The sequence below is a fragment of the Monodelphis domestica genome, chromosome 1 (genome assembly GCF_027887165.1).
Source record: "Monodelphis domestica isolate mMonDom1 chromosome 1, mMonDom1.pri, whole genome shotgun sequence".
In the NCBI taxonomy this organism is placed as follows: Eukaryota; Metazoa; Chordata; class Mammalia; order Didelphimorphia; family Didelphidae; genus Monodelphis; species Monodelphis domestica.
Window position 1 is genome coordinate 353,293,030 of NC_077227.1, and position 72,089 is coordinate 353,365,118.

The following is a 72,089-nucleotide window of genomic DNA, read 5'->3' on the forward strand; positions in this document are numbered from 1 at the left end:
CACTTAGTCCAGTGCCTGACACATCAAAATACTTAATAGATGCTTGCTGACTCATCTATCTATCTATCTATCTATCTATCTATCTATCTATCTACCTACCTACTTACCTACCATCTATCTAATAGATCTATCTACTTATCCACCCACCCAACAGCTTTTTGTTGTGTTCCAGTTATTTTTTTTTATGTCTGATTCTTCATTTGGAATTTTCTTGGAAAATATTCAGGAGTGGTTCATAATTTCCTTCTCCCACTCATTTTATAAATAAGGAAACAGAGGCAAACAAGGTTAAATGGCCTGCCCAAGTTCATACAGCTAGTCAGATTCTGAAGTCAGATGAATCTTCCTGACTCCAGATATATCATTCTATCCACTGTATCATCAAATTGCCTATCCTTTTCTTTATCTCTATTTAAGCTTTATAAAGTAGGGCAGATATTTTTTGTTCCATTTTAAAAGTTAGGAACTGAGTTGTAAAAGTGAAAATGTAGAGGGAAGTGATTTTTCCAAGGCCATACAATGTCAGTGGTGGTGGAGCTGATCCTAAAACTCAGGTCCACAAATCCTAGTTCAGTGCTCATTTTACTCTATTGGCCAAATAGCTGCAATTTTTTCTTATGTGACTAGAAAGCCCAAATCACATAGCTAAGTAATGGAGGAAAAAAAGGATTTGTCTTAAATTATGCCAAGCGAAGAAACAAGTATCTATGAATAAAATTTAACCTACTATTCAAGGTCCTTTAATATTTATCCCTAACCTATTTTTTGTAACACACTATGATACAATGGAGATTACCAAAACTTGGAGAAAGGTAATCTGAATTTGTGTTTCAACTCTCACTTTTTTATTTTATAGTCTTGAAATAATCCTTTAATCTCTTTGAACTTCCCTTTCCTTTTCAGAAAATTAGAGTATAAGCCTAGATAAATTGTAAGGTTTTATCCAATTCCATGTTTTTTCTATATAAAGAATGATAATGTAAATGTGTAATATTTTTCAAAACACAAGTGAAATAATCCCCTAGGGGGCAGCTGGGTGGCTCACTGGATTGAGAGTCAGTAACAACAGGTTACAATGTCCTGGTTTAGGGATTTTTTTAAAACTCTTACCTTCTGTCTTAGAATCAATACTGGGTATAGGTTCTAAGGCAGAAGAGTGGTAAGGGCTAGGCAATGGGGGTTAAGTGACTTGCCCAAGAATGTCTGAGTCCAGATTTGAAAAAAAATCCCTAGGCCAGGATATTATAACCTGTTGTTTGTGAACTTAAGAAAAATTGATATGCACAGGGAAAATATATATTGTGTGATAATATATATACGTGTGTATATATATATATATATATATATATATATATAAACATATATTACATACCTAGATTTTTGGACAAAGCTAATGTGAGAATTTTTTTCTTGGATAAGTATATTTATTATGTGTTATTACATATTTATACAAAAGCATATGTATTATTATTATATATTGTGTTATATATTTTTAAATGGTAACTCAAGAAAAAAGGATTCTGAGAAGTGGTCCATAGGTTTCACCAGATTGTCAAAGTGATCTGTGACATAAAAACAGTTAAGAATCTATGCCTTAGAATATCTTTTTCTTTTCCTGTTTGTTGTGGGTGTGGGCTGCCCTCCACAGTGTCTTTTGGCTGGGTGTGGCAGCATCAGCGGTTAAGAAATGGATGATCAGACAGTTAAAAGTTTCAACCTGCAGTCAGGCATCATAAGAGGACTACTCTGCCTTCATTCAGGCTTAACTTTATTTTATATCCTCATGGTTACATATCTCCTTGGCACACAGTTTCATTTCTCGACATACATGTTTCCTTACAGATAATTGGATAAATCATACATTAACTTTTAAAAAATCATTTATTAAACAATCTATGATTGCCTTACATACTATGTTTCTATAGATTCTAACAACAAACATGAAGCTTAGAAGATATATGTGTTCTCGTCATAGGCAGCATGGCTAGGGGTCAGTTCCCCATTAACTTGTGAGGCTCAGACATGCTAAGAATAATTATATGTTACACTAATCAAATACATGATCAATCGGATTTCTTAGGGGATCATCAACAAAACACTGTTGCCAAGTCTATGTTAATAAAAAATAACCCAGTTTTAAGTTTTATTTCAATATCAGGCTTTCATTTTCTAATGTTTCACTGAAGTTTCCAAGACAGATTACCTAGGCTTCAGTTAGCAAAACAAATCAGTGAAGTATAGCATACCAGTCTCTCCCTGAAGGACAATTAATATACTTGTACCTGGCTTGTAGTGGGGGTGGAAGAATCTAAATGTAGTTTTGTTAGATGTTTAAACCTAGGAAAGGGGGATCTGATCTAAGTGAGTACATAGGAATCTTTAGGTTTAATTTTGAAAGTAGGATTTTTTTGGTAATATTCTGGGGGAATAAAGTGGGACATCTATATTAACCCTGTAGACATTCTGCTCTCATCTATTTTTCCTGGGGCCAGGGAGAGAATAATAATCATAGCAATTCCAATAATAAGGAATATTAGTGAGAGAAGTCATACAGAGGGGGTATGAGTGGGTGTTTCCACCCTTCCTGGGGGCTCTTTGTAATCCCTGGTTTCCACTTGTGACCATGTCAAACAGTGTGGGTTTGATGGCTTCCAATACCTGTTATCTTTACTGAATGTTAAAATCTATCTCTAGATGTCACCTCTTCCATGATGCTTCTTAATTTCTGTTGTCTGAAATTGATCTTTCCATTCTTGGACTTCACATACAAAGTGCTTTGTGTTGGCCTTTCCTTTGTCTTTTGAACACAGATTTAGAGCTATAGTCTAGCATGCCCAATTTTAGAGGAAACTGAGTTCCAGAGAGAGTAGGTTTGTTTAAGATCATTAAAATTATAAGTGGCAGTTTCAGGATTCAATTCCAGGTCCCTCATCTCCAAATCTGGTGCTATTTTTTTCATTAATAAAAAAAAATAAGTTTCATATTTTCTATCTCCTCCCAAGCCTTTCCCACCCACTGAGAAATCAAGAAATAAAAAATGTTTTTCAAATATGAAATCATGCAAAACAAACTTCCACATTAATTATGTTGTGACAAAATAGAAAAAAAACCCACAAAAAAATAAAGAGAAAAAATATGTTTCAGTTTGCACTTTGAGTCCATCACTTCTCTCTCTGGATTGTTTGCATTACCACAGTATTCCATCACATTTATATACTATAACTTGTTTAGTCATTCCCCAATTGACAGGAATCCTTTTAGTTTCTAATTTTTTACTACCACAAAAAGCTGCCATAAATATTTTTGTACACAAGTCCTTTATTTTTTAAAAAAATATCTTTCAGGTATAAACCTAGTAACAATATTGCTAGGTCAAAACACATGCATAGCTTTTGGTCACAGTTCAAAATTGCTTTCCAGAAGAATTTGACTAGTTTACAGTTTCGTCAACAGTACATTAGTCTCCCTATGTTCCCATATCCTCTCTGGTATTTGTAATTTTCTTTTCTATTATTTTAGATAATCTGATTGGTTATGAGGTGATACCTAGGAGTTATTTTAATTTGTATTTCTCTAATTATTAGTGATATAGAACATTTTTTTCATGACTATAGATAACCTTGATTCCTTCTTCTGAAAACTGCCTGTTTTTATACCTTGATCACTTACTAGTTGGGAAATGGCTCTTCTTATAAATCTGGCTTAGTTACCTATATATTTGAGAACAGAGACGTTTATTACAATCTGCCTTATATCATATCAGTGTGCTTGTCTATTCTCTCCCATTAGATTGTAAACTCATGATTAGTGTTATGTTTCACTCTTATATGCTCATCATCTAATAAAGGTCTTACACATCAGACTTGTTTCATAAATATGTTTTTTTTTTAATTAACTGAATCAATCTTCATTTCACACGGAGATATCCTGATGGTCCAGAGGCAAAGGATAAAGAGATGTTTTTTTTTTTAATTCATTGGAATCAGGTGTAGTACCTTTACTCAAAGCGTTCTGATTTCCTACTAAAATCCTTCTAAATCTATGTACTCGACTACTTTTATGATAGCAATTAGCTAAAGCTTCTCTTAGAGGACTCATTCCTACTGTCTTTCACTGTAGGGAGCCCCTTCCTGCTTAGCTGTCATGGAGTATGCCTTTAGAGCACTGGTGAGCTTTGATCTGAATTCATAGAACTATACAATTCTTTGAGCTGGTAAAGATCTCAGAGGACACCTCCTTTAACCCCTACCAGTAGCAAGGTTCTGCTAGCAGAACTACAATGGCAGGGACCTTGCTATCTAAAGCAGTTTGTTTTGCATTCTTATGTTCCATTGTTCCAATTAATCTGGTCACCAAATTTAATTCGGTGGGTGGAAATTACAAGAAAGTGGTCAACCAGAGTCTGGATTGCATAAGAAGTCCCTTACTGGGTTAGGATGCAATTTCTAGATGGCTCCTTGGATGCCTTCCAATGTTAAGATTCTGTTTGAACCAGTCAACAAGTATTTATCAAGTAGGAACTATGTTTCAAATTGTATACTAAGAGCTAGGGAAATGGAAACAAAGAATGAAACAATCCTTAATTTAAAGGGGTTTATTTTCTCTCTTCCCTGGGTTCTTCCAGTCTCAGTTAAAACCTCACCTTCTGCAAGAAACCTTTTCTTGTTCTTCCCTCTGAAATTACCTTTAATTGATTCCATATATATTTTGCATGTTCTGAGTTGTTCACATGTTGTCTCCTTCATGAGAGTGTGAAATTTGGGGGAGGGACTTTCTTTTGCTTTTCTTCGTATATCTAGCACTCAGCAAAGGGCCCGGCATGTACTAGGTGCTTAATAAATTCTTATTGACTGAATAGAGGATATGAGTTATTATACAAGTATATATGGAATGAATAAAAAAAGAATAAATTCAAATAAATACAAGATAGTTAGGCAGGGAGGGCAAAGCAGTAAAAGAGATCATTAAAAGAGGACATGGAAGCTGGTGCTAACTGAATTGAAGATGAGAAATTGAATTACAGACACTGTCTTCAGATACACATACCAGCTTTGTCAATGTTCCTTCTAAATGTGGTACCCAAAACAGATCTAAATATGCCAGATGGGGTCTGAACAGGTCAGGCCTACAGCTTCCTTCATTCTGGACCCTAGACATATTCATGCAGCCCAAGGCTTCTGGGCTGCCAGATCACATTACTAAGTCACATTAAGCTTCCAGTCATTAAAAAAATCCTGTTATTTTCCTCTCTCACATGTAGTCCCTGTGCAAGCACAGTTAGTGTTTTTTTAACCCCTAGTATCAGAGCACACTTATTTCTATTAAATTTCAGCATGGTTAAGGCAGTGTAACCTCAGCCATGGAAGAGAGAAAACTGACCTGAGACTCCAGAAGACCTGGGTCCAAGTCCCACCTCTGACACATTTTGACTGCGAGACCTTGGACCTGGACCTGGACCTCCCAGGGTTCTAGGCACACTCTCAGACTCCAGGTTGCAGGTAAGGGACTAATCTGCATTGTTAGTGGGAGTTTTCCTCACAAGGAGTTCTTTACATTGATGAAATTATAAGCCTACTTAAAAAAAAAAGAAAAGAAAAAGAAAAGCTTTAAAGATTTGGCGCATTGTTCAAGCCTGTCAAGATCTTTTCCAATCCTAATGTTGTTGGTATTCAGTCATTTTTTTCAGTCATGTCAGACTCTTCATGACCCCATTTGGAGTTTTCTTGGAAAAGATACTGGAATGGTTTGCTATTTCCTTCTCCAGCTTATTTTAAGATGAGAAAATGGAAGGAAAAAGATTAAGTGACTTGTCCAGGGACCCATAGCTAGTAAATGTCTGAGACCAGATTTGAAGTCAAGGAGTCTCCTGACTTCAGATCCAGGACTCTATCCACTGCCCCACCTTGCTGCATTCAATTAACTATCTGTTATAAGTCAGGCACTGTGTAGACCCATGAGGACAATGGAAAGGAATTAAAAATTATCTTTGTCCTCAAGGACCTTACATTCTATTGAAAGAAATAGTATGTATATATGCATATCAGTATACATAAATCTATTATATATATGAATATATATAAGTAAATAATATATATTTAAAATCAATTCAGTAATTTAAAAATATATTCAAATTCAGTGATGGGGAAGGGGAAGGCACTAACATTTGGGTATATCAGAAAAGAACGGTGTGGGAAGTGACCCTTGGTTTTTGCTTTAAAGGAAGCTAAAGGTTCTAAGGGGAGGAGGTAAAGAAGACTGGATTCCAAGCAAGAGGGACAGTAAAGGCAAGGAGACAGAGAATAGAATGGTCAGGGTGAATAATTGCAAACAAAGACTATTTTTGCTAGTTCTTAGAATATGAGAAGGGGATCAATGTAGGGGGGAAAATCTTCAAACAGTCCCTAACCTTCCTCTCTTTCACATGAAAGACCCCAGTTTGACCTCCTGAAGGCAATCACTAATCATAGCATCATTGAATGTCAGATTTAGACTTGATACTAAAAATCATCTAGGGGGCAGCTAGGTAGCTCAGTGGACTGAGAGCCAGGCCTAGCGAAAGGAGGTCCTAGGTTCAAATCTGACCTAAACCACTTCCTAGCTGTGTGACCCTGGGCAAGTCACTTGACCCCCATTGCCTAGCCCTTACCACTCTTCTGCCTTGGAGCCAATACACAGTATTGACTCCAAGATGGAAGGTAAGGGTTTAAAAAAAAATCATCTAACCCAGCACACTGATGTTGAAGGTGAGGAAACTGAAAGGTGAAGGAACTTGTCTAAGATCATCACCTGTCTGGTAGGCAACAAAGTTGAAATCCAAACCCATGTTCTCTGTCTTCAAATCTAAGACTTTTTTCCTCTGCCCTCTGCTACCAGCAGAGATGCAATTTGAAATATGTATATTGGGTAGAGGCTTAAATTATTTTCATTCTCTGAAGAATAAATATTTTTGCCAGGAAAATGTCAAGTGGTTAGCAATGTCACCCCTCACAGCAGTCAGTCACCGTATCCTGAGGGACAGAAGAGGCCGGATGTACCAAAATACAGCTCTGCGTTAGCTGCTCAGTTCTGCCAAGTGTGGATTTCACACTGACTCATGTCAATCCTCCTCTTCCGGTGATTATTTCCCTGATGATGAGGTTTTCTAAATATGTCAGGTTCACAATATTTCCCAAATCGGGTGTCCTATTTGAATTGATGTCTAAATACTTGTCATCCTAAGTCTTCTGTTTGAATACACAAGGAAGTCTTTGCAGAAGAGAGAAAGACTTGGGGTTGAGGCTGGACCAGGCATTTTTGGCAGACAGAAAGTGTGGTGTAGTGGCTAGACCTCTGCATTTGGTATCAGAGGGTCTGAATTTGCATACTGGCTCTGCCATTTATCTATTTGAAAATGAAATTTCTTTAAATTTATAATTTTTCAATTTTAAAACCAGAGCAATTTCATCAAAATATGGCATAGGTCATTAGAAAAAAAAAGGACCTTAAAATTCTTTTAGCCAACTTCCTCTTTTCACTGAGTAGAAATGAGAAAGCTGAGACCCAGATTAAAGTTATCACTATGCAAAGTGAATTATTCACAAGGCCAATGAGTAGTGCTGAAAAGAATGAATACTGTCCCATGTCAAGTAAGATCCCTTTATTTCTGTTTCTCCTCCTCTAAAATGCTCATTTTACATAATTAGTGGTTCCTGAAATTAAACAACTTATAATCTATTATAGAGGATCCCAGTTTCACTGTATTGTAGGTATAAAAATATATATATATATCTAATTCTGTATTGTGTAGTTTTTGCTATAACATGGGATCTTGCAGATGAATACCATACTTTTGTGCAAGTTTACCAATGAGAGATTATTGTAAATAGCTGGGCACAAAGTGGTCATTTCTGTATAGGCTGATGGAATGAAAGGTGACCAATCACAGTGCTGTGTTCTGTATCCTGGGTGCTGACTGGCTCAGTGTTTATAAGTGTGAGAAAGGTTAATAAGTGTGGGAAAGGTTTATAAGAGGGTAAGAAATATATATAATAAAATAACTATAATGCCACTACTTTGTGGATTTTCACCTATTGTGGGGGTCTCTGGAATGTAACTCCCACGATAGGTGAGGGGTCACTGTACACATAGAATATAATGGACAATTAAAGAAATATGTGGAATATAGGGCAGAATGCAATAAGTATATAAAGAATGCCATGCCCAAAGAGCATTAGATTTGACATTCCTGAAGCTCTTCTCAGTTCTAATGTTCCATGTTCTAAAACATCTTCCAGTTCTTTTTAAGGAAAATGCTGAGCAAACATATATATATGTGTGTATATATGTATGTGTTTGTATATATATATATGTGTGCATGTGTATATATGTGTATATATATATATATATACCTACAAGTTATTTTAAGGTAATTTTATTAAAAGCATTTGTGTTTTATTTTCTCCTAATATTACTTCCTCTTTCCCTTCCCATTGATTCATCTTGTATAACAAAGAATATTTTTTAAAGAATAGAAAAGGGGATAGTTAGATGGTTCAGTGGATTGAGAATCAGGTCTTGAAATGGAAGGACTCAAATTTGACCTCAGACATTTCTTAGCTGTGGGATCCTGGACAAGTCACTTAACTCCCATTGCCTAGCCTTTACTGATCTTCTGCATTGAAACCAATATACTATACTAATTCTAAAACAGAAGGTAAGAGTTTAAAAAAAAACAGAAAAGAGAGGAAGAAAAGAAAAAAACAGTAAAACTGAATAATACATTGAAAGGTCTGAAAACATGTGCAATATTCTACATTATAAGGACTCCCTCCTTATGAAGGAGTTATGAATTATTTCCTTCATAGCTCTTCTGTTGTCCCAAGATTGTTTTTTTAACTGCAATGTTCACTTTCAATTGTTTCATGGTGGTTCTTCTTTTCATTTTCATTGTTATAATCATTTTGTCTATTGTTTTCTTGGCTCCCCTAATTGCACTCTGTTAAAGTTTCCATGCTTCTTTGTATTCCTCATATTATCCATTACATCCATGCACCATAATGGGTTTCACCATCCCCCAATAAATTGTATGTACTTTACACAGATTACTATCATGACTTATGCTATGGTCCCTTGTAGTAGGACCTCAGTTTCTTCATCTGTAAAATGAAGAGAGCATATTAGCGATTGTCGCTAAGGTGTCTTTTCGTTCAGTTTTTGGTTCTACCTTACAGTGAGTTAGTCACCAGATAAAAGGGGAAGTAATTGTGTTTGGAAAAAAAAACAAACCAATAACAAGGTCAGCAGCAGGGGACATTAGATTTAGAATTTGCTTTATTGAGTGAGGAAGACAAAGCCACTCTCCCTGTAGCTGGCACTTTTTTCTTAGTGAAATAAAGTCAAATTTCCATCTGCAAAGTCTCTGGGGAAAAAGAATTAGGGATTTTGTCCCTGCACCTTCCTTAAAGAGGCCACAGAATTGCAGCAAGTTTGTTTGTGTGGATACACCAGTCAGTACAAGTTGAAAGGGATGCTCAGAATACAAGAATATATCAACAGTGCTAACCAGAACCTTGGGACGTCCTTCAGGGTCTTGCTGGACCAGAAATCTTTCACCTACATAAAAATCTTCTGTTTTAATTACCTACAAAATTACCTAGCTCATTAATTGTGGTAGATGGCAATCTCCACTGACCTAAGACTAATTACTAACCTTTCATGCCCTGTCTTGATGCTCTACAATGCCATAGGCTGTATTTCCTGATCTTTCACTTAAAGGCTGGGTATCCTTGCCACTCTCTTGGACTCAGTTTCTTTATCTGTAAAATGAATGGGTTTGGTTTAATGAACTCTGAGATTCTTTCTGGTTCTAGCTCTATGAACCCCTGATATCAAATCATCTATTCTAAGGCTCTCTTATAAATTCTTATGGCACTACTATTGAAAGAACATCTAAATGGCACAGAATACAGGACCTGGAGTCAGGAAGAATCCTTCCCTGAATTAAAATCTGGCCTCAGATATTGACTTATCTATGTGCCTGGGCAAGTCACCTAACCTTGTTTGCCTCAGTTTCTTCATCTTTAATGTGAACTGAAGAAGGAAATGGCAAAACACTCTAGTATCTTTACCAAGAAACCATAAAATGGGGTCACAAGGAATCAAGACATCACTGAAGCAACTGAACACCATGTAGAGACCTCCCAAATTTCTAAGAAGTTCTTTTAGGAGATGTGGGCATGGTGGACATCTTTTATTCATGTCTCCTTAACCCTTCCACACTTCAGGCCAGAAACCATAGAATTTTGGAGTATGAGAAATAGAACAGAAGAATTTACTAATTTAAAATAAAGTCATATTGGGATATGATTACATAGATAGTTTTTCATTAGGCAAAGTTTCTAGATAGGGAGATGAGAAGAATGCCATAGATATGGATACGTGGATTTTTAGCAAAGGATTGAACAGTGTTGATAATTCTGGTGGAATTGATTAAACTATGTAGGCTGACCTAAAGAGGTTAAAAACTAGATAAATGACTATATACAAAGGGTAATGACTAATTGGTTGATGTTAACTTGCAATGAGGTCTCTAGTGTAATGTCTCAATGATCTGTCTTTGGCTCCAGTTAGGGCAATATTTTTATAATCTTATGAAGGCTTACATAGTGTGCTTATCAAATTGACTTCTGTGCTTCTGTGAAGGATAGCAAACATGTTGATGAAAGTATTTTAGGATTTGAAGTGTGACTAGGTGGCACAGTGGATAGAGTGCTGAACCTAAAGGCAGAAAGACTCATCTTCCTGATGTCAAATCTGTTCTCAGACTCTTACTAGCTATGTGACCCTGCACAAGTCATTTAACCCTGTTTGCTTCAGTTTTTTTATGTGTAAAATGAGCTGGAGAAAGAAATGGCAACCACTTCAGTCTCTTTGTCAAGAAAACCCCAGTCACAAAGAATCAGATACTACTGAAAAAAATGACTGAACAATAACAATTAAATATTTATTGATTGATCAATAATTAACCTGTCATTTGTTCCTTCCCTAAGCATTTACTAAGTAACTTCTTTGTATAAGACCCTGTGTTGGGCACAGATAGAGAAATAGCTCCCTTCCTTCATGGAGCTCCCAGCCTAAAATTGGGGGAAATAAGATATATCTAATGCAAAATAGAGCAAGAGAAGTGCAAAAGAGAAATAAGATATGCAAGGAGATTTCAGAAAATGATAGAATCTTAGATTTGAAAGGCACTTTAGAGATAACATAAGCCTATGCTTCCATATTTAAAACAGAAAGTCCTTCATTAATATCTGAAGTGATCAAAGCCTGAAATTTTCTGGATTGAACAAGGAAGGTTTCATGGGTAAGATTGCATTGGCTGGCCCTTGAAGGATAGGCTAGAATGTCAGTAAGTTAAGTTGAGAGAGAGAGTATTCAAAATAGAAGGAATGGAATGAGAAAAGGCATAGAGGAAATAGAGTGAGGTATGTTTTTGTTTGTTTGCTTATTTCGGTTAGCCTGCCATGTAATCTAATGTGGATGGAGTATATGAAAGACAAAGAATAGCCCCAAATGAGAAGGGCCTTGAATGCCAAGTTGAGGAATTTGGGGTTTAAGCAGTTATAACTCTTTGAAGGATTTTGATCAGAGAAATCTATGCTCAGACCTATGCCTTAGGAAATTTAATCTGCATAATAACTGGCTGAGACTATTGTAATAATTGAGACAAAACATTTTTAAGGGCTCGAATTAACTTTTCCATAGTGCTAGCTGCCCCAATGTGACATACACCTAAGATATAATGACAAAGATGATTGCTTCTGCATCCCTTTCACATATACTTCCAATTTCCATACCTCTTCCCCCAACCTTATCTTACTGTTCTGCATGTCCGAGTTGTTAGCTGACAAGAGCTCATCATGTTATCCCGCTTAAAGGAATTTACAGTTTTATAGTAAGCTTTAAAAGACCAAACAGTCTTGAAGGCCAGAAAAAGTGTATCTTTAAATGGTAGAATTTGGGGCATTATGACAGATAGTGGGAAGAATGGTACAGGGGTTTGGTAAAAGGAATATCCTGATCCAAAAGAATCCTTGATCCATACCCCTCAAATAGCAGAAATAAAAAAGAGAGCTATGTTATCTCTAACATCCCATCCAGATCCAGTTGTCTATGGTTTTGTTCTAAGGCCTTTTACAGCTTTAACAATCTCTATTGAGTGTTCTAATATCTCCTCCACATCCAACATTCTCAGTTATAAGATTCCTTTCCATTCAATTGAGCCATAAAGAATATTAAGCAAGCTTAATTTTACAGAACTTGATGTTATTCTTAGCACTAGTGCCAAAAGACTCCTTAGATCCCATGGTCTAGCTCTCTCCTTTTACATGAGATAAGAAAAAGGAGATCCAGAGAAGGAAATTATTTTTTTCCAGTTTTAAATAATCACAAACCCTCAAAGTCAGAGAGGACCTCAGAGGCCTTCTACTACAGCTAACTTTTGAGCAAGAATCTGCTCTTGAGTGTACACTTGGCCATTTGTCATCCAGCTTTTTTTTTCCTGAAGAGCTTTAATAAGGGAGGACTCATCACCTCCCAAAGTAGTCTAGTCTATTTTTGCCTAGTTCTTATTACTAGAAAGATTTTATAATTTACATTGAGCTGAAATTAGCCTTTCTTCTTTTTCCATCTACTGTTACTAGTTCTGCTCTCTGGAACTAAGTGGAAAAAATCTAATTCCTCTTTCACATGGCTTTGCTTCAAATCTGGCAAGGATTGGGTCAGCTAGATAGTACAGTGGAAAGAGCACCAGGCCTGGAGTTTTGAGGACCTCAGTTCAAATCTGGCCTCAGACACTTCCTAGCTTTGTGACCCTGGACAAGTCACTTAACCCTTATTCCTCAACCCTTACTGCTTTTCTGTCTTAGAATCAATACTAAGTCAGAAGGTAAGAGTTTAGAACATATTGGAAGGATAGCATGCTCCGCATAGTATAGTGGAAAGCATCCTGAATGTGGAGTTTAGAAATAGGGATTCAAATCCAGCTCTGCTATATAGAACTTGTTTGACCTTGGGCAAGTCACTTCTCTTATCTGGGACTCAGGTTCTTCATTTTAAAATGAAGCCTTTAGATCTGATGACCTCTTCCAACTTAAATTCATTAAGACATTGATCTATGGTCCTCCCAGACTTGTCTCCTGACTAAACATGTTTAGTTTATTCAGCTGACCTTTCTCTGGCCCATTCTCCAGTTCTTTCCTTATTCTACTCTGCACATACATAAGCTGGCCAAGGTGGCTTCTAGAACTGAACAGAACATTCCTAATATGCTCTGTCCGTTGCATAGTCACCTCCTTTGTTCATATGGACAGTTACTTAGCGTGGATTAGGATCAAAGTTTTCTGACTCCCAAACTGTTGCTGCAATCACTCTCAGGAGACTCTGTGTGCTGCCTGCTCCAGTTTTCACAAAGTGGAACCATATAGGTGACTGTCTTCTCTTTGACAGGAAGCCAGAAAGAGTTCTCTGACCAAGGCAACTCTCAGCATATGGGGTAGGAGCAGCCTGCTGTGAACTGAACTGTTCAGCAGCATAAAAGCCTATTTGATTTCATGTAATAGAGACTGGGAGAATACTGAGTGAAGGATTGTAGAGGTTCATTTACATTTTAAATGAACACACTGCTTGCCCAGGGGCAATTCCCACTCCTAATAACCTAATCTGTAAAACGGACCATTCTTCCTCTCTCCTACCCCCTCCCTCCCAGTCTTCTTTTTGCTAAAGCCAGTAAACAAATATATCCTGGTGCCAGACACTGTTACTATATGATTATGTTTTCAACATAAAATCAAGGTTGCCTATCCAATGAAGAGATGTTTAGACCCCTGGACCATTTTCACACGGGCTAAAGGAACAAATGAGGTGCTCTCTTAGGCTGTCTGGAGACCGTGAAGATACTCTCCATCAGAATGTTAAGGATGAAGGGGATCTTAGAACACAGACGGCTAGAATAGACACAAATGACCCTAGCATCTCGATTGTCAGAGCTGGAAGGGGCTCAAATGCTACAGTCAAATGAGACTTTGGAGCCTGGAATAAACAGTCAACAATAGAAGAGACTCTAGAATATAGAACCCAGAATGACAGGGGTGATTTTTAAAATATAGTCAGGAGTAGAGCTGGAAGGATCTTTGGAGATCATATGATTCAACTTGCAGACTAGCTGTAGGTTTTCAGTTAGCATGTTAGTAAGTGTTCAGTTGGAATAGGAAATTGGATAAGCAAGGGGAGGAGATGATTGGTCATAGAAGGAAAAGGCTGAAAGGCACTGGTAGGGCCCCCAACAATGAATTTTCCAAGGTTCCCAATTTTGGGGTGTGTGTGTGTGTCTGTGGTTTGACACCCATAAAGGGCTTTGTGCAAATGAGGGCTTCTCTGCCTTCTTCTTTATCAAAGATTATAGTTTGTTAACTCCTGGTCTATCAAATCGGTTCTAAATAGCACTTCACAGTATTGTGACTCTCCCAGCCAATATGTCTGTTAGCTAGCAGGAGAACTTGACCTCAAATAATACTCAACTTGTTTTTGAAATCCAGAGAGACTCTTCAAAAAATCAGAAAATTGCATGACAGACAGGGAAAAAGATTCATTCTTTTTTCTCTATCTAGAAAGAGACATTCAACTCAGAAAGAAAGAGGAAGGCAGCTCAAATGCCACCACTTACAAGTATCGTGATAAGAAATGATTTTGGCAGCTCTGAAAAGCTAATGGCTGATGGAATATAATGTAATAACATGCTGTACTTGCTACATGGAGATAATGCTCCTTGCCTATAACAATAATTGCTCCCATTGCTAGAGCACTTTAAGGGGGCAAAGTGCTTTTGTTCACATTATATCACATGATCTCATGTGAGACGTAAGGGTTTAGCATTTTACAAAATGAGGAAACTAAGAGACACAGAAGGAATGTAACTTAGGATAGATAGGTTATCTATCCTAAGGTCAGCAAGTCGTAAAGCTTTGATTTGAATCCAGGTCTGCTGATTCCTTATTTAGTGATTTTGAAATACACCATGAAGCAAGTGTACAGTTATGTCAAATTCTTTGGTCTTGACCACTGCTTCCTAGCTAATCCCAGTGGCCTTATTCCTTCTGTCTTTATAGACTTCGAGCCATAATTCTGGCAAGAGATACCCCACTTGGTTTATATCAAGCTATTTGTAAATCATGAAATTCAACCCACCTTTCAGTTCTTTTCCTTCACAGTTGAATGCCTCTTTCTATAAGGAAACAAAAAAACAAAGCTATTTTTCCCCCATCTGTCATGTAGTTTTGTGATTCATTTTAGAAGACTCTTACTGTATTTCAAATAGGAATTTGGTAGTAAACTAAACTAAGGGACCTTAGAACACAGAATGTCAGCACAAGAAAGGACTTAACATAGACTATTCATGTTGGGAAATATTTTAGAACATAGAATGTCAGAGCTAAAAGGAACTTTACAAATAGAATATTAGAGAAGGGATTAAAATAGAATGTAAGCATGTTCATGAGGGTCAGAACCATGACCTACTTATTTCCTCTATTACTTTTTTCTCCCTCACCACTGAATTGAATGTTGTACATAGGAGGTGCCTGACACTTTTTGAATTATTGTTAAGGTGGGGTTTGAATTAAGCCTTGAAGGATTAGAGGACATGGGCACCAGAATGAGATGATGACCAACTTTGGACAGCTGGACTGTGGAAGCTTGCACATAAGCAGAAGACTCTGAGGAATGATGGCTGAAAGGCCACTGAGTTAGATCCAGATGGACACCTGGCAGAATATTTACCCAGTTATTTCCGACACATGAAATTACCAAGTTCCACACCACAAGTTCAGTTCCATTCCAAAACTTTTAGTTGGCTAAATAAAACTCAAAGCTGGATCTGGCTTCATTTCAGGGCATGGGTCCCAATTTCAGAGGTTGTATGGAACAGTGGAAATACGATTGGACCAGGAGTCAGAAAATTTGGAACCAAATTTCAGCTCTATCACTATCTTCCTGTTACCTTGGGAAAGGAATTGAATCTTTCTGAGCTTCAGTTTCCTTATTTGTATCATGACTTTGAAAGTTCTTGTCAGCTCTAACATTTTGTTTCTTTAGGTTCTAATTCTAACACCATGAAAGAGACTGATCAAGGAAATCCTCTTATCAGATTAATGTGCTTTCAAGGCAGCAAGCCTTCATGCTTTTGAAAGCATCTCCCTATGGAAGAGGTAGACATGACCATTTACTTCTTGTTGAGAGGACTAAAGATAGTTGATTGTCTCAGTAACCAGGTCTGCCTCTGAGATGAAATGGTTGGTTTGGAGCAGGGGTTTGTTGGAATCATCTTAAAATGACTCTTGAGACCCCCTTGTTAAATTTTCAGTGTGAGAATTTATAACTTGGAATTGGCTACAGATCAGAGCTTGGCTTATTGTTTTTGTTGCTCTTCTCTACTTAAAAAGGTGATGAAGAAAATGGTAATAATGCAAATCAAACAAAAATGTGTCACATACATTGAGTGAGCTAGTTGTTAAATATTTAGCAGAATACTCTCTGGTTCAGCATAGCTCTGCCTCTTAGGAATGAGTTTTGTTCATGAGAGCTATTCCCAAGATGAATGGGGTGGTTCATACTCTTAAAGGATAGACTCCTGTTGAGGCATCAACCCAGTCCTAGCTTATAAATGGGAACTGACAGATTCACTCAGTCCTATACCATCATCCTTTATTTTGCCTCTCTTCAAGAAATATCCTGGAAGTGTGGGGTAGCAGGTGTGTGTGTGTGTGTGTGTGTGTGTGTGTGTGTGTGTGTGTGTGTGTGTGTGTGTTGTAGGAGAGACACTGAGAGAAGAATATATAACAAAGAAAGAAATGTGTTTTTCCTTGGGGACTGAGAAGAAATTTCTTGAACCCCAAGTTCCTGACTGCTTTTTCTTTTCTTTTTTCTTTTTTGAGCACAAGAATTATACCAGTGACTCAAGAGTAGACTTTTCTGATACAAGTGACAGCAGCAATTGAGTCAAAGATCGACTATCAAGAGTTTCAAGGGAGGCCCTTGGCTAAGTCATACATGGTGGGCTGGTCAGCTGAACAAGAGGGTTCCTGGGCAATCAAAATTCCAGTCACAGATTTTGAAAGGAGTTCCAGAGGGTGGCTTCTCTGGCAGCTACAAATTGGTCCTGGAATATGACCTTCTACACAAATGAAAAGTATTTCTTAGGTAACATGATCCTAGAATCCAGATTTTTAGTCAAGAAAAGACTCAGACTTTGGTGAGGGAATTGTTATATGAGTAAACGCTAAGTTTGTATTTGTTATCAATTCTTATATCATATATATATATATAAGTATAAATATATACAGACACACATAGATAAACATATGCATATATGTATTATGCATATACTTTACATATGAAATATAGTCATGTGATAAATTACATGTGGGTATGTGTGTGCATGTATATATATATTCATATTTATGTCATAATGATAAAAAGTGCTAAGTTCTAATTTCCCTTCTAGCTTTAGATTTCTACACTGTAAATTACCTCCTAACATTAACATTGCAGGTTTTAAAGTGCTTTCTTGCTTCCATATTCCATATAAAAAAGTTCTATCTAAGCTCCATTCTATGATCTAATATCCTTTCTGACTTTAAGGTTTTTGGTACTAAGATTGTAAACCTCCTGAGGGGATATATTATGTCTTATTCATTTAGCTGTCTCACTCAGCTCTTAGCACTATTTATTGCACAAAGAAAGGACTGAATAAATGTTTGTTTAGTGACTAGACTAGATCAGTGGAGAAATTACCAATACTTCATTTCATGCTGAAAGAACAACTCCAGGATATAACTACAAATTGGCTATTCTTTAAGACAATGTGAGTTTTGGTCAGGAACCAAGGACTTTGGTCCAGAAGTTGAACAAACAACTCACAAATGATCATCTTGCATCTCTGGCTGCATTTTTAGTGTTCCTCTTTCCTGTCATATCTATGTCAAGAGCCAAAGGGAATAATATTCTCTATGTCCATGAGGGATTGCAAGAAGTTGTCATCTAAGTGCACATTCAGTGTTAGTAAAGTGATGGGATTAAAAATGAAGCACAGATTTTACCCCAAATCCTGAAAACTGGCAAAAATGGAAAAAGATAGAAATAGTCAATGCTGTAAAAATGGTGGGAAAATAGGCACATTAGTGTATCATTGGGGAAGCTGTGAATCCTATTTTTAAAAAAATTTTAAATTTGGTCTTTATTTTTACTTAATATTTTATTTGTTCCCAATTAAATGTAAAAACAATTTTAGCATTTATTTTTTAAAATACTGCTATCCAAATTCTCAATTCTCTCTCTCCTTCCCTTCCCTTCTCGGTCCCTGAGACACCAAACAATCTGATATAGGTTATGTATGTTCAGTCATACAAAACATTTTTATATTAGTCACATTATGAAATGAAACAGACCAAAAACAAATAAGAAAAATGAAGAAAGTTTAAAAAAGTATCCTTCAATCTGCACTCAGACTCTATTGTTCTCCCCACCCCCCCAGAGGTAAGTAGCATTTTTCATAAGTCCTTTGTAATTGTCTTAGATCATTGTATTGCTGAGAATAGCTAAGTCATTCACAGTTGATCATGGTACTATATTGCTGTTACTGTGTATAATGTTCCTCAGTTTTTGCCCATTTCACTTTGTCTCAGTTCAAGTAAGTCTTTCCAGGCCTTTCTGAGAGAATCCTGCTTGTCATTTTTTAATATAGCACAATAAAATTCTAATGTAATCAAACACCATATCTAGTCCCCAACTGATAGACAGCTAAATTTCCATTTCTTTGCCACTACAAAAAAAAGGTATTATACAAGTATTTTTGTTCATATAAGTCCTATTCATTTTTGTTTTTTAAATCTCTTTAGAATACAGAAAAAGTAGTGGTATTGTTATGGACCTTTGGCCCTAATTCCAACTTGCTCTCCAGAATGGTTGAAGAAGTTCACAGTTCCACTAACAATGTATTAGTAACTTAATTTCCCCACATTTTCTTTTCTTTTTGACCTTTTGCTTTTCTGTCATATTAGCCAATCTGATAGGCATTAAATTACTATAAATTATATATAACTAAAAGTAACTCAGAATCATTTTAATGTATATTTCTCTAATCAACAGTAATTTAGATCATTTTTATATGACTATGGATGAATTGATTGCTTAGACTAAAGTCTATTTAATCCTTTGAGCACTTATCAATTGGGGAGTAACTTATATTTTCATAATTTTGAATCAGTACTCTATTTTTAAAAATCAGAACTTTATCATAGAAATTTGCTGTACATTCTTTTTCACAGTTAGGATTACTACCTGTGTATAATCATAACTGTCCCACCATTCTCTTTCCCCCCTTTAATCTTTTTCTTTCTCTCCTTTCACCTTATACATCTTTAAGTGTTTTGCTCCTGATTACTGCCTCCCCCAATCTTCCCTCTCTTCTGTCACCCCCTTCTTTCTTATCCCCTTCTCCTCCTATTTTCCTGTAGAGTATGATAAATTTATATACTCAACTGATTGTGTATCTTATCCCTTCTTTGAGCCAATTCCAATGAGAGTAAGGTTCAAGCACTTTCCCCCACCTCCCCAATCTTCCCAGCTGCTGTCAAACTTCTTTCATGCCTCTTTTAGATGAGATAATTTACTACATGCTACTTTTCCTTTACCTCTTATCCCACTACATTTCTCTATCCCATTTTTTAAAATATTGTCCCTTCATATTCAACTCACAACTGTATCCTCTATTTATACTCCTTCTAATTTCCCTAATAATGATACCTTTTTGAGGAGTTACAAGTATCATCCTTTCATGTAGATACTTGACAATTTCTCTTTCTTTTTTACCTTTTTTTGTGCTTCTCTTGAGTCTTGTATTTGAAAGTCAATTTTTAAAAATTTTTAATTTTTAATTTTTTAATTAATTTAAATAATTTAATTTTTAAAATTTTTAAAATTCAGTTATGGTCTTTTAATCAAGAATGCTTGAGTCTTCTATATCATTTAATATCTATTTTCCCCCTGAAGGATTATATTCAGTTTTATTGAGTATTTCATGATTTTAATCTTCCCTCCTTTGATTTCCAAAATATCATATTCCAAGTCCTCTAAGTCTTTAATATAGAAGTTTCTAATTCTAATCTTGTGTTATCCTGACTGTAGCTTCACAATATCTGAATTACTTCTTTCTGACTGCTTGGAATATTTTATTCTTGACCCAAGGGTTCTGGATTTTGGCTATAATATTCTTGGTAGTTTTAATTTGGGGATCTTTTTCAGAAAGTAATGTGGAATTTTCAATTTTTATTTTATTTTCTGTTTCTAGGCTATTAGGGCAGTTTTCCTTCATAATTTCTTGAGAGATGAGGTCCATGCTCTTTTTTGATTGTGGCTTTTCAGTAGAAAAACATATCTCAAATTATTTATTCTTGATCTATTTTTCAGATCAGTTGTTTTCTCCAGAGAATTTTCATATATCTTTTTTCCATATGGCCAATTCTGCCTATTAAAGAATTTTCTCTTCAATGAATTTTTGTATACCTTTTTCATTTGTCCAAATCTGCTTTTTAATCTTCTCTTCAGTGGATTTTTGTACTTCTTTTATAATTTGGTCTATTCTGCTTTTAAAGAGGTTATTCTCTTCATTATTTTTGTGACTCCTTTACCAAGCTATTGACTTTTTGCCATGATTTTCTTGTGTCATTCTCATTTTCCCCTGATCTCTCTTTGATTTTTAAAATTGTTTTTGAGCTCTTCCAGGAATTCTTTTTTGTGTCTTAGACCATTTTACATTTTTCTTTGAGGTTTTAGATGTAGCATTTTGAAATTTTTATCTTTATTGAGTTTATGTTTTGAAAGTCTCTCTTACCCTGGTAACTTTCCGTGTTCAGACTCTTTTTGTTGTTGTTTGCTCATTTTTTCCAACCTATTTCTTGATTGTTAACTTTATCTTAGAATTGGGCTCTTAGTGGAGAGATGGCACTGTCCAAAACTTTGGCTTTTTGTGAAGCTCTTTTCAGTACTAGTTCTGGAGGAGGGGTCTATAAGTTTTGAATTCTTTCAAGGTATCTTTCAAGGTAGTATGATCTAAGGAAAGGTGCATTTGCTACTCTTGTCTATGAATATCTACATGCACTTTCCCCTCCTTTCCCCCACCTGTAGAGCTGTGATCAGGGTCCCTGTTCCCCTGGTGCCTCAAGCTCTGATGTGCTAGTGCTCCTTCTCCCCCAAGAATGTAACTCAAGCCTGTAACTCATATCCATTAATGGGCAATGTAATAGAGGGTACCAGTACCAGGAAAGGAACCTCTGTAACATCTCTCTGACCAGTTATTTGACCCTTTTACCATCCATAGGCTCAGAGCTCTAGAAGTTGCTGCTACAATTCAGTTACCCCCAAGGCCTACTTCTATCTTGCTAAGGATTTGCCCAAGCTGGACTGCACTTTCACTTCTGCATGACAGACCTTTCCTAATAATCTTCTAAGTTGTCATGGAATGGAAAATTGCTTCACCCTATTCTTTTGTGAGTTCTGCTGCTCCAGAATTAATTTATTTATGTTTCCCACTATCCTCACCTCATTTCATTTCTACCTGGAAAGATTGTTGTTCAAGTCAACATAATAGCTGTAAAGAATTTTGGAAAATGCAAAAATAATGTGTAAATGTAATTTTAAAAATGTTTAAATTGTAAATTTCTACTCAAACACTATAGCATGTTTTCTGATTATTTTACCTATTTTATTAATTTATCCAATACAAATAGGTTTTAAATATCTATGTCCTTAACTAACACTATTTTAGGTGTTATGAATCAGATAAAGATGCAGTTCTAGTCTCTGGAAGAGCTATGGTCTATCAGAATATATAAAATAAGTTTTTAAGCTGTATGAGTTTAAATATAAGGTGTCATATAGGTAATATTTAGCAGTCTATATTTGGGTATCAATTAAAGCATAAGAAAGTATAGGCTCATAGCTCTAGAGCTGGAGTAGACACCAGAAAGAATATACAGAGATGCATAGGGGGCAACTAGGTGGCTCAGTGGATTAAGAGGCAGGCCTAAAGATAGGAGGACCTGGGTTCAACTCTAGTCTCAGTAATTTCCTAGCTGTACGATTCTGGGCAAGTCATTTAGCCCTTTTTAATCTCAGTTTTCTCATCTGTAACAAGAGTTAGAGAGGAAATGACAACCCACTTTAGTAACTTTGCTAAGAAAACTTCAAATGGAGTTACAAAGGGTCAGCCAGGACTGAAAAATAACTAAATAAAAACTACTATGTAAAACATACTATGGTAGGTACTAAGCAAGACATAATGATAAAGTATAATCCTTCTAGGAATATACTTTATACAGTACTAACTTCAGAAAAACAAAACTATTAGGAGTTAGAAGATACCTTAGACCAGTGGTGTCAAACTCAAATAAAAACAGATCCCTGCAGGCCTTATTATTTTAGAATCTACCACTTAACATTATTCATCCTGTATTATTATTTGTTTTGCTAAGTGTTTTTCTAATTATATTTTAATCTGGTTACAGCACTCAAGAGTCTTATGAGCTATGAGTTTGATACCTCTATGAAATCATAGCATGTTAGAAAATGAAGGGATATTAGAACATAGTAATTTATCCATATGACATTGTCCAAGTCATTTAACCTTTTTGGCCCCCTTTTTCCTTATCAATAAAGTGAAAAGTTTGAATTAACTTGCCCAAAATACCACAACCAGGAGATGACAGAACTGGGAAAAAGATTTAGAAATGAAAGGAATCCTAAAATTCATATAGTTCAGGTTCCTCATTTTACAAGGGAGTAAGGTCAGGATCAGAGAAAACTTGACCAACTCATACTTAGAGTCAGTATTTGAACCCAGGTCCTCTGATTTCAAATCCAGTATGGCAGGAAATATTCTCCTTTCTCATCTCTACCTCTAGGCTTCTCTGGCTTCATTCAAATCCCTATTAAAGTCTTACCTTTTATTAAAAACCTTTCTTGATACCCCTAATGCCTTTCCTCTATTCTTTATTTCTAATTTGTCTCGTAAAAATATTCTTTGTACATAGTTGTTTCATATGTTGTTCCCCATTTAGACTAAGCTCCTTGAGAACAGAGACTATCTTTTGCTTTTCTTTATATTCCTAGCACTTAGCTCAGTGCTTTTCTAGAGTAGGTGCTTAATAATTTCTTTTTGACTGACTACACCACATTGCTTCTAAGGAAGTCAATGTAGTTTATTGAGTCCTAGGCTAAAAGTTGGTGCCTCTGCCTTTGTCTGCTCCTGGATGTGTGACAGGCAAATTCTTTGCCCCAATTTCCTTTTATTAGTTGAGTCATTTAAACCCTTAGTGAAGGTCCATTAGAAAGGCATACTACTAGAATTTCTAACTTTGAGCAACCATCCTGCTACCTCCTAACCTTCCTTTCTCAGCCACCTATCTGTGGAGTACAATCTGGAAGTTATTTACTTAAAGCACCAGAAATTGTCTGCCATTTCATGAAATGGACCTGGCTCTGTTTGCCTTTTAGTTAGCTTGCCCTATTCTGTTTCTTTGGGGTGGGGGGAAGGAAGAATAGATCATCACTTCCCCTCTGGATGTTTTTTAAGCAAAGGAAAAATGACTAGTTATTGAGATATTAAGAAGGTGGGTTTGAGAACCTTTCTAGCTGTGACACTGTCAAATTCTATGCTTATCTATTCTCTGCTGATAGCATACTTTTCTGCACTTGCTGCTTCTGTGGGTAAGATGGTGAGTGATTTGGAAAGGCTGGGGACCATGCAGGGGGCGGATATGTATGCACATATAGACATGCATGAAAGGTCTTGTATGATTTTTTGGGAGGGGGCAGCAGGGAAGATTCAAACGTGCTTGGTGTGTTTTATATGTAAGGGGTTGGATGTATGTGTGGGGCAATCGGGAATGGGGTAGGAGAAGGATTTATGAGTATAGTTATGTGATGTGTTTGTGGTATATGGGAATGCATGTAGGATCGATGGAGCAGAAAATAAGCTAATTTGGATGCACTATATGTGGTTGTGTGTGAGTGTTTGCATGTAGTATGGGTATGGGGTTAGGGGGCTCTAGGGAGTAGTTAATGTGGGGTTTACCTGGGTATGGTTTGGAGGTGCAGAACATCTTTTTATTTGTATGAAAGTGCGAGGTGTGTGAGAATCGGGGTGGGTTGGGGGGATGGTATTGGAATGTCTGTGTGTGCGTATGTGTGTTGGGGACATGTGGACTTTGTGTGTGTGTGTGTGTGTGTGTGATTGTGAAATCAACAGTCATGCTGAGAGAGCTCAGCCTTTCTTTCCAGACTGCCTGTTCAAGGTTGGGCTCTGCTCCCTATTTTTCTCCTTCCCCCACCCACTCTCTGCTCCCCACTCCCTCTCCTCTCTCCTTCTCCCTTTCTCTACTGCTTTTCCTTTCCCTCCCACGCAGGCGAGATTCACTCTCACCGATTGTACCCGCCACTCAGTAAACTGTAACTTGCCATCTCCCTCGTGGAGATAAGAGTCTCTTGTATTCATCTGGCGAGGGGCCTCCCCCAACTTTGCCAAGTTTCTCCAAAGTACAAGATGCTTCCAGTTCCCGTGGGGAACATGTTGTTTCAGACTTTCTCTGCAGCCTCCTGCTTCTACCTAGACTGACTCTCAACTCTTCCCTGCAGGGCCTTGCTGAATCATACATCTCTTTCTTTTCCTTCCCCATAAGAACCCCTTAAATGCGTTAGGAATTCAGCCATTGGCTAGACCCCCACCCCACCCCAAACCATAATATTTATACCAACATGGTCTTTTTCAATTCAATCCAATCCAAATGACATTTTTAAAGTACCTAAAATGTAGAGAATATTTTGTTTAGACGCTGCCAACACAAAGACAAAATGGAAAAAAATAGGGAAGTCTCTGCCCTCAAGGAGCTTATCTATGGGGAAGGAAGGGGCAGGGGTTGCATGTACACTGACAATAATTTAAGGAGGAGGAGAGTAGTTATAGTTATCTAGGGGTATCCAGAAAAACTTCCAATGGAGTTAGCATGTAAATAGAATCTGGAAGTAGATTAGGGATTCTAAGAGGAGGGAGACTTGAGGGCTTGAATTCTAGGGGTGCAACCAATTTGGGCAGAGGCATTGTAATAGTAAATGGCATGTTAGCTTTGGGGAATAGCATTTTGGCTATTTTGATTGGAATCTAGAGAGAAAAGCATGCTAGAAGTTGGATTGTGAATTGCTTAAAAAGCAGAGCTGAAGTGTTTGCATTTGATCTTGGGGGTAATAAAGAATCATTGAAGATTATTGTGCAGAGAGAGGGAAATGACTTGGACTTCAGGAAAGTTAGAAATTTGTTATGGTTATTGAATTGGAAAGGGGAAGACTGAAACTGAGATTCCAGTTGGGACACTATTGTAATAGAGAGGCGATGAATGTCTAAACTAGTGTGATGGCCTCATGAATGGAGAGAAAGTGATGGGAAGTATATTGTGAAGGTAGGATCCACAATACGTTTCAAATCATTGCATTTGGGAGACAATGTTTATAGCACTTTGACTTTTCATAGCCCTTCCTATCTATTATAGTATCACAGACGTAAAGCTGAGAGAACAGAGGTTGAGTGGGAACACTTCGTTTTACAGATAAGGTAATCGAGGCCCAGAAGGGCTTGTTCCTCTCACTAGCCCTATGAAGGAGACAGCACTGAGATTCTATAATAATTTTAATTTCCTTCACTTTCAAATTAAATTATATTTCATTTGACCTGACACTTTAGCTTATTGAGATATTTTTTCAGATCATTCTTAATTATATCTCTCATCTAATATGTTAACTATCTTGCCCCTGTCCCTGACTCTGTGACATCTACAAATTTAATAAGTCTCCCATCTTATCCAAGTAAAATGGGAGAGGATAAGCCTCCCTTTATCTAAATCATAGATGAAGATATTAAGTAGCACAGCCTAAGCACTTATAAGGAATCTATCACGGAATGTCATAGGGCTATTGGTTTTTAATCCTATTTTGTTCAAAAATTTTATTAATGACTTCAGTGAAGGCATAATTCATGTGCTTTTCAAGTTTCTGGGTATTAGAAAGGATAGTTACTATGTTGCATGATAGAATCAAGATTCAAGAAAATCTTCACAAGTTACAATCATGGGTCAAATTTGAGAGGATGCAACTGAAATTGTAGTCATCAATAATTCAATGGATCTTACTAACGTGGTTATTGTTTTGGTCTCATCTTGAATGAAAAATGTTCATATTCTCCTATTAATAGCCCATGGAATCTACCAGATATTTTGGAAGTCTTTTTATATATTTCAAAATATTTTTAAACATTCTTTTCTTTTAAAATTGAGTTCCAGACTCTTCCCCTCCCTTCCATATTTCCATCACTAACTGAGAAGGCAAACAATATGATATTGAGTATACATGTGAAATCATGCAAAAAATTTCCATATCACAAAAACAAAAACAAAAATAAAGTGAGAAAATTATACTTTAATTTGCACTCAGAGTTCATCAGTTCTTGTTCTGGTGGCAGATAATATTTTTTTCAATATGAGTTCTTTGGGATTGTCTTGGATCATTGTGTAGATCAGAGTAGCCAAGTCTAGCATAGTTGATCATCATTACAACATTGCTGCTACTATGCAATCTCCCAATTCTCACTTCATTTTGCATCAGTTCTTATAGGCCTTGCCATCTTTTTCTGAAACTACTCCCCCTAATAATTTTGTATAGAATAATAGTATTACATCACAATTAAATGCCATGACTTGTTCAGCCATTCCCTAACTGACAAACATCTCAATTTCTAATTCTTTGTCACCACAAAAAGAGCTACTATAAATATTTTCGTACATATAGGTCCTTTTCTTCTTCCTTTGGTCTTTTGGGGATAAAGACCTCCTAGTGGCATTTCTATGTCACATGGAAAGCACAGTTGTAGAACTCTTTGAGCAAAATTCCAGATTGTTCTCCAGAATGGATGGACCAGTTCATAATTCCATCAAACAATTCATTAAGGTACCTATTTTACCTCATCCCCTCTAGCATTTGTCATGTTTTTATTTAATCAATAGTGATTGAAAGCCTTTTTTTCATATGACCATAGATAGCTTTGATTTCTTCTTTTGAAAAGTGCCTGTTCATATCCATTGACCACTTATCACCTGGGGAATGGCTTTTATTTTTAGAAATTCAGCTTAGTGCCATATATATTTGAGAAATGAGGCCTTTATCTGGGAAACATAAATTTTTCTTTACTCAATTGTCTATGGTACTTTTTAATAAAACACATTTTCCCTGATTACCTCTTTCAATTAGATCTATTTATACTTTTGCATTGTTGGAGATCATGATTGTTATTTGCCTTTTTACTGCAATTGAAGCATAATTGATTCTACTCTAGACATGCTTCTTTTATACAACATATTGTTGGATTGTGGTTTCTAGTCCATTCTTCTATCTGCTTCCATTTTATGGGCTTATACACCCAATTCATATTCATAGTAATGATAACCAATTATGTATTTCCCCCATCCTATTTTCTTTTGTTTATCCTTTTTCTTTTAATGCCACCTCTCCTCAATAATTTGTTTCGTTTTTGATCACTGCCTTCCTTAATGTTCTCTTCCTTTTAACATTCCCTCCATATCTCTCATCTCCTTCCTCTTCTATTTCCCTACTGGGTAAGATAGATATCTATACTCAACTGAATGTATTTACATATCTTTTCCTCTTTGAATCATTCTGATGATGTGGTCAAATATTATATTAAATTCTGGTCTTTTACTTAAGAATACTTGGAATTCCTAAATTTCATTAAGTGCCCATTCCCCGCCCACCCACCGCCCCTTGTCCCCCGAAGGACTGTACTCAGTTTTACTGGGTAGAACATTCATGGTTGTAATATTAGTTTCTTTGTCTTCTGGATTATCATATTCCAACTCTTCCATTTCTTCAATGTAAAAGTTGCTAAATCTTGTGTAAGTCTTACTGTGACTCATGATATCTGGATTATATTTTTCTGGACATTTGCAATATCTTCTCCTTGACCTGGGACCTCTGAAATTTTATTTTAATATATCTGGGACTTTTCATTTTGGGATTTGATTGAGATTATTGATGTATTCTTTTCATTTCTATTTTACTTTCTGGATATAAAATATTGGGGAAGTTTTCCTTGATAATTTCTTAAAGGATGATGTCTAGAATCTTTTTTGATCATGGCTCTCAGTTGTCAAATAATTTGTAAATTGTCTCTCTTGAACTATTTTCTAGATCAGCTGTTTTTCTGATAGATCTTGATTTTTCATTCTTTTGTCTTTGCTTTATTGATTCTTGAAGTCTTTATGGAGTCATTAGCCCAATTCTAATTTTTAAAAATTTATTTTCTTCAGTGATTTTTTGTACTTCTTTTTCTATTTGGTTTATTCTACTTTTAGAAGAGTTCTTTCTTTCAGTGAATTTTGTGTCTCTTACTAGTAGATCAGTTCTGTTTTTTAAGTTGTCATTCTCTTCAGTATTTTTATGCTTCTTTCACTAAGCTTAATTCTCTTTTCAAAATTATTTTGTGTGTGACTCTTGTTTCTTTTCCCATATTTTTTCCTCTACCACTTTTATCTCTTTCTAAATCCTTCCAATAATTCTTTTTAAAAGAAACAGATATCATCTTTCCATATAGGAATACCTATCATTTGGCTTTATTTGAAGCCCTTAGATTTTTTCTCTTTATCATTTGCCTTTTTGTGCTTCTCTTGAATTCTGGATTTGGGCATCAAATTTTCTTTTTAAGTTTGATCTTTTTTTCAGGAATGCTTATAACTTTTCTATATTATTAAATGACCATACTTTCCACTTAAAGAATATAGTCAGTTTTTCTGGGTGGTTGATTCTAGCTTGTAGACGCAGTTCCCTTGCCTTCTGGAATATCATATTCCATGCTTTCTGGTTCTTCAGTGTGGATGTTGCCAGATACTTTGTAATCCTGACTATGACTCCATAATATCTGAATTGTTTCTTTCTATCAGTTTATTTTATCTTCACCTTGACGTGGAAGCTCTTAAGTTTGGCTATGGCATTCCAGGGAGTTGTCATTTGGGGATTTAATGCAAGGGATCTATAAATTCTTTAAATCTCTATTTTATCCTCTTGTTTAAGAATACCAGGGATGTTTTCTTGTTTGATTTCCCATAGTATGATGTCTAGACGTTTTTTTTTTTTGGTCATGACTTTTGGTTACTCCAATAATGCTTAAATTGCCTCTCTTGGATCTATTTTCTAGGACAGCTGTTTTCTCAATGATGTATCTCATATTAGCTTCAATTTTTTTCAGTCTTTTTAAAAATTAATTAATTTAATCAGTTTAGAACATTATTTCTTGGTTACAAGAATCACATTATTTCCCTCCCTCCCCTAACCCCACCCTTCCTGCAGCCAATGCACAATTTCATTGGGTATTACATATGTCCTTGATCAGAACCTATTTCCATGTTGTTGCTGTTTGCATTAGGTTGTTCATTTAAAGTCTATATCCCCAGCTATATCCCCTCAGCCCATGTGATCAAGCAGCTGTTTTTCTTCTGTGTTTCTACTCCCACTGTTTTTCCTCTGAATGTAGACAATGTTTTTTTCTCACAGACTCCTCCAAGTTGTTCAGGATCACTGCATTGCCACTAATGGAGAAGTCCATTACATTCAATTGTACCACAGTGTATCAGTATCTGTGTACAATGTTTTCCTGTATTTGCTCTTCTCATTCTGCATCACTTCCTGGAGGTCATTCCAGTTCCCATGGAATTCCTCCACTTTATTATTCCTTTGAGTACAATAGTATTCCATCACCAACATATACCACAATTTGTTCAGTCATTCCCCAATCGAAGGGCATCCCCTCATTTTCCATTTTTTTTGCCACCACAAAGAGTGAAGCTATGAATATTTTTGTACATGTCTTTTTCCTTATTATTTCCTTATTATCTCTTTGGGGTCCAAACCCAGCAGCGCTATGGATTGATCAAAGGGCAGACAGTCTTTTTGTAACCTTTGGGCATAGTTCCAAATTTCCCTCCACAATGGTTGGATCAATTCACAACTCCACTAGCAATGTATTAATGTCCTGGCTTTGCCACATCCCCTCCAGCATTCATTACTTTCCATTGCTGTCATGTTAGCCAATCTGCTCAGTGTGAGGTCATACCTCAGAGTTGTTTTGATTTGCATCTCTCTGATTTTAAGTGATTTAGAACACTTTTTCATGTGCTTATTAATAGTTTTGATTTATTTAACTGAAAATTGCCTATTCATGTCCTTTGCTCATTTATCAATTGGAGAATGGCTTGATTTTTTGTAAAATTGGTTTAGCTCTTTATGAATTTGAATAATTAGACCTCTGTCTGAGGTGTTTGTTATGAAGATTGTTTCCTAATTTTTTGCTTCCCTTCTAATTTTGGTTGCATTGCTTTTGTTTGTACAAAACCTTTTTAATTAGATGTAATCAAATTTTTTGATTTTACATTTTGTGATTTTTTTCTAAGTCTTACTTGGTTTTAAAGTCTTTCCTTTCCCAAAGATCTGACATGTATACTATTCTGTGTTTACCTAATTTGCTTATACTTTCTTCTTTATATTCAAGTCATTCACCCATTCCGAGTTCATCTTGGTGTAGAGTGTGAGATGTTGATCCAAACCTAATCTCTCCCATACTGTCTAATCCACTCTCCTATTTGTTTTTGTTTTATGGATAAGTTCATCCCATTCACGTTCAAAGTTATGTTTGTCACTTGTGTATTCCCCAGCATTTTGATCTCCTCTCCCACTTCTGTCCCTTCTTCTTTTGCTATATCCTTTTAAACCAGTGGTTTACTCTTAACCAATTCCCCTAATCCCCTCCCTTAATATGCTTCCCTTTCTGGCCCCTCCCTTTTTGTTCCCTTATTTTTTAAGGGTCTGTTAAGTTCCTTCCCCCCTCTCTTTCCCTCCCTTTTAGTACTCCCTCCCCCTTAGCCCCTTTAGTTTTTCCTTCTCACTTTCCCTGTAGGATAAGAAAGAATTCAATACCCCAATGGATCTAGATGCTCTTCCCTCTCAGAATTGATTTCACTGAGAGTAAGGTTTAAGTATTTCCTATTAGCACTCTCTTCCTCTCCTTCTTATTAGAGTATCCTTCCTCTCCCCTTCCCATGTGTATCATTGTGTGATAAAGATTATCCTATTTATTTTATTTCTTCAAGTATCTCTTGGTACCACCTTCAATCCCCCCTCCCTTTTTCTTTTTTGCATATCATCTTATAGCACTTATTACCCCCAATCTCTTCCTATGAATGATTCTTCTAATTACTATAGTAGTGAATATAATTTTCAAGAGTTACAAATAACATTTTCCCCATATATTAATATGAATAATTTTATCTTATTTTAGCCCTTAAAGACGAAAGTTTGAATAAAAAAACATTTTTTCCTCTTTTCCCTCTCTTTCTTATTTACCTTTTCATGTTTCTCTTGATTTTTGTGTTTGGATATCAAACTTTCCACTTAGTTCTGGTCTTTACAAATACTTGGAAATCTTCTATTTTGTTGAAGGCCCATACTTTCCCCTGGAAGTATATAGTGTGATAAAGGATGGAAAAATTTGCAAAACAGTTATTTTTTTTCTTAAGATGACTGCTGAGGTCTGTGGTGCAGTTTCAGCAACCCCTTCAAGAAGCCAACCCTCAGAATTCTGTGTAAACCCCCTAAGCTCCTAGCTAGTTGAGTACACAGAGAAATATACAATCATGCAAGAAATAAGTACAACATACAGATTCTTAACCTAGCTGGCTTCACCATACTGTTAGGATAGGATTTTCGGGTAAGGGAAACACAAGAGGAAAAAAATATAAAAATCTACTTTATTGTTTTGGAAGGGAAAGGAATAAGGGCTTAGGGATTTACTTATGCTTATTCATATTTTTAAAAAAAACTAACTAAGTATGCTAACTAGGTTACTAAACTAAAACTTAACCAAATTTCCAAATCTTACTCAGCAGGAATCCAAAAAACAGTTAGAGCCAGGATCTGTTGTTGTTAGTTGTCCAAGCAAGTCCTGACATCCAAGTGAGACTGAATGCTGCCAGCAGCTAGATACAGGAACACTTCCTCGGTTCAACACAGGGAAATCTTCTTATTACCTTCCTCTTGACTTCCTCAGGAGAACAGAAGAAAAGTCTGTTGGGGCAAGATGGAGTCTTCCCAGATCCTCCTGCTCAGGCTCCCATGTGATCCTTGGCCACATGCCACTGTCAGTCATACCTAGGTTTGCCCTTTTCAGTTCTTACACAATTTTGAAAATTGCAAACCTTTCCATCCTTTATCACAATAGTCAGTTTTGATGGATAGGTGATCCTTGGTTGAAGACCTAATTTTCTTGCCTTTCTAAATATCATATTCTAAGCCTTGTGGTTCTTTAGTGTGGAAACTGCCAGGTCTTGTGTGATCCTGATTGGTGCTTGAAAGCTTTTGCATTTGGCAATTACATTCCTGGGAGTTGTCTTTTGAGGATTTAGTGTGGAGGGTGTTCTATGAACTCTTTCATTGTCTATTTTGCCCCCTTGTTCAAGAACATCAGGGTAGTTTTCTTGGATAATTTCTTGTAGTATGATGTCAATATTTCTGTTTATTTCTGACTTTTCAGTTAGACCAATGATTCTCAAATTGTCTCTCCTTGATCTGTTTTCCTGATCTCTCATCTTCTTAGTGAGGTATTTTATGTTTTCTTCTATTTTGTCAGTCTTGTGACTTTTCTTTATTAATTCTTGCTGCTTTGCAAGATCATTGTCTTCCAAATGCCTAATTCTGGATTTTAAAGACTGGTTTTCCTTTTCAGTTTGGTCTATCCTGCTTTTTGTGGCTTCCAGCTGTTTTTCCAATTGGGAGTTCTTGTCCTTTAAACTTATTTTCTCTTTGAACTATTTCCCAATTTTTTTTTTGCCAGAAGGCTTCCATCTTTTTGATAAGCTCCAATTTAAATTCTTCAAGAGATTGTGGAAAATTTCCATTTTTTGGAAAGGTTTTGGTTCATTTATTTGAATTTCCTCTTCTATTTCCTCTGTAGCCTGGGTTTTTCCTCCATATAAATTTTTCAGGCTCAGACCCTTCTTCTTGTTTTTCTTGGTGGAGGGAGGTTGTTGTTCCTGGGCACTATTTGCCATCACTGTGGAGGTTTTTCCTTCCCTTTTTAGTCAGAAATCTGAATGATATGGGCAGGCTCTCTGTGTATCCAGTTAAGGAGCAAGGATTTTGCCCAAGACCAGCTCTCAATTCTCTGCAGCTTCTGCTGTTTGCTGCCCTTTTCTTTGCTATCTTCCCATGAGAGCCCACAGTCTGCGCTCTTCAGCCTGCTGGGGTTTCAGGTCTAGCTGCTCTCAGGGGTAGGTCTTTGGTGGTCTTAGTCAGATTCCAAAGAGCTAGAGGTGCCCCTCACTCACTCTAGAGGTGCCCCTTTCTCACTCGCTGATTCTGGCATGCGCTGACTCTGACTCTGGCTCCGTAGGTGGGGTGGAGGAGGGTAGATCAGCTTGCATTTTGGTGGGAGCTTTTTCACCCCCTTTTAGTGTGGAAATGCCCAAATCCCCTGTACATTCAATGTTGCACCCTAATGTATAGTCCCTTCGTTCATATGAATTTGGATTTTTTTGGTCTTTTGAGATAGTCTATACTGGTAGGTGCTGAGGAGAGGAAGAGTCCTGCATCTAGACTGTCGCCATGTTTACCTGGAAGTCTGAGATGTTATTTTAAAGTTGTTTGGAGGAAAGTGTTGGGAGAGTTCATCTGTGTCTCAGCTTATATTCTGCCCTCTTGGACTCTCCCCTGGAGGTCTTCATCTAAATGCTTCAATATTTCGTAAGTACCTATAAAAGCACTCATGTTATCTATTGTCTCGCTCTTGTGTTTGCTAAATGACTGACTCACCTCCTTTTTAGTCATCCAGATAGCTAGTTGGTAGAGGGCTGAACCTAGAGTAAGAAAGACCTGAGTGCCAATCTAACCTCAGATATTTGCTAGCTGTGTGACCCTGGACGAATCACTTACTGTCTCTCAGCCCCAGTGGCCTCATCAGTAAAATGGAGATAATACTGATACCTCCCTCTCAGGGTTGTTATGAAAATCACATGAGATAAGATTTGTAGTATATTTTATAGATCTCATAGTGCTCTACAAATACCATTATTATTGTACATTTTCTGGGAGATAAATATCTAAGACTTCTTGTATGTAGGCCATTGCTGGTGACCTACTACTTAACACAGGTGCCTCTATTGCCCTTTGAGTGACCTGCAGTTATAATGCTTTGGTAATTATGGAGTTGGATGAATTGCAGCCATCTAGTAATCATGGGAGAATATTGGTATTAAAAAATTTTGTGTGTGTATATGTCATGGATAAGTTAGACATGACTATTGGAAATGATATACAATCCTAATGTAAGACTAAGCCTACCCTATCTCATTAAGTTCTGGGTCCACTAAGATGAAATATCAGAGTACTAAGCATAAATACAAGATGGTGAGAGTGATGTGACTAGTCAGTAGTTTATGTGGAGGACAGCTGATTAAAATAGTTGATAGAATGCCAGGCCTTGAGTAAGGAGAATATGGGTTAAATCTGACCTCAAAATGTTTCCTAGCTGTGTAACCCTGGGCAAGTCACTTCACCTCAAGTGCCTAGATATTGCCACTGTTTTATATTAGAACTGATACTAAGACAGAAGGTAAGGGTTTTTTTTTTTTAATAGTTCATGCGGAATGTGAAGAAGAGACCAGTTTTCCTTCAAAGAATTTATATCCTATATTTAACATGTCCATACTTAAGAACATGCAAAATAAATGCAAGAGTTTTTTTTAGGGATAAGTGTTAATATTTGGAAGGATTAAAAATGAAATCATGTGATGGGGTGGGATTTAAGCTGAGATATGAAGGAAATTAGGGATCAGAGAGACAGAGATGAGGCTATATTGCATTCTAAGCATGGAAGATGTCCTGTGAAAGGGCATGGAGATGGAAGATAAACATTAGAGGAATGATCTAAGATTAATGAGTAGTGGTTGTCAAAGGAAGATTTCAGTTCATGTAAGTGAAAACTTCCTCACAATTAGGCTTGCTTAGAAGAGGAATAGAACACTTTATGAACGGATGGCTTCCTCATCACTAGAGGACTTCAAGCAGAGTTTGTTCTAGGATGTCATGGTAGAGATTTCTTTGCAGGTGTGAGTTGAAATAGAGTACTTTCTATATTTGTGATTCTATGATTATCTAGTCTCCTTTATAGTGCTGATAAACCAGAAGAGCTCCTCATTAAGACTTCATCCTTCTAGGTACATGAATCTAAAAGCTGACCTGGGTTATTTATTCATAGTTCTTGACAATGGGCAACCTCCATGAGTATGAATTAAATATTAACTATGTGCCACCAGGGATACAAAGGAAAAAACTAAATAGCCCCTTCCCTCAAGAAATTAATATTTTAAAAGAATAGACAATATAATTATGTATAAAATAATACAAAACAGATATAGGAGATGGCACTCTGGCCATCTTTCTACCGTCATGCTTTCTTTTGCTCTCCACTTCTGATTGTCTTGTTTTTGTATCTGTATCACCAGTATTTAGCAGATCTTTTACATATAAATGGTACATATAAATACTTAATAATTTTTTATTCATTCATTCAATCTAATGTTGGTGGTGAAATAGTAATAGCTGGGGAGGAGGGACAAGGAAGATTCTCATACAGAAGGCTGCATATGAACTGGGCCTTAAAGAAAACCATGGTCTCCAGGAGGTTAAAGTGAAGTATACATTCCAAGCATAATAGCAACAACAGTCTCCTTAATAGAACCAGGCCATCAATGGATAAGAAACAAATGAAGTCAAAATTATAACCTAGTAGAAAACCTGTAGGCACCAATGCCCAATTTGAAAAATTCTATTGCATTCTTCCTCTCTACTCAAAATCAGCTATATTCATATTCCCTACACAGTTCAGTAGATATATTTCTCTAAACATCAGTTTCCAAATCTATAGAATGGGAATATTTTTGATTGTACTACATTGATAGGGTCATGATGAAAACACCAAAGGGAATAATGTATGATATATGTGTGAGACATTATCTTTTAAAAAAACATATACATATATCTTTGAAGTTTACAATTTTGTGGAGAAAGAAATTGAGACTTAGAGAGGTGAAGTGATTTGCCTGTGGTCACACAGATAGAAAGTGGCTGAGCCAAAATGCAAACCCTGATCTTCTGAGTTCAAATCCAGCCCTCATCCCATTACAAAATTTTGGATGATGATGATGAAGATGATATAAAAGCAAGGTAGAGTAGATTTAGAGTAAGAGAACCTGAGTTTGAATCCTGCCTCTTCTATTTCCTACCTGTGTGACTTTGGGTAAGTCACTTTTCTCAAGTCTTACACTATTTACCCATCTCAAAATTAAGGATATTAGACTTAAATGACCTTTAAGATCTCTTTCATCTCTAAATCTATAGTTTTATGAATCATTATTACTAACTTATGGTTGAATAGATTGAATAATATCTTTCTTGAATAGAACATGGATACCCTTCTTCTTGTATGTGTACTCTTTTACTTTCAGGTAACAAAAGGTCTCTGAGAAGGAGTACTATCATAATTGCAACTTGGGTATCATACCAGGCATGATGCCAAAACTAAATTAATACTAATATTAATAACCATGGTAGTCCATGAACTGAAAGTTGCTGGTACCATTGAATATTCATGCTCTCCTCTTTCCTTAGATTGTGTTTACAGTCCTAGTAATTAAGTTTCCAGAGCTCAGTTAGGGAAATAACATCCGAGTTTATTAATGATAACAATTATGAATTATTGCAATTTTCTGGGTACCATTTACATAAAGCAAAAAGAAGAATTAATTTATTAACACTGAGAGGAAGAAAGTTCTGGGCTATTTGTGATCTCTAAGCCTACTGAACCCCAGTGTAGAGCAAGATAAGGATTTTCTGGGCACATTGCAATGGAAGGGACAGTTTTGAGAGGGGGCAGAATTTTGGCCTTGCTGTTGGAAATTTTGAAGCTTAATCTTGCTCTCCTGTGGACATAACTCATGGAATGCTTTAGGAAAATATCAACCTCTTTATTCTCTTAATTTGCAATTCTAAGAGAATAACTTGTTAAAAATGCAGTGTGTTGTAGTCATTCCATAACATTTCAACTAGGAGGATCCTTTTTTTAAGGTAAACAAAATTTGTGAATATGATCCTCTCTTGTGAGCCCACCTTTCTAATTAGTATTCATTGAGCAAGAACATATACAATGAAAAATAGCTAACATATAATTATGTTAACATATAATGCTAACAAAATAATGATTTTGCATGCATTTGTATCTTATTAATCAAAACAGCATCTACATACATTTGAAAACTAATAATACACATTGTGAAAGGTAGAAGGGTGAAGTAGATAGAGGGTAAACTTTAAAGTCAGGAATAATTAAGTTCAAGCCCTTTTTCTAATTCTTATGAAATCATTACTGACAACTGATTCAACCATTCAGTGCTGCAAGACAACTCTCAGAACTGTAAATTCTAGATGAATTAATAATCTTCATTAAAAGAGGGTATTTATATACTGGACCATTTATATACTTACCTGTGTGTGTGTGTATTTATATATTTAAAAATGAGAGGCATATTATTTATTCAATCTACAGAAGAAACATTTGTTTATATATATAAAATGCTGGATTCCTGAAATGATGCTATGACTCCAGAGCACTAATAAGGCAGTGGAATAGGAGAAAAAAAAACAAAACCAAAAACAATCCCTCAAACCCCAAAACTTAGAATCTACTACCAAAAACTAGGTATGAGAACCTAGGAAAGGTAGCTCCCCTCCTTGCACCTTATTTATGGTTTCCTCACTTGAGTGGGTGGCATGCAATAGCACTCTCAAGGTGGGTACTGGTGGTGACAACCAGTTTGAACACTACTGAAAACAGGGCTATGCTCATAATAATAGATCAGATTTCCATATACTTCCAATTTATGAAATACTTTTCTTTGAAGTGTCTGTTAAGTAGCTGGTGCAAACACTATTATCCTAATTTTATAGAAGAGGAAACTAAGACATGGAAGAAAAGTGTGCCTTGTCTAGGGTAGATTAGGACTGGAAATCAATTCTTATGATACTAAGTCCAGTGCTGTTGTTTTCATTAAATCCTACTGCTTTTTTTGATGTCCCTTCCACAGGTTGGTCATCCCTAGTCTTTAGGATGCCCTTTCAGGCAAACCCATCATAAGTATTATTATCCTAAATATTGTGCTTAGTTCTATCCTGCCTTAGAAAGAATACTGACAAACTGGAGAACATACAGAGAAGAATTTCTCCTCTCTGAAGTACAAATCCAAGCTTTAACAGATATATCAAGAATTATTTTATAGAAGAAAGATTATATAGCTATCTCTTGCCTTTACTTCTAAGAGTAAAACTAGAGAAAATGGTGGATGTTAGAAGAAGTCAGACATCAAATGAACAACCTTCAAGCAATTAGGCTCCTTGAAAAAAGTAATGAGTTGCCTCTGAAGGTAACTATGTTTCAGATATCTCCTCACACCCATTGGACAGCTAAAATGCCCCAAAGGCAAAGTGACACATTTTGGAGGAGTTGTGGAAAAATAGGAACATTAATGCACTGTTGGTGGAGCTGTGAACTGATCCAACCATTTTGGAGAGCAATTGGAAATACACCCAGAGAATTATACAAATGTGAATGCTCTTAAACCCATTGTTTCCCAAGGAAATTAGGGAAAGAGGAAAAGAACCCATATGTTCCAAAATATTTTTATCAACCCTCTTCGTGGTGGCAAAGAATTGAAAACCAAGAGGATGTCCATCAATTAGGGAATGGCTAAACAAATTATATGATTGTGATGGAATACAACATAATAAGAAACAATGAACAAATTGATTTTTTTTAAATCTGAAAAGAACTATATGAGATTATGAACAGTGAAATGAGTAGAACCAGGAGAACATTATATACAGCCACTGAACCAATACTAGAAGAACAAACTGAGAATGTTACCTCCAGAAAGTGAATAGAAAGATAAGACATAAAAGATTTAATTTATATGAACAGGTTGGCCTCCCTGATGATATCCTGTGTGAAGTGAGGAGAGCTGGTAGGGGTTGGGACACTTGTGGACAGGATCTATTTGTGATTTATGATTTGTGATTTGATTAGTGTAATATCTTCTTTTTCTTTATATATGGAAATGTATGTTTTGTGGTTCTATGAACTTTGGAATATTAATAATGAAAAATAAAAAAAATAAAAAGAAGGTAACTAAGTTTCCCATAATTGGAGGGTTTCCAAAGGAACTTATATAATTAAGGAAATGAGAGAATGTTAAGAGATATGATAGAAACCACTTCTTTATCAAGTAAGGTATGGGATGAGATGACCTCTTGTTCTGCTAGTAAATCTAGGATCCTAAAATTGAGAGATAAGACTCTCAAATTGGATACAGACTTGGATCAGGGACTAGATCTTATGAAGGAGAAAATATATTGGGATGGTGTCCTCCAGGGACTTTCTGTTGCCTATGTCAGCTTCATCAGAGATAGATCCAGAGCTCAGGGTTATAGACTCAAGGCAGAAACTCCCTGAGGGGTAAAACTGCTGTCTCCAGCTGTTTGAGAAATCTGGGCAGGAACTATATCACTTATATCTAGGTAGAACTTGATAGCTTATGGTATTTTCATATCCATTATCTTAGTTGATTCTCATAGTACTATACGACTGAACATATCATTGCTCCATTTTATAGTGTGAAAACTGAGGAATTTATATCCTAATATAACAGATCAAACAATTAATACATATGTATTCAGCACCTAATATATGCAAAGTACCATGCTAGCGAAGTCCTCTGAGGCATAAAAAGATTTTTAAATAGAATACAAGTTCTGCTTTCAAGTCTCTGACAGGTTACTTGAGGAAACAAAGGTTTAGGTTAAGCAACTTCCCTGAGGCCTCCCAGCAAACCAGAAACAAATCAAATATTAAAAACTCCTAGACTATTAGAGATGGAAGGGACCTTAGAACCCAGAATGCCAGAATTGGAAAGGACTTTGGAGCATAAAAAGTCATAGCTAGAAGGAATTTTAGAATATAGAATATAGAATATTAGAACATGGAATGCCAGAGTTGGAAGTGACTTTAGAACACAAGGTATTAGCATAGGAAGGACTCTTAGAACATGTAATATTGGAACATTAAGCATATAATGCTTTAGCTAGAAAGGACTTTAAAGGTCCCGTTAGCAATATAAAATGTGAAAAATGGAAGGAATCTTAGAGAGCACCTATTCCAAATTTGCTGTTTTGCAGTTGGAGAAACTGAGACCCAGAAAGGGTTAGTGACTTGTCTGAAGAATTCTTCAGACAAGTCACTAACCCTGTGCCACTCTCAGTCACTGAGCCCATATCTCCTCCATGTTCTTTTCACTTTCTGCTTTATACACTTAGGCTGCTGTCAACTTTAACCAGTACCCATTACCTAGACCTCTTTCTTTCCATTCTGACCTCCCACCACCTTCTCTCAGCCCCTTCTCTTCTCTTGGCTCTCAGCCCCCTTGAATGGCAAGTACAGATGTAACACATCAGGAAGCTCCTTGATTCATTAAAATTCTACAAGTAGGAAATGCAACCACCTGCCATTTTCCTTGCTCATCATCCTTCTTGTGTCAGTCTCACCTCATTGCATTTGGCAACATTTTTGATGGGAGTGACATTAGCCAGAGTGCAAAACAGGTAGCATCTGCTATGGGGGGAAAGTACAAACACTGATCAAAGGAAACACAAAGTGAGGGAGACATCTATTTGGCTGTTGGGGGCTTCATAAGAACAACAGCTCACATTTAGATAACTCTTTCCCACTAAAGTGCTTTCTGTTCTGCATTCTACCTCAGTGGAGCCTCTCCACAGAGTTGTGGGGTTTCCAAGCAAGATGCTCTTGTCAGCAGCCTGAATGCTCAGTGAGGGACTTAGCAATACTGAATTAATCAATTAATGATCTATTTCATTTGCTCTTTCTTTCCATCTGACACTCTGTTTCTCTCTTTTTTTTTTTGCTGTTCTCTTTCCTTTTTTCTCTTCTCACTTTCTTTCACTCCTTTTTCTTCTCATTTTCTCTTTTACCTCCTTCTCCCCACTCTCTCCTTTTTTCTCCTTTTTTCTCACTCTTTCCCCTCTTTTCTGGTTTTCTCTCTCTTCATTCTCTCCTCTCTTTCTCCTCACTTTCTTCTCTTCTTCCTCTCTTTTTCCCTCTCCCTTCCTCCTCTCCCTCTCCTTCCTTCTTTCTCTGTCTCTGTATCTCTTTATCTTTATTGGTCTCTCATTTTGGAACTGGAAGATGACACAGTATCAAGTAAAAGTATTAACAATGAGGCCCAAGGAAGGTATTAATTGGTAATCTTGTAAGACTTAAATATGAGTCTACTTACTAGTAGTGTGTTTCTGGGCAACCCACAATCTCTCAATCTTATTTTCCTCATTATGGGGATAATAATAATACCCACCTCACAGGGTTGTTTTAGGACTCAAATCAAAGGGAATAATATACTGAAAGAACTTTGGAAAATCACAAGTGTTACGTAAATGTTGAGTCTTATCATTATCATCATTATCCTTTGCTAGTAAGGCTTGTATGTCTATATATTTAGGACTACTGAGAATTATATCTTCAATTTTTTAGAAGTAATTTGTGGTACATTGCATACTGATGCTAACCTAGAGAGTTCCTAAAAGTATGTGTATTTGAAAGTCCTTAAAAATACCTCTCTCTTAAAAGAGCTACCTCTGTTTATAGAATATCTCAATCTACTCTAAGTTCCTACAGCCTACTTTTAAAAAAGCTCCTTAGAGTTGCTGGCTGAGAAAAAAAGTGATTTCACTTACAAATCACTTCCCAGAGCATTAAATCAGGGTTGGGGGGCTAGTGGTCAGGAGTGCTGAGTTCCAGTTCTATAACTGCATTAGTCACGGGATCTTAAGCAAACAACTTGGCTTCTCAGACACTCAATTTATCCATGTGTAAAATGTAATACTTGGACTATCTGAACTATTTTGGGGAAAGTGTTTTGTATAAATCAACCTGCAAGTGTCTATTAACTCAACAAGCATTTATTCAGCAGCTTCTCTATATTAACCTCTGGCTATACAAAGAAAGGCAAAAACTATTCCTGCCCTTAGGGAGTTTATAATCTAATGGGGAAGATAATGCACAAACAACTATGTACAAACAAGATGTATAAGAAATGAATTTTAGATAATCACAGAGAGAAGACACTGGCATTAAAGGGCACAGAGAAAGGTGTGATTTTAGCTGGGATTTGAAAGAAGCCAGGGAAGGTAGGAGTAGACAAGGAAGGAAAATATTGGAGACAAAGTGAAAATGACCAGAATTGGGAGATAGAATGTCTTGTCAGGGAATAGCAAAGAGGCACTGTTACTGAATTGCAGAGTATTTAGAACCTATTATAAACCAAGCAATGTGCTAGGGCTGGAAATAGAAAGACAAAAACTAAATAGAACCATCACTTGAGAAGCTCATATTTTTTTCAGGTGAAATAGCGTGTAATAATAGTAATCATAATAATAAGCTAGCATTTATTTAATGCTCCAAAGTTTGTTAAGTATATCATAAATATCTAATTTTATCTTCACAAATTTTGGAAAATATGTGCTATTATTATCCCCATTTTGCAGATGAAGTAACTGAGACAGACTTTAAATGATTGTCCAGGGTCATTCAGGTGAGAAGTATATAGAGCTGATCCCTATTTACTTAGATCTTTTTGATTGCAGCATACACACATGTATGTAAATGCAAAATATGTGCAAAATAAATACAAAGTCATTTGGGGGGGGGCATGTGTAGGTGGGGGGGATTAAGGAAGGTCTCAGGTAGAAGGTGACATGAACTCTAGGAAACTAGAGAATCCAAGAGATACTAATCAGGAGGATGTAGACTCCAGTCATGGAGGGCATAACCTGTGCTATTATTCCCAGTTCTGAGATTTTATGAACTAAGTTATTGTCACCGTGATGAGGAAGGAACGGGAAAAACAAAACAAAACAAAATAAAAAATCTGTATGAAGCCAAAGCGACGAGAATCCTGGGGTCCTTTGTACCATCACTCTTCCTCCAAGCTGGGTCCCACTCAAATTGTCCTGCTGGAGATGGGAGTCATCTAGTCACTCAAAACATTCCTCAGAAATCCATCATAGAGCAGAATGAAGCTCTACTGTTCAAAAGCCCTTTTGAACATATATCTTATAATGTAATTTAGCTCAGCCAGAACCCAGATTCTTGATATTTTACTACTAGCTTTATCATTGATTAATTGTGTAAACATGGACAACTTCCTTCACCATTCTTTAGCCCACTTTGAAAAATGAGCTTCATTCATATGGCCAGGCTATTTTGCTGGATCAGATTGGTTATAGAAAGATATTTGGATGGTAAAAATGCCATCCAAATATTGCATTGGCTGGAATATGGATGATTTTCCTCTTCTTCCTTCTCTCCCCACATGTAGTCTATATGCTTAAAATGAGATTCTTTGAAATGGAGGAAAAAAGTACTTGTGTGACCACATATGTATATATGTATCTGTGTATATGCATGCATATACACATAGTTATGTACAAACACTGAAACATTTTTATTCAACCCAGATTTTGGTGGGGAAAATGTAGCCTATTATCAGACCAATAGGTGTCTACTGAGGCATTTCTGACTTGCAACTCAGGAAGATAAAGGGTCCACCTTTTACTGGTGCTAAGCCAAGTTGATAAAAGGATGCTCTGATTTCCTTTGTGAATCCCAAACAGAGAGCACTAAATGAATTTGTGCCTGTCTCATTCTGCGAAATGATATGAATTTACCTCTACTTGCCAGAGATACCAAAACCAAAAGAGATCCCACATGACCATTTCATAGGAGCTACTTAGATTAGTTTATTCAATGATAATAATTATATTCATCCATAACAATCCCTTGGCATTTCTGAAGAACTTTAACATACATCTATTATCTCATTTGATCTCCAAAACAAATTAAAGGAGATAGGCAAGGATTACGTTCCTCCTACTTCAGAGGAGGATGCTAAGGTTCCATGAGAGAAAGAAAACTGCCTCTAGTAATATAGGTTTAGTAAGCAGCAGTTCTAGGACAGAAACCCAGGTCCTTTGACTATTGAGTCCTAAACCACTGTACCATGGCTGCCTCTGCAGAAGAGATTTGGAAGGCCTGGTGTGCACCCATGTATGCTGGGAGGGGTGCAGAGGGGTACTGTGGTAGGAGGCTTGGAATTGGAAGCTAACTTCCCCCCATTCTGCAGGCTAACTTGAGGGTCATTCTTGGCCCCTAAGGACCTTCAAAATCCCTGATCCCATCCTCACATCTTTGAGTATCTATAGTTGGAACTGTTCCCTGGACAACAATCAGCATTAACGCTGCCATAGAAAAGGATGGAAAAGCCTTTGTCTAGCAGGAAGCTACTGAATCCGGTTGCTAGGCAACCTAGGCTGGAGGCAATAAACCCCCTTGAGCTAGGGATCCTAGGGAGATGGGGGAGGGAAGGGAGAAAAGTGATACAAAGATGGAGAAGTAATATGTCTCCCCGCTCTAGCTGAGACACAAGGGCCACACTTCACTGCCCATGCTTAGGATAAGGAGTTTGGGTAAACCTTGCGTTTTAGGAGGAATATGCATAGCAATTTCAGCTGCTTCCACATGTATCAATACAATCCCACAACCTACAGCTGAGAAAAGCTGTGTGACTTGAGCAAGTCTCTTCACCACTTTGTGACCTCAGTTTCTTCCTCTAAAAAATTAAGGTCTTAGAATCCTAAATCATAGAGCTGAAAAGAAACTTCAAACTCATTGACATCTTCACATTGCCTACTAAAGGACAGAGACCAAGACTGGTGAAGGAATTTGCCCAAATTCACAAAGTCAGAAGCTGAGTTAGGACTTGATACCCAGGACTTCTGGCTCCCAGCATCAAGTACGTTCCACTACATTATAGCAGACTTTAAGAGATAATTAGAATGGAAACCTCCAATGTCTGAAAGAGTTTAGATCTTTTTTGAGCACCCCCAGCCAAATTTGCAGAGCAAAAATAACCAGACCTTGGAAAGGCAAACCTAGTATATTTGTGCTGACTTGGCATGTAATCAATCTACCCAGATGCACTGCAGCTGAATCAATCCAGATGGACGGTTAAGACGGCCAAACTGAACAGTTGAGATGTGCCACAATCCTTTCATTTGGATACAAACAGTCTACAAGGCACAGAACTGAACAGGGCATGGATGATGCCAATTAAAGGGACTCAGAGTCCAAGGTGAGGAAGGACCTCGGAGAAGATGTCAAGCAGTCGGCAGGTGTGAATTCCAATAAAGAGTAAAATTATTTTTTCTTGAAGAGTCTACATGACTGATTTTAGGTACTAACCTGGTTTTCGTCATTAATATTCATTTTATTTTTCTGCCTGAACTACAAAATAATTTGGGACAAATACTAGTATATATTTTAGAGAGGCCATATAGCATGGACAAAAGGATATTGGTACTAGAGGCAGAAAATTTGATTTTCAAGTCTAGCCCCAATCTAGCCAAGCTTAGCTGAGTGACCTTGGGCAAGTCAATTGACTTTTCTGACATTTGGTTAATTCATCTGCAACATAAAGGCAATGATACTTATAATAGTTATCTCATAGAAGTGCTATGAGAATTAAATGGGTTGATAGTTATAAAATACTTAAATATACTAATATTTCAAAGATATGGAATTTCATCAGTATATGGATCTCAATCCTATAATTTAATTAATAGCCATTAAGAATTACTATGCTAATTGTAAAAAATGACAAAACAACCCCAAACAAACCAGAAATAATCAGCTTTTGAAAGACTATAAGAATTCAGGCATGATAAAGCACTACTGGTGAGGCTGTGAATTGGTCTAACTATTTTTAAGGTGTTATGGGGAAGGTTAAAAGGAAGGGTTAAATAAGCTATATATATAAAATAAAAGTTTATTTAACTAAAAGGAGGAGGGAAGGTAAGGGAACCAGGGACTACCTACTTCTAACCCCACCACAGATATTAAAACTAGACTTTCTAAATTATGCTCTGTGGAATCTTGGTTTGCAGCATCCCATGCTGTCAGCCTGCCTTGTTATGCCCTGCTAGAAATCCCTTACTACAAAAGCAATTTGGAATTATTTGAGAGGAGTCATTAAATTGTTCCCACCATTTGACCTAGTGATCCTACTACTAGAAATAATAATGATAATGATGATAACTAACATTTATACAGTGCTTTAATGTTTGTGAAGTGCCTTACAAATATCTCATTTTATTCTCACAAAAATCCTATGATGTAGTTGTAATTATCCCCATTTTACAGATAAAGAAACCTAGACAGATAGAGGTAAAGTGACTTGACCTGGGTTATATAGCTAATGTCTAAAGCTAGATTTGAACTAATAACTTTCCCCACTTACTAAAATATTCACAGCATTATTTCTTATTAAAAAAAACTTAGAAATTAAGTGGGTGCTAATTTATTGGGGAATGACTGAAAGAATTACAGCATATGAAGTTAATGGAATATTTATTGTGGCCTAAGGAACCATGAATGCCAGGAATGAAAAGAAACACAAGAAGACTTGAATGAATAGAGCCAGACTGAAGGAAGAAAAGCTAGGACAAAAATATGCATTAATTACATCAATACTGTAAAATGAAAAGAACCTTAAAATAAAGCTAAATGCAGAGTAATTATTCTGACTAAACTTGGTCCCCCTAGAGAAAAGATTAGTACTCTCCCTTCTTGCAATAGGGAGATAGTGGATCGCAAGACTGAGATGCAGAAGAAGAAATGTCAGACATGGTTTCATTAGTTTTTATTTTCTGATTTTCTTTGTTATACCAGAAGATTTCTTGGGTAGTGATGATAGTGATGTGGAAATTATGAAACCAAAGACATGACTAAAACTTATGTTCTTAAAGAGTTGCAGTGGGTAAAAAAAAAGCCATCTCCTTGAAGGCAACCTGGTGATGAGCCACTGTGAATTTATCTAGGCTTGTCCTTAAATGAGAAATGATTACCCAGACCATGGTCTGAGCCTTTCTAGCAGGGTACTACTTGCCAGATTTTGCATTCCATTATCACAGACTTCCCTCATATAGGTTCTATGGAGATTAGAATCATAAAGCACTACATATAGGTGTGAGATGGCAGATACTTAGAATCATTTGTAGCTCTATTTTCTGGCATGGAGCCTTCCACTTAGCTTGTATATATTGAATATTTGTTGAATTAAATTAATTATAGAATCGTACCTGTATGGTGGAGTAGAAAAAAAACTGGATTTGGAGTCAGAAGATTTGGAATGACATTCTATTTATGCTTCTTCCTAACTGTATGACTTTGAACAAATTGGTTTGCTTCTGGGCTTCAGCCTCCACATCTGCAAAAATAAAGGAGGCCTGGTAGTCTTTGGGGTCCCTTCCACTTTAAAAATTATGTTTAGTGAGAACTGTGTTTCCCAATGAAAAGGAATTTAAGATACTTGGTCATCTTAGCAAATTAAAGGAAAACATTTCCTTAGAAATTGAGTAAAATCTCTCCTTCCTTAAAATAGATGGATTGTTTTGAAAAGAAATGTTCAGATGTATGCTTATGCAAGTTCTCAAGTGCAAAGTTATTTACTCAAGTATATACCTTACTAAGAAAATTCTTGTTGGTGCAAATGTGGCCATAACATGACCTTAGTTTTGAGCATCCTATTTTAAGAAGGATATCGAAAAGCTGGAGCACTTCTAGCAGATAGCAACTAAGTTGAAGAGGTTTTAAAACTATTCCACAAAAAAGTGGTTTAAGAAGCTGGAGCTGTCCAATCTGAAGAAGAGAAAACAACCAAGAAACATGATCTTTTTTTTTTTTTAATCAGAAGGGCTCTTGGGGGGAGGGGGGAGAAGGGAGAAGATTAATTTTTTTTTTCCTGACTAACTCTAGAAACTAGAATGGCAAGCAATGAGTGAAAGTTGCTGAAAGGAAAATTTTGGCTCATTTTGATGAGGAATGTTCTAACAATGAGACCTGTCCCACCAAGGAATAGGTGATGAGAACTCTGGAAATTTTCAGGCAAAATCCGGACAATTATTTGTCAAGGAATTTCATATAAATATATGGCAGCAAGGTGGCATAGTGGTATTAGAGTATTGGGCCTGGAGTCAGAAAGACATCTTCCTAAGTACAAGTCTGGCCTTAGTTACTTTCTAACTATGTGACCCTGGGTAAGTCACTTAACCCTATTTGCCTCAGTTCCTTATCTATAAAATGAGCTGGGAAGGAAATGGCAAATCACTCTGGTATCTTTTCCAGGAAAACCCCAAATGAGGTCACAAAGAGTCCAAAACAACAGTTCACACTTCAGGTAGGAATTAGACTAGCTATAGTTCTTTCTCATGCTGCCTTTTTATGATGCTATTTAAGTCAGAAAGATTGCAGTGTAAACATCATTATTAAGGACTCATAGGATTTAGAATTCAAAGACATCTAAAGATAATCTCATCTAATCTCTGGATTTTACAAATGAGTAAAAGGGGCCCATAAAGGTGATATCATTAACCCCAAATCAACCATGAAGCAAATGTCAGAGTTCAGATTCAAACTAAGGTTCTCTGATTCTAAAGACTACATGGTGGCCCCCTTTCCATAACTGGTTGTACTACTTGTGTTCTGGCCTTGCAGGTCAACTCACAGAGCCATATTGGTGAGATTTGTGATCCCAAATCAAGTAAAATCCTTTAATGAATGAATCAAGGACTTGAGGATCAGAACCTATGAAATGAGGGGAAATAAAAATGAGGGATTCACAGCTGAGAAACAAGCAGCAGCCAGATTAACCATAGTACTGAAGATGACTCTTGCTGGTTGCCATGGTGAAAAGAGAAAATGTGCCAGGATGGATTGGAGGTTGTAAATAACTCCAGAGGTGCAGACAGATGCCAAGAAGGAATCTCACTATTCTTGCAACAGCCATGCTTCCTAATCTTTTCAACTCATGGGCAATATTTTTATTTTTGGTCATCATGTGTCTTTCTTTGTGCAATTCCACTGGGTTTTACATGTGTCATTGATCAGGACCTATTTCCATATTATTAATATTTGCATTAGGGTGATCCTTTGGAGTCTACATCCCCAATCATATCCCCATCAACCCATGTGATCAAGCAGCTGTTTTTCTACTGTGTTTCTACTCCCACAGTTCTTTCTCTGAATGTGGATAGTGTTCTTTCTCATAAGTCCCTCAGAATTTTCTTGAATCATTGCATTGTTGTTAGTAGAGAAATCCATTACATTCGATTGTACCACAGTGTATCAGTCTCTGTGTACAATCTTCTCCTGGTTCTGCTCCTTTCACTCTGCATCAATTCCTGGAGGTCATTCCAGTTCACATGGAATTTGTCCAGTTCATTATTCCTTTCAGCACAACAGTATTCTATCACCATCAGATACCACAATTTGTTCAGCCATTTCCCAATCAAAGGGCATCCCCCCATTTTCCACATTTTTTTGCCACCACTCAACAAGTATTTATTAAGCACAGCTAAGTGATACAATGAATAGAACACTGCACCTAGAGTCAGGAAGACTTGAGTTCAAATCCTCCCTCAGACACTTAAAACCTGTATGAACTTGGATAAATAAATTTTAAACTACCTCAATTTCCTCAACAGCAATAGCACTTTTGAAGGATAAAATGAAATTATATATGTAAAATGCTTTGCAAATCTTAGAGTATTACTCTACTTATATAATACTTAGAGTATTATATAAATACTCTAAAAAACTAAAAGTTGCATGTTTCTTATCCACGTAGTGGCCAACCAGACTTCCAGAGGACTTATGATGAAGCCTTCTAATTCCTTGTTAGAGGGATAAAGGAGTCAAGATGCAGAATAATGTATACATTTTTTGGCATTACTAGTGGGAAGTTATTTTGCTTAGCTCTGCTAATACAGGGGATTTTTCTTATTTTTTTAATATGGGTATGGAGAGAGATGGGACTGAGAAGAAATAAATACTTGTCAAATAAAAAATATAAAGTCATAGGATTAGGAAAAATGAAAGATGTGAGTCCCTGTATTTGGGATTTGTGAAGTGAACAATGGATCATTATATTCCATTATTTTATTAGTTTTAGGTAAGATTTGGACTAAATGATCCCTGAGATCTCTTGCAGTTTTAAGATTTTATAATTCTGAGACTAAGTGTCATGGATAATTGGGGAAAATGTCTTAGAGGGCATGATTCTAGAAGGTCTTGATGGGCATGGATCAAAATAAAAGAGAGAATGGCATCTTAGGTGTTAAGACATAGATACCCTAGCTTGGTTATGCAGACCCAGATAATGAGTTTGGGGAAACCTTTTAAACCACTCATTTGAAATTCTGTTTTTTCTTCACATTGGTGATTTTATTTGCTACAACAAAATGTTTCCCTGCTCACTAGGTGGTCTGGCAAAAGTGCCTAATTCAATCTTTCATGGAATCTATTCCCTTGAAGACAGTATCCTGTTTGACAGTTATTAAATGCTTGGATTGCACTAACCATGAGCAAATCAGGGAAGACACATCACTATCTGCAGACTCATTTAGCAATCAGATATAGCTACAAGATAATAGCAAGGAAAGGTGATTTAGTTGAAGGATGAATGGCCAAGGAATTGAAATATGTGCATTTGCCCTGTTCATCAGCCCACTGGGGCAAGCTCCAGGCTGCTCAGTCTAATTCTCTCTTCGGCATGGCTTTTGAGTTCTCACTGCAGCTGAAAGATCATCCTTTTTGGAACTGAAATGCATTTTTCCTCCTCCACAACACACTTGGTGTTCCTTCTATTCCTTATTGCGATAGCGTCTGTTATTGGAAGGCTGTTCTTGGAGAATTTCCCTCATTTGCAGACAGGGTTTCTTAACAATTCTCCTCTACCTGAAGTATGATAATAGAACTAATGAAACACAGGGACTGTCTCCTAGAACCTAAGGGAACTCAGAAGTTATCTGGTCCAGCCTCTCCCTGGCTGATGAGTCTTCCCTTCAAAATTACTTATAAACAATCATCCAGGGTGTTCAACCATCTAACCTTTCTCTGGGTGGGAGGCAGTCCTGGGTGTGGAAATTGGAAGGGCATTTTCAACTGAAGTCCAGTGAGGATAAGTGCCTTTTAGCATAGAATGCAAGAGCTAGAAGGAACATTAGAACATAGAATGTGAGAATAAAAGGTTTTTTTTTATGTTACTGAGTTAAAATCTCTCTCTTTTTAAAAATTTCTCTTTTTCTAGAAGAGAAAATAATGTTCCAGTGAGGGTAAGTAGTCTGCCCCAAATCACAAATGAGGATTATGCTTGAGTCAGGACAAAAACTCAGTTGTTGTTGGGGTTTTTTTTCCCAGAATAGGGATTCAATGCTCTTTCTATTGCACTCTGCTGCCTATTTGGTCTAGATCCTTCCTTTATTATGTGGTGAGAAAATTTCTTACAATCCAGGTGCTAAATAGAAATGATGGAAAAAACAAACATGAGACAATGGAGAGAGACTGAAAGGGGAGGGGGGGGAGGAAGAAACAGAAAGATAGCAGACAGACAGAGATAGGCAGTGGAACCGAAACACCAAGAGGTAAGAGAGACAAAGACATACAGAGAGAGAGAGAGAGAGAGAAAGAGAGAAAGAGAGAGAGAGAGAAAGAGAGAGAGAGAGAGAGAGAGAGAGAGAGAGAGAGAGAGAGAGAGAGAGAGAGAGAAAGTTAAAGCATCTGAGAAAGGTGGAGTGAAGCTAAGTATTCCTCAACTGAAAAATAATAATAAAAAAAGAAATAAGAGAGTCTAATGATGGTAAGAAATCATTCAGATATGGGAATGTTGTTTTGTTACTTCTTCTGATGATAAAGAAACATATTAAATCAGTCAGTTGACTGATAAATATGTTTAAGTTCCAAGTTCTGGAACTTCAGACTGGATTACTGAAAAAAACAAACAAACTTCTGGCAAAATCATTAGCTTCATTGTGGTTAAGATTAAAAGAGGACTTTGGTTTGACTAGAATAGAGTGGACCATTCATTCCAGTTCATATCCCATTAAGCACATCTTCACCAAGGCATCTTTACCACAATGAAACCTAGAGCAAGTATGCACATGTTTTTCCAATTTAACTCTCCCTTTCTTTCCCTTCCAGTCCTCTCCTTCCCTTACATTCCCCAACAGTGCCACAGAGAGATATAAACTAACCTTAAAAATCACATAGAGATGTAATGGAGGGATTATAAAAGGCTAGCAAAAGTCTAGCCTCCCTATTTGATATACTATAAGCCTTCATTAAACTAGGCTTTCACTGTCTGGTCATCCCGTTTCCTAAGCACTATAATACAATAAATAGCCTTAGAATTAGGAGACCTAGGTTACAATCCTGACTTTGTCACTTAGTGTGCAATGAATGTGGATGAGATGCTTCAAATATTTTACATTAATTTAATTTCTTTTCCTCGCTTTTCTTCTCATTTTCCTTTGACCTATCTCATTTGATTTTTACATTCCTTTTTGAGTTTTTCCAGCACTTGAGACCAATTACCATTTTCTTTGATATTTTGCATGTAGTTTGCTTGGATCTCACTGTCACCTGTTGATTCTGTGCTTTGCTGTTTGTGACCATAGAAATTTTGGGGGGTTAGGAGTTTCTTGTGCAGTTTGCTCATTTTCCTAGCCTTGTTATTCCTGTGGACTGAGAATTCTGAAAGGATAATTCTGTCTCCTTTATGGCTGGTATGCAGGTCTTGGCACTGTGAGCTATTTTGTTCTGGGACTAGTTCTTCCCCATAGAAGTACAGATTTGAAAGGGCCCAGCTCTATGGACTTCTGGACTTCACTGTGAACTGGTTCTAGGGCCTGGGACTTCAAGGGGGTGGATTTGTTGGTGTAGCCTAGATCCCAGGATCCTGAAGTTGGCTTATGCCCAGTTGCAGAACCTGATGCAGTAGGTGTGAGGGGGGTGGTCCACCAGCACTCCTCTTTGTGAAGTTTTACTTTTGGTTCCCCTTTATCCTGTGAAAATCAATTCTCTCTGCCTACTTTTCAAGGTGTGTTCTGCAGGAAAGTCCCCTCACTTCATCTTGCTTTTGGTTTTTGACTCCTGTCATTTTGAGGTGCTTTTTAAGGATTGGTTTGGAAAGACTGTCAGAGTGGTTTCAGCTTTCACTGCTACTAAACCACCATCTTGGGTCTTTGAACCCACTTCAAATATTTTAGTCTTAGTTTTCTCCTTTGTAAAATGGTGTCATGAAGGGACTTTGTGACCATAATGCATTTAAGTTACCCTATATTTACACTGAGATTATAAGGTCATAGATTTAGAACTGGAAATCACCTAACTCCAACCTCTTCTTTTAACTGATGAGAAAGCAGAAACAGAAGTTCAGTTAGGTTAAATGCTTTATCTAGGTTATCTATGCTCACACAGTCAAAAATGTCAAAAATGGGATTTGAATTCTGGTTCTTTAACTTTTAATCTCACATTTTTTCTGCTGGTTCATTTGTTCTACCTTTCTATCCTCTGTCTAAAATTGTCGAAATACCTCAATGAACCAATGCAGAGTGAAATGAACAGAACCAGGAAAACGTTGTACACAAAAAGTAAAACATTGTGGAACAATTCAATGTAATAGATTTTGCTACTAGTAGCAATACAACAAGCCAGGACCCTCCTGAAGGATTTATGGGAAAGAATGCTATCTACATTGAGAGAAAGAACTATGGGAGTAGAAATGCAAAAGCAAAACATATGACATCACTTAGCACTTGTATATATGGGGATGTGATTTGGGGTTTAGTCCTTTAAAAATTGCTCAATAGCAAAAATGAATACTATGGACAGAAATATCAAGTGACAACATTGGTACAACCCAGTGGAATTGCTTGTTGACTCTGGGAGAGGGGAGGGAAGAGGGGAGGGAAAGAAAATGTATCATGTAAACATGGAAAAATGTTTTGAAATAAATAATTTTTTAAAATGGTTGATACAGACAAATAAATACAAGGGCCATCTATAATCAGCTTTGGGAACCTTTACTGTATAATAAACTTGTAACTCCCCTGCCCCCCTCCTTTCCAAAACTTTCTTATTGACATAGAAGGAAAAAAAATTCTTCTTGACTTAGTTTTAAGTACCATAAAAGACAATTTAGTTAAGCTATTTTAATTAGGATATATTAATTGTTTCACTAATATTTTGTCTGTGTATAACTTCTACACGTAATCCTTTTAGATGGCTAATAGTATAAGTTGTAATTATAGTAGAATTAATTATAAGGAATAACAACAATTATCAATTAATTGAATGTATATGAGAATCAGTCATCAATAATCATATTGTAAGTAAAAATCACAAAGAAAATCCTCTGAAATGCTGCCAAAGGAAGTCTGTTTCATATGTCCAGTATCCTGGAAGGTATCCAGATAGTATGATATCTCAGATGTATTTGAAGCTCCAAGAAGTGACCATGGCTTTTTTTTCACTTTAAACATTATTTTATTTGGTCATTTCCAAACATTATTCATTGGGAACAAAGATCATTTTCTTTTCTTCCCCCCCACCCCCTTCCCACCACCTCTCCCATAGCCAACCCACGATTCCACTGGGTATCACATGTGCTCTTGATTCAAACCCATTTCCATGTTGTTGGTATTTGCATTAGAGTATTCATTTAGAATCTCTCCTCAGTCGTATCCCCTTCCCCCCTGTAGTCAACCAGTTGCTTTTCCTCGGTGTTTTTACTCCCATAGTTTATCCTCTGCTTGTGGATAGTGTTTTTTAGATCCCTGCAGATTGTTCAGGGATATTGCATTGTCCCTAATGGAGAAGTCCATTACCTTCGATTGTACCACAGTGTTTCAGTCTCTGTGTATAATGTTTTTCTGGTTCTGCTCCTTTCGCTCTGCATCACTTCTTGGAGGTCGTTCCAGTCTCCATGGAATTCCTCTACTTTATTATTCCTTTTAGCACAATAGTATTCCATCACCAACATATACCACAATTTGTTCAGCCATTCCCCAATTGAAGGGCATCTCCTCATTTTCCAAATTTTGGCCACCACAAAGAGTGCAGCTATGAATATTCTTGAACAAGTCTTTTTACTTATTGTCTCTTTGGGGTACAAACCCAGCCGTGCTCTATAGCTGGATCAAAGGGCAGACAGTCTTTTATCACCCTTTGGGCATAGTTCCAAATTGCTCTCCAGAATGGTTGGATCAATTCACAACACCACCAGCAATGCATTAATGTCCCTACTTTGCCACATCCCCTCCAGCATTCATTACTTTCCTTTGCTGTCATGTTAGCCAATCTACTAGGTGTGAGGTGATACCTCAGAGTTGTTTTGATTTGCATCTCTCTGATTATAAGAGATGTAGAACACTTTTTCGTGTGCTTATTAATAGTTTTGATTTCTTTGGCTGAGAACTGCCTGTTCATGTCCCTTGCCCATTTATCAATTGGAGAATGGCTTGATTTTTTGTACAATTGATTTAGCTCTTTGTAAATTTGAGTAATTAAACCTTTGTCAGAGGTTTCTATGAAGATTGTTTCCCAATTTGTTGCTTCCCTTCTGATTTTAGTTACATTGGTTTTGTTTGTACAAAAACTTTTTAATTTGATGTAATCCAGATTATTTATTTTGCATTTTGTGACTCTTTCTATGTCTTGCTTCGTTTTAAAGCCTCTCCCTTCCCAAAGGTCCGACATGTATACTATTCTGTGTTCGCCTAATTTTCTTATAGTTTCCTTCTTTATGTTCAAGTCATTCACCCATTTTGAATTTATCTTGGTGTAGGGTGTGAGGTGTTGATCTAAACCTAATCTTTCCCACACTGTCCTCCAATTTTCCCAGGAGTTTTTATGAAATAGTGGATTTTTGTCCCAAAAGCTGGGATCTTTGGGTTTGTCATATACTGTCTTGCTGAGGTCACTTACCCCGAGTCTATACCACTGATTCTCCTTTCTGTCTCTTAGCCAGTACCAAATTGTTTTGATGACCACTGCTTTATAATATAGTTTGAGATCTGGGACTGCAAGGCCCCCTTCCTCTGTATTTTTTTTTTCATTATTTCCCTGGATATCCTTGATCCTTTGTTCTTCCAAATGAACTTTGTTATGGTTTTTTCTATATCAGTAAAAATTTTTTTTGGAAGTTCCATGGGTATGGCACTAAATAGATAGATGAGTTTGGATAGGATGGCCATTTTTATTATATTGGCTCATCCTACCCATGAGCAGTTAATGTTCTTCCAATTGTTCAAGTCTAGTTTTAGTTGTATGGAAAGTGTTTTGTAGTTGTGTTCATATAGATCCTGTGCTTGTCTCGGGAGATAGATTCCTAAGTATTTTATTTTGTCTAAGGTAATTTTGAATGGGATTTCTCTTTCTAGTTCTTGCTGCTGAGCTGTGTTGGAGATATATAGAAATGCTGATGACTTATGTGGGTTTATTTTGTATCCTGCAACTTTGCTAAAGTTGTTGATTATTTCGATTAGCTTTTTGGTTGAATCTCTAGGATTCTTTAAGTAGACCATCATGTCATCTGCAAAGAGCAATAATTTGGTCTCCTCCTTGCCTATTTTAATGCCTTCAATTTCTTTTTCTTCTCTAATTGCTACTGCTAGCGTTTCTAATACAATGTCAAATAATAGAGGTGATAATGGACATCCTTGTTTCACTCCTGATCTTAATTGGGATGGGTTTAGTTTATCCCCATTGCAGATGATATTAGCTGATGGTTTTAGATATATACTGTTTATTATTTTTAGGAATGACCCTTCTATTCCTATGCTTTCTAGTGTTTTCAGTAGGAATGGGTGTTGTATTTTATCAAAGGCTTTTTCTGCATCTTTTGAGATAAACATGTGGTTCTTGTTGGTTTGCTTGTTGATGTGGTCAATTACGTGGATAGTTTTCTTAATGTTGAACTAGCCCTGCATCCCTGGTATAAATCCTACTTGATCATGGTGGATGACCATTCTGATCACTTGCTGGAGTCTTTTTGCTAGTATCCTATTTAAGATTTTTGCATCTATATTCATTAGGGAGATTGGTCTATAATTTTCTTTCTCTGTTTTTGGCCTGCCTGGCTTTGGAATTAGTACCATGTTTGTGTCATAAAAGGAGTTTGGTAGAACTCCCTCTTTGCTTATTATGTCAAATAGTTTGTATAGTATTGGGATTAACTGTTCTCTGAATGTTTGATAGAATTCACTGGTGAATCCGTCAGGTCCTGGGGATTTTTTCTTAGGAAGTTCTTTGATGGCCTGTTGGATTTCTTTTTCTGATATGGGATTATTTAAGAAAACTATTTCTTCTTCTGTTAGTCTAGGCAATTTATATTTTTGTAAATATTCATCCATATCACGTAGATTGGTATATTTATTGCCATATAGTTGGGCAAAGTAGTTTTTAATGATTGCCTTACTTTCCTCTTTGTTGGAGGTGAGGTTCCCCCTTTTCATCCTTGATGCTGTGAATTTGCCTTTTTTCTTTCCTTTTTTTAATTAGATTGACCAGTACTTTGTATATTTTGTCTATTTTTTTCAAAATACCAGCTTCTATTCTTATTTATTAGCTCAATAGTTCTATCACTTTCAATTTTATTAATTTCTCCCTTAATTTTTAGGATCTCTAGTTTAGTTTTCTTCTGGGGGGTTTTAATTTGTTCATTCTCAAGTTTTTTGATTTGCATTTCCAATTCCTTGATCTCTGCCCTCCCTAATTTGTTAATATATGCACTCATGGATATGAATTTTCCTCTAAGTACTGTTTTGGCTGCATCCCATAAGGTTTGAAAGGATGTCTCACCATTGTCATTTTCCTCAATGAAATTATTAATTGTTTTTATGATTTCTTCTCTAACTAACCAATTTTGGAGTATCATATTATTTAATTTCCAATTAATTTTTGATTTGGCTCTCCATATACCCTTTCCGATCAATATTTTTATTGCTTTATGATCTGAAAAGGTTGCATTTATTATTTCTGCTTTTCTGCATTTGAGTGCCATGTTTCTGTGACCTAGTGTATGATCTATTTTTGTGAATGTGCCATGTGGTGCTGAGAAGAAGGTGTATTCCTTTTTGTCCCTATTTATTTTTCTCCATATGTCTATTAACTCTAATTTTTCTAAGATTTCATTCACCTCTTTTACCTCTTTCTTGTTTATTTTTTGGTTTGATTTATCTAAATTTGATAGTGGTTGGTTCAAGTCTCCCACTAATATGGTTTTACTGTCTATTTCCTCCTTCAATTCTCCTAGTTTCTCCATTAAGAATTTGGATGCTATACCATTTGGTGCATACATGTTGATTAGTGATATTTCCTCATTGTCTATACTCCCTTTTAACAGAATATATTTACCTTCCCTATCCCTTTTGATCAAGTCTATTTTTGCTTTGGCTTTGTCAGATATCATGATTGCAACTCCTGCCTTCTTTCTATCAGTTGAGGCCCAAAAGGTCTTATTCCATTCTTTAATTCTAACCTTGTGAGTATCAACCTGCCTCATGTGTGTTTCTTGAAGACAACAAATGGTAGGGTTTTGGGTTCTAATCCAATCTGCTATTTGTCTACATTTTATGGGTGAGTTCATCCCATTCACGTTCAAATTTATGATTGTTACTTGTGGATTCCCTGGCATTTTGATAACTTCCCCTAGTTCCGACCTTTCTTCTTTAGCTATATCCTTTTGAACCAGTGATTTACTTTAGGTCAGTACCCCTATTCCCCTCCCTTGATATGCTTCCCTTTCTAGCCCCTCCCTTTTTATTCTCCCTTCCCCTTCCCCCCTCTCCTGCCCTTCCTTTATATACTCCCTCCCCCTCCCCCTGCTTGATTTTCCTTTCTTTCTTACCCTGTTGAATAAGATAGAATTCAGGATCCCACTGGATCTCAATGTTCTTCCCTCTCAGATTTGATTTCACTGAGAGTAAGGTTTAAGTAATACCACTTCACGCTCTCTTCCTCTCCTTCTCATATGAGAGTTCTTCCCCTCCCCTTCCCATGTGTATCTTTGTATGGGAAATATTATTCTATTTAGTCCCCCCCCTTATTTCTTGAAGTAAATGTTACTATTATCAATGATTCCCCCCTCCCTTTTTCTTTCTTTGCCCCCCCTTTCACCAAATCTTCTTAATGCTTCAATCTTTCCCTATGTATGATTCTTCTAACTAAGCTTATAATGCATACAATTTTTGAGAGTTAAACAATACATTTCCCCCACATATTAATATATATAATTTGATGTAAATGTAGTCCTTATAGAAGAGAGTTTGACTTAAAGAAAAAGATAAGATTTATCTCCTTTTCCCTTTCTTTCATATTTACATTTTCATGTTTCTCTTGCTTTCTGTGCTTGGATATCGAACTTTCCACAGAGCTCTGGTCTTTTCTTAGCAAATGCTTGGAAATCTTCCATTTTGTTGAATGCCCATACTTTCCCCTGGAAGTATATAGTCAGTTTTGCTGGGTAGTTGATTCTTGGTGGGAGACCCAGCTCTCTTGCCTTTCTAAATATTGTGTTCCATGCTTTGAGGTCTCTTAGTGTGTTAGCCGTTAAGTCCTGTGTGATCCTTATGGGAGCCCCCTTATATCTGAAGCTCCTCTTCTTGGCTTCTTGTAGGATTTTCTCCTTTTCTTGGAAGCTCTTGAATTTGGTGATTACATTCCTGGGTGTTGTCTTTTGGGGATTTAGTATAGAGGGTGTTCTATGAACTCTTTCTATTTCTATTTTCCCCCCTTGCTCCAGAACATGTGGGCAGTTTTCTTCTATAATCTCCTGTAGAATAGCATTGATGTTTTTGTTTATCTCTGGTTTTTTGGGGAGACCAATAATTCTGAGGTTGTCTCTTCTTCCTCTGTTTTCCAAGTCTGTGACCTTCTCAGTGAGATATTTCATGTTTTCTTCTAATTCATTAATTTTTTGGTTTTGCTTTATTGATTCTTGCTGTTTTGTAATCTCATTGTCTTCCATTTGCTTAATTCTGGTCATTAGGGATTGGTTTTGCTTTTCAGCTTTGTCTGCCCTTCTATTAGATGCTTCCAGCTCTTTCTCCAGTTGTGAAGTCTTGTCTATCAGACTGCTGATCTCTTTCTCACATTTTTCTTTCCAAAAGGTTTCCATCTTTTGCGCATGCTCACTGTCTTCTAGTTGCTTAATTCTGTTCGTTAGGGACTAGTTTTGCTTTACAGCTTTGCCTGCCCTTCTATTAGATGCTTCCAGCTCCTTCTCCAATTGTGAAGTCTTATCTATCAGACTGCTAATCTCTTTCTCCCATTTTTTTTCCCAAAAGGTTTCCATCTTTTGGGTAAGCTTCAGTTTGAGATCTTCCAGAGCTTGTGGATAGTTTACATTTTGGGAGGCATGTTCTGATTTTGTTTGTATTTCATCCTTATTCTCTTCTTTTCCTTGGGTACTCCCTCCATAAAAGTTTTCAATAGTCACTTCCCCCCCCCCCCGCCCTTTCTTCTTGGAGGCTTGATTTTGGGACATATGAGCCATCCCTTTGGTGGTTTTATTCCACTTTCTTTTTTGGTCTGGGGTCTTGGTGATGAGGGTGGGTTTTCTGTGAATTTAGGTTGCCTCAGGCTAGTTCTTCCCAGCCTCCAAGGTTTCTTAGAGCGTGGATCCCTGTACTCAGTGAGGCAGCCCCTTTGCTCAGCGCAGCCTCTCAGTGCAGCCACCCCTTTGCTCAATGCAGCCTCTCAGTGAGGTCGCCCCTTTGCTCAGGGCAGCCTCTCAGTACAGTTGCCCCTTTGCTCAGCACAGCCTCTCAGTGTCTCTTTGCTCAGCGCAGCCTCTTAGCGCAGCCGCCCCTTTGCTCAGCGCAGCCTCTCAGCACCCCTTTGCTCAGCGCAGCTTCTCAGCTCAGCCACCCCTTTGCTCAGCGCAGTCTCTCAGCGTGGCCGCCCCTTTGCTCAGCATAGGATTTTCCCGTGAAACCGCCCTGAGAGGTCGTTTCCTTGCAGTGTTTAGATCCCAAGGACCCTGGTGTGCCACCCCCCAGACAGAGATGCTCCTCACTTACTTGCTGTCCCAGTGAGTGCTCTGATAGCTTACTCTGGTTTGGTTGGGGGGGAGGGGCGGCTCAGTTCATGTTTTTGTGCGAGCTTTTCCTCCTCCTTATAGTGTGGAAATGTTCAAACTCCATGTACCTTCATTTCTGTGGGGTACTGGGGAGTCCCTCCATTCTTCCAAAGGTGATTTTTATGCTCTTTTGAGGTAGTCTATTTCGTTTGGTGCTGGGGAGGGGAAGCGAGTCACGTCTAGATTGCAGCCATCTTTACCCAGAAGACCCATGGCTTTTACAATATAAGAAACTCAAGAGACCTTCTCTGGTTACTACCTTTCCCCTTCCTCCAGAAAAGATGTTCTGAAGATCACTACCCTTTTAAGGATGCATAAGAATTGGGTCTTTTGGCCAACCTAGGATGGAGATGGATCTGTACCCTGACATTTTGTAATTTATAGCTTTCACAAATAAAATGTCAGTTTGACTCAGATAATTGTTTCCCAGTATTTATTTTTTGTTTTTATAATACTATTGTTAATAATAATAAAAATATTAACAGTAATGGTAATATCACAATTTCTATAGTGTTTTAAAAGTACTTTTCTCACAACATCATAAGGTAGGTGATAAAAGATTCAATTTTTAAAATATTTTACATATGAAGAAACTGAAACTCAGAAGAGTTAAGTGATTCACTCTTGATCCTCTAGTAAATGGTGTAATTATATCTCAAATTTGGGTCTTTTGGTTCCAAATCCTTCTTTCTTTCTGTTACACTATGCTGAAAGCATGCTATAGCAAAATCACATTCAACCTTGAGAAAACCTACTCTAACATCATTCTGTCCATCTTCTAAGATATCAATCAAATTTCAGCTACTATTAAAGCTAGTCCTTGAGCCCTTAGCTGCATTAACTCCCCTAGGTATTACTGTTTTTCCAATCACTGTATCATTTTCTAAGTGTGCAGAAACCTCAGTTTAATGGAACTATTTCACTCCTATAGATCTATCTCTAACATCACTTGGCCTAATTAGTATTTCTGCAAAACCACCTAGCTACCAATATATGTGTGTAAATGGGTCTACAAGTGATGCAACTCTCAGAGAGGCAGACTTTTACTCTATTCACTACTACAGTAGCTGATCCCATTCCCACCCCTTGCCCAAATACATTACCTGCCAAAGGAGAGAAACTAGTGAATTGTGGGCTATGACTTAGTGCTATGTTCTATTTCAAAATGGCTTAAGGTTTTATCACTTAATCATTTTGTGAAGTTTAATAAAGACCCAGAATGACAGTCAATGGGTGACCCATTGGAAGGCAGGGACACTCATCTGACTCCTTGCCTGTCTTGTCCAAATTTAATTAGCAATTATCTCAGTTCCATGATCCTTTGCCCCTTGGCAATTCTAATACAGAATTAATATATCTAAGTTGTAGTTTCACCTCTCTTGCATCACTTGTTATTATTCAATATGTTTTTCCCCAATTCTTAGTGTTTCATGAGCCTTCATGATATTGAAATCTGCCATTAGTTTTATAGTTTCACTAAAGGGAAGATATAACAAAGTTATATGAAAGGTGGGTGGAACTTTCTTTGGTCTTTTCCTCTCTTTCCTCTTCTTCTTAGCCTACTTTCTTTCTGATCCTTAAGAGTGAGGTCAGTTTTAATGAAATCCATTGTGACTATTTTGGGTCTCAGAAAAGAACTCCCAAAGTATGGGACTTTGCTTTGGGACCCATACCACATACTAGAGGATCATATGATCACTTCCATCTGGGAATATAATGGAAATCTCAATGGAAGAGATAGCATTTGATCAGAGCTTTGTAAAATTGGTAAGATTTTCACAAGTAGGGAAGGGAAAGAAATGGATAGTCCAGGAATAGGAGATGATATGAGCAAAAGTATAGTAAAAGACTAGATAAGCAATATGGAATGAGGGGTGGCAAGTTTTTCACTATGTCTGGAATTTGATGTCTATAAAATATCATAATGTCAGATAAGGTTAGAATGGGAAATTGAATCCAAATCATGAAGTTCTGAATTTGAATTTTTGTGATTATGTATCATTCAGAGATGTCTTCTTCACTGAAAAAATTCCAACAAATCCAAACTCATTTTAGAGACAACAATTTGTTGATGAAGATAGCAAATCATGCCAAGTTTTCTTTGTTTTCTTTATGGTCTGGGAAAAAACATAGAACTTCATTTAATTTCTTATGCAATCATTAACTAGGGCTCAGAGGGGTTAATGTGGAATAGAGAGTTCTATCTGAGTTCTTGGATCTGTCTCTTATTAACTGTAGGGCCTTGGGCAAGTCACATTATTTCTCTGAGTCTCAAGTTCATCTTTGAAATGACAAGAATAACACTAATTTTACCTAACTCAAAGAGCTGTTGTGAAAAAACTGTTTTGTAAACTCTAAATTATTATATAAATGTAAGCTATTATCATTCTAGAAAACTGAGACAGATTGTGTTCCACTGCCTCATGTTCTGATGCATTTTTAATATATAAATCTGAAATGCAATTCTACATCAACATTCTTCATCTCCACCAACATTTTTGATAGTTTCAGATGGTGTGGTTAATGCCTTGGCATCCATCTTACTTTCTAACAACGGGCCAACCCTGGGCATAATTTAGGGTCCTGAACCCAGTAGTATGGCACTGCTTAAAGTCAGTATTTTATCTGCAGGCCTGATGGGAATATTGCCTATGACAGTTTAATACAGCTATGGTATTATGGTCATTTATCTTCAGATATTGCCACCAATGCCATCTCCTTCCAGTGTCTTAAATGCCACACTGAGATATGGCTTCTGTTCAGGAAGAGAAAAGCCCACTGGTTCAGGAGAGAGGATAAGAATGATAACAATACCTTTCTATACTACCTCTGAGACTTCTTTGTACTAAAGCTTTTTCACTATACATTATTTTCTTTGACCTTTCTAGGACTCCTGAAAGTCTGAATTCAAATATGGGGGTGGGGGTGCCCTACTCAGAAGGGGATGTTAGTTTTGTCCTTCAACATAGACAGTGAGAATTTCTGGTCAAACAATAGCTAGGAGGAGCAGTACCAGTATTGACATATCTTAAGGGCTATCATAGGGAGATAAATTATCCTCTCTCTTTGCCCCAGAGGACAAGATTTAGAACCAATGAAAAACAGGCACAGGAAGTCAGACTTTGACTCAGTTCTTAGAAGAACTTCACTCTGAAAAAAATATTTTTTGAGCCACAGGAATTATTTTAGGATTATATATTGACATACCGGAATTTATTCTGTATGTTTATTTTGTTTTAAGTTCTTTACAACCATACAACATACTGTTGTGAATGAGTTGGTATATATGGGATTTTTCTTTCTGCCTTTATCATCTTGGGAGGATATCCTGAACCCTGAGGTCTTTGGATTAGAGGGTTAGTGGGGCTTTGCTCATTTTGTAAATATAACTTCAAATCTCTTTCTAGAATGGTTGAATCAGTTTATAGCTCCACCAACAATGCATTTCTATGCCTATTTTTTCATAGCCCCTCCAGCATTGACTATTCCAATCTTTTGTGATTTTTGTCAATTTATTGGCTTTGAGGTGAAATTGCAAGGGTGTTCTAATTTTCATTTCTCTTATTAGTTTAATTTAGAATAATATTTTATATGTTCATTAGACTTTGCAATTCTTCACTTGAAAATAGTTTATTTCCTTTTACCATTTAGTAGTACAGTGGTGCCTTGATACATAAGCACCTTAAATCAGGAGTGATTTAAGATAAGAGGAGTCAGGATTGGGATTTTTGCTTTAAGTCACCAACTGATATTTGAATCACAAGCTTCCTCCAGTGGGAGAAGCCCAAGGTGGATGAGGTAATCAGTACAAGTGAGATTAAGGAAATATTGAAGATTTGAAAAAAAAAATGAAACAGTTATTGAAAAGACACACCCAGAAAAAGTTTTAACATGTCGTGTATTGGAGCTATGTAATGACACTTGTTGCACACATTATTAGTGCATTCTGAAAGGGAGGAAGAAACAAACTTCCACAGAAAGGTTTTTGTTGAAATGGCCTCTAAGTGAAATCGAGGAAAGTGTGGCAAAACAGCTAAAATTCAATGAAGAAAATTATGATAATTAAGTAAAAAAAATAACAATTAAGTTTAGTAATAAAGTTACATATCATAAATAATGTGTAAGGACAATTTTGCATTTAAATGTAGTATTACCTGTGTAGAGAGTATGTTAAGCAATAGTGTGTAAAATGAAAACCTTCTCTACCAGCATCTTCCCCTGACCTTGAAGGTAAATAATATTTCATTAGCAAATTTATTTCTTTATATTCTTTCTTATTATCTATAAATATATTTATTTGCTATTTATAAAGTACATTTTCATATTTAAAAGTTTATAAAACAAAAAATTCATGTTTTGGGGGGATGATAATGGATTAATTGCATTTCCATTAATTTAAATGGGGAGATTCTATTTGACACATGAGCAAATTGAATTATGAGCGTGGTCATGGAACTCATTAAACTCGTGTGTCAAGGTACCACTGTATATCAAGACCAGATAGTGATTGGACCTATGATTTCATTAGTAAAGGAAGATTTGGGGCAAGGATATTTCCTCTCCAATATACCTCAGCCCCTTCCATTCAGCTTACAGTTTTAAAGAGTTGCCTAGAAGTGGTGTCAAGCCCAAATAGAAAAATCCTTTTGAGCCACCACATATTGACTTAGAAAACCACAAATTAACACCAATGTTTAATTCTATTTTTATTCACTTTGTTAATCATTTCCCTATAACATTTTAATTCTTGGTTCCAGCTTCATTCTGGAACTCCTCTCTTTCTGACTGATATCTTTGACTTAGAGTACTGAGAGCTTAAATAACTTATCCAGAGACACATTCAATTATAAGACAAACATGGGAACTCAAGCCTCATGGTTTCAAGGCTAACTTTTTTTTCACTACATTTATGCTGCTTTTCTTAAGAGACTCTAGAAAATGAAGAGCTGCCTTGATAGGTCTGGATTTCAGAGGCTATTTTAAAAATAAGGTATTTCAAAAATGCTTTACATCCCAGTTAACTGGATACTTTTAAAATTTCTATAAGATCTTATGATTTCTTATGAAATAGTGAGTTGTCTATATCTGGAGGTGTCTGATTCCAAACTATGCAACCATCTGATGGAGAAACTGTAGAGATGAATCTGACACTGAGTATGGAATGGGTTAGCTCGCTTCTGAGGTCACATCAACTCTGGGGGTAATGGGCAGATTTCCTTCCTGACATGTTGATTAGCTTGCGAATTCTATATCTTAAAACTCATAATGAATTTAAACAATTTAAAATGCACTCATTTTTTAAAATGATGATAATAATCTGTCTACCTCACAGAACTTCTAAGATAAAAAAGACTAAGAAGGTCAATGAAAACATATGAAATGTTTAGATGTTTTTTTCCTTTGGGGGAATGTACATTTATGTTTGGCACTTTAAGGGCTTAAAAGCATATAATTGAGGGAATTCACTTAGGGGATCAACTAAATGTTTCCTGGGGGTTGTTTTAAATATGAAATTTTATGATTCAATAATTCTGCCAACAAGGGGATTGGCCCAAACTGGATGTGTATCATTATATGATGTTCCTTTTCTTCTTCTTAAATGACCTTCAACCTTCTTGAATTGTCTCTATTGTTAATTCTTCTCCTTGCAAAAAGATTCATTTCATCTTCTATATCTCTTCCTTGTTGGCCTCACTTCGTCCCTCTTCTCTGTTCTCAGAAATCATGAGAGTTAAATTTATTTTGTAGAAAGTCTTTTGCAAGGGAGGATGCAGGGTTTCATCAGGGCCTTTTTAGCTATCTCCTCATCTGTCCCATCCTTCCCACTCCTTCACTCTCCCTTCACTCTCCTCACCCTTCTTTCCCCCAACCCACCCCTGAGCTCATCTTTGAGTCCTTTCCCTTTCAGTACTGTAATTTGGGATTCAGAACCTCCTGGCCTTTTTGCCATTTCAGTCTATTGGAAGATGTACTAATTTAATGTAGTGTGTGTGTGTGTGTGTGTGTGTGTGTGTGTGTGTGTGTGTGTGTGTGTATTATTTCCATTGAAAGATGCTTTTTGTGTTAAAATTTTCCTATTCATGTTAAGGTAAAATTCCCTTAAATAGTTCATGTCATGTCCATTTTAATCTTCTATCTATACACAAGAGATTTTCCTTGTATTCCTTATATTTCAAGCAGTTGTATACACGTTATTTGGGAGTTCAGGCTTATGAATAAGACTTTATTTGGTAATTATGAGAATTTCCTAGTATTCATAGAAAACTGGCTAACAAGGAGATTTTATAGAATTCTTTAACCCTCCAACCTCAAAGACAGTTCAGTAGCCATTGAGTTATTTTTGCTTCCTGGGAGATCCTGAATCCTCTAGATCTTAGTTAATCTTTTCTACCTTAAGAGAGATCAGTGGCAAAGTTAAGGGCCAGGAAGTCACTGGGAGAAACATTGACACTTGTGCCAATACAGTTACTTATCTCAGAGCCAAGTTGTTAATAAGCTTTCCAGTAGAGATGTTGGGAATTCATAACATACATTGCCTCATGCAGGTTCCTGGGATTATATGAAGAGTTTGTTTCACAGATCTTGAGAAACATTGTTTAGCCATTGAATGCTGCCCACAAAATTCTACCAAACTGCTTGTTTTTCATGGAAGACATATTATGTGGGTTTCAGTCACAGAGAGAAGACATGTTTAAAATAAAGAGATTCTATGAGTCAGAGCTGAAGATTTTAATATTAAGAAAGCTGAAGAAGTACTTTGTAGGTCATGGTATTCAACCTTAACACTAGAGGCTGTGGGGCAATTCTCAGAAATAGTGGCTGCTCTTCCATGAATTCATAGGATAAGCATAGCACTAATACATTTAAACCCTAGCACACAATGATAATCCTTATGGTGGAATTGGGACTGATACTGATGGAGAATAAGGAGTAGGAGGCTAATGAAAGTAGGTAGTTACTCTAACTTCCCATCCTCAATTTCAATAAAGGGTACATGCTGTGAGAAGCAGGAGGGAAGAGACCAGTGAGATTTTTACTTCTTACTGGGTGTTTTCATAAGAGTAATTTTAATGGAGAGACATATGAAACTAGGATACTTAAATCATTTTTTCCAGGACTGTCATACAAAGAATATCAAAAGTGTGATAATTTTTTTTAATTTAATTTAAACAAAATATTTATTGAGTACTTGCTCTGTGCAAGACAATATGTTGCGGAAGCAGGATGATATATGTGTGTGTGTGTGTGTGTGTGTGTGTGTGTGTGTATTTGTATGTGTTTATGAGGGGGAAAGAAAGGAAGTAAGAGGGAGACAGAGAAGAGAGACAAAAAATAATAAAGTTGGGGGGAAGGAAATGCACCAACACATGCAGGTAGGAGACAACATGTCAAGAGTTCAGGAAACTACATATAGCTCATTTTGGCTAGAAAGAAAAATGTGTGAAGAGGAATCATGAAGTCATATGGGGAAAAAGGAATGGCTAAACCCCTATTGAAAGAAAACAGTTCTTGGGGGCAGCTGGGTAGCTCAGTGGATTGAGAGCCAGTCCTAGAGATAGGAGGTCCTAGGTTCAAATCTGGCCTCAGCCACTTCCTAGCTGTGTGACCCTGGGCAAGTCACTTGACCCCCATTGCCTAGCCCTTACCACTCTTCTGCCTTGGAGCCAATACTGTGTATTGGCTCCAAGACAGAAGGTAAGGGTTTAAAAAAAAAAAGAAAGAAAACAGTTCTCAAAAGAGGAAGTACAAATGATAAACAAAGTATTCTAAATCACTATTAATAAGTAAAATTCAAGCCCAAACAATCCCAATGTTTCCCCTTCTACCCAGAAAAAGAGCAAAAGTGACAAAAGAGGTGAGTACTCAACATTGGAAGAATTGTGGGGGAAAAGTCATATTATTGGTAGAGTTGTGAATTAGTACAACTATTCTGGAAAACAAGTTTGAACTATGCAAATAAAGTGGTTAAAATGTTAACACAAGTCACTATGTCTTCTCTTCTCCTTTGACCCTGAGATAACACATATTTTACCTAAAAGGTCACTAACAAGGAGAAAATATCCATAGTCACTGTATATTTATAGTGTCACTTTTTGTGGTATCAAAGTGCTAGAAATAAAGGAGATATTCATTGATCAGAGATGGGCTAAACAAATTGTGGCACATGGATAAAAAAATATAACTATGCTATAGGTGATGGGAAACAAGATGAATACAGAGAAACATGGAAAGACTTAGATGAACAGCTGATGCAAAGTGAAGTAAGCAAAATCAATGAACAATACTATAGCTACACCACAAAACAATGAAAAATAAATGTTGCAAAATTATAATGAAGATTGGCTGCACAGAAGAAAACAATCTCTCCCCAGTTCTTTGCAATGAGAGGGGTCTTTGAGTGTGGAACATTGCATGAAAGTCAGATGTTTTCAGGGGGTTGATTGGATTTGCTGAAGCTTTAAAGTCTTTTTTAAAAAGTTCTTTGTTATAAAGGTCAGCTTCTTGGCAGGAGTTGGGGAAGGGTTCTGAGGTAAAGATAAGCAATATTAAAATAGGTGGTATCAATAAAAAGAAAAACAACAACAACATAAACAAAAAGCACAAGTAACTTTTCAGTGGCTTATGGAGGGCTTTATATATCAGGCAAAAGAATTTGTATTTTCTCTTGGAAGCAATGGGAAGCTGCTGAAAATTTTTTTAGCAGAATTTAGCATAGTCAAGCCTATATCTTAAGAAACTTATTTTAGCAACCTATGATGATGAATGGAGCAAGAAGTAGACAGAGGGGGCAGCTGGGTAGCTCAGTGGATTGAGAGCCAGGCCTAGAGACAGGAGGTCTTAGGTTCAAATCTGGCCTTAGACACTTCCTAGCTGTGTGACCCTGGGCAAGTCACTTAACCCCCATTGCCTAAGACTTACCACTCTTCTTCCTTGGATTCCAAGATGGAAGGTAAGGGTTTAAAAAAAAGAAGTAGACAGAAAGTAGAAAAAAGTTTCTAATATCCTATTGCAATAGTCTTGATCAAAGATGATGAAGAGTGCAGGGAAAGAGGTTACTCAAGTCTAAAGGGAGAGGAAGAAAGATAAAGAGCCACTGGATGATACTGAGAAAGAAGAGTCACAAGGGTAGAAGAACCAGAAGACAGGAGAACATGGAAGCCAGGGAAATGAAAGTATCCAAACAGGATGGTCAACCATAATCAGTATCACAGAGAAATAAAGCAGGATAAGAACTGAGAAAAAGGCTATCAGAAGGAACTATAAGAGGCCATTGTTGACCTTTAAGAGAACAATTTCAGTACTATGGTGGCTTTAAAAGATACATTATAAGAGGATGGGTAGTTCTCCAAATTTTGCTGTAAAAGAAGGTATGCATACAGAACAATTTACAGGGTAAGATACCATATGCTGCATTGAGTAGCAAACTGATGGTAGAATCAGGAAGACATGAGTTTAAGTCCTTCATTCTGTCATTTAGTATTAGGGAATGGTCTGGCACACTGAGAAAGTAAGCAGCATTTCCTGAGTCATAGAGACAGTATAGATTAGAGGAAGGACTCTTGGGTTCAGCATTATGGGCTATCTCTCTTAGGGTCTGAGGAGAGTTGGTGGTCAAGGCAGTGGTGGTGGCTTGACTTGCCTGGTATGTGCTGTCTCTTTTCTTCTCCTAGTGGTGCATTGCTGTTTCAGATGAGTTGGCTTGCCTTCTGTGTTAGTGGCAGTTGGTAGGAAAATGGTAAGGATAGCAGGCTCCTTTTTCAATGGAGTCATTTTCCTAGATGATGGTTGTGAGCACTGAACTGAAAGCAGGATTGGGGTTCCTGCCATTACTATGGCTTTTGTGCCTATTTATCTGGTGGTGGAAGTTAGTCAGTGACTGTAGCTGGTGTTGATGAGGAAGATGGTCCCTTCTCCATAATGCCTCAGATGAGAACTTCAGGGGCTAGATTGAGAGCAAACTCATTGTCTTAGAGGACACTACCATTCTCAAGGCTCTTGAGTTCAGGGTCTTGGGCTTCAATAGAGAGAATATAAAAATATATCAACAAATAATAATTAAGTGCTTATTATATACCAAGCACTAGTTGTAACAGTTAAAATTTAGGAGGGAACTGAGGCAGGTAGAAATTAGTTTCTCTCTGTAAGGAGTATTATATTTTTATGAGGTTTATTAAAGATTAAGGATTAAAGAAAATACAGGATAAGAAAACACGTGCCTAGGCCAGAGAGGCCTAGATAAGATAATCTCACATCTTGGAAGAGACGCCTCTGCTCCAAATGGAGGTCCAAAAAGAGACCAAGCCTATTCACAACCAGGTTTAAATACCTTCTTGATCTCGGCCTACATGAGAATTCAGTGAGATTACAGGGCATTCTGGGGATTGAAGTCCTGGATTCGTGTCTATTTTTTACATAGTCAAAGAAATGGAGATACAAAAACAAAAATTAATAGTCTCTGCTTTCAAGGAACTTATATTCTTTCAGTGGAATGGCCTATGCATAGGTAAATATATACACAGAAAAAATACAAAACATATACAGCATAATCTAGAAAGACACTAGCTAATGGGGCAATTGGGAAAGACTTCTTGTTGAAGGCAGCATTTAAACCACTCTTGAAAAAAGTGAGAAATTCCATGAATAGGTAAGGAGGGAGAAAATTTTAGACATGAAGTGATTGTGAATATAAAGATGATCAGTATTAGAATGAATATGATTGGTCAGTTGGGTAAGCTGCTAAAAGGT